The sequence below is a fragment of the Camellia sinensis genome, chromosome 1 (assembly GCF_055761805.1).
Source record: "Camellia sinensis isolate YWXY chromosome 1, ASM5576180v1, whole genome shotgun sequence".
Lineage (NCBI taxonomy): Eukaryota > Viridiplantae > Streptophyta > Magnoliopsida > Ericales > Theaceae > Camellia > Camellia sinensis.
The window spans coordinates 153,312,629-153,384,717 of record NC_138961.1 but is presented as its reverse complement, the minus strand read 5'-3'; the positions used below and the strand labels follow the sequence as shown (position 1 = coordinate 153,384,717).

The 72,089-nt window shown below is 37.1% G+C and overlaps 2 protein-coding genes and 1 pseudogene across 4 annotated transcripts; 1 reads left to right on the top strand and 2 right to left on the bottom strand.

Moving 5' to 3' along the window:
• The first annotated feature begins 35,334 nt into the window (after positions 1 to 35,334).
• Positions 35,335 to 36,235, top strand: LOC114257262 (ethylene-responsive transcription factor ERF098 pseudogene; annotated as a pseudogene). Its single transcript, XR_014340221.1, has one exon. The product of XR_014340221.1 is annotated as an ethylene-responsive transcription factor ERF098 pseudogene (transcript).
• A 15,635-nt stretch (positions 36,236 to 51,870) lies between these two features.
• On the bottom strand, positions 51,871 to 53,378 carry LOC145790081 (AP2-like ethylene-responsive transcription factor CRL5). 2 transcript variants are annotated; one of them, XM_082867933.1, is made up of 5 exons: positions 53,005 to 53,378; positions 52,652 to 52,740; positions 52,494 to 52,567; positions 52,356 to 52,406; positions 51,871 to 52,201 (listed from the first exon to the last, which is right to left on the bottom strand). In XM_082867933.1, exons 1-5 carry the CDS (start codon positions 53,147 to 53,149, stop codon positions 52,102 to 52,104), a joined length of 459 nt encoding a protein of 152 aa, XP_082724059.1. In that variant the 5' UTR covers positions 53,150 to 53,378; the 3' UTR covers positions 51,871 to 52,101. The 2 variants fall into 2 exon arrangements, with proteins under 2 accessions (XP_082724059.1, XP_082724062.1); XM_082867936.1 differs by lacking the exon at positions 53,005 to 53,378 and adding an exon at positions 52,831 to 52,895.
• Positions 53,379 to 53,797: 419 nt separating this feature from the next.
• On the bottom strand, positions 53,798 to 56,127 carry LOC145790070 (uncharacterized). Its single transcript, XM_082867929.1, has 6 exons — positions 56,033 to 56,127; positions 55,612 to 55,657; positions 55,254 to 55,469; positions 54,772 to 54,954; positions 54,579 to 54,680; positions 53,798 to 54,311 (listed from the first exon to the last, which is right to left on the bottom strand). The coding sequence occupies exons 2-6, from the start codon at positions 55,612 to 55,614 to the stop codon at positions 54,201 to 54,203; spliced, it is 615 nt and encodes a 204-aa protein (XP_082724055.1). The 5' UTR covers positions 55,615 to 55,657; positions 56,033 to 56,127; the 3' UTR covers positions 53,798 to 54,200.
• Between the last annotated feature and the right edge of the window lie 15,962 nt (positions 56,128 to 72,089).

Genomic DNA, 72,089 nt, shown 5'->3' with positions numbered 1-72,089 from the left:
AGCCTTGCTAATGCTTTGTCCGTTGGTTCGTAGGCAAGGCGCGGTATTGGCATTCCAACCTCAACGCTTCCATGCGTCCGAGGAGCCAATCACTGTCAGGCAGAAACTCTGTGTGGATCCCGTGCCCTGGCATCCTCCTTGCATCGTGCCTTTTCTTCGAGCACGGTTCGAAAGTCGGATGATTTGGGTAACTCCGTCTGTCTAGATTTGGTTTGGTGCGTATGTGAGGGCCAATACGTGCTTCCTTCAGTGTATGATCTTTCAGATCTCGTCCTCTCAGACCTGGAGTGACGAGTTCTGGAAGACCTGGATTGAGTATCGCCTGTCCTGAGGCTTCTGCTCTCTCCTCGCGAGGGTGTGGTATTCCTACTACGATTTTCTGAGTGGCGAGGGGGCGTCTTGTTTTTGCGCTCCTCTCCTGTCGCCACTTCTTTTCTCTTCATCTAGCGCTTCAAGGCCTCCATGTCCGCCGCCATCTTCCTTATTAATTCATCTTGCTCCTTCACGCGATCTTCCAGAGCTTGAGGATCAATCCTCCGCCTTTGCCTGTCAGGACTTTGCGAACGAAAGTGACGGGGGCTGTTAGTCCGCCTCCCCCTAGTATCCCTCCTGGTGTTATGTCGTTGGGGCTCCAAATCTGCCATGGGAGGGATAGAAGGTAGTCCTTCGCGCCTTGTACCCCCATCTGGTGTTTTCCCGTCGATGGCAGACTGCGGTAAATCTTCATTGTGCGCCATTGTTTCTAAAGAGGAGAAGCTTAATCAAGAGGTTTTGTTCTTGTCTTAATTCCCACAGACGGCGCCAATTGTATAGGAAAGAAATAAACCTTCTCGTATAATCCTGTTGATCAAGTCTGCGCTCCTCTGTACGTCGTCGCTTTATCACCTGAAAGTACAAATGTGAGCTAGCCGGCGGGTGTGTGCCGAAAACCTCTCCGATGCCTAAGTCAGTAAGCTTGACAAATAGACAGAAACTCTGTGTATTTAGAAAGTAAAGTTGTGTGTTACCTCTCCAAAGGTGATGTTTGTGAGCTTTTATAGGTTTCGTGTGGCACAATCCTAGTAGGACTTCTACTCCTCCATGCAGAGTCCTCCTAGGATTCATACTCCTGAAAGATAATGCTTATCCTTCAACACCCCCCTCACTGCTTAAACCAAGTGAGATGGTTTTATCATGGCCGAACTCCAATATGACCGAAGTAAACATGACTATGCATAGCTGTAGAATAAGCTGAACTAGCTCTTCCTTTTACTGCTCTTGCGTCGGCTTCTCATGCACAACCCATGGCGTGGTTAGACCAAACTAACAAGTCGTGACCGGTGTAACTCCAAGACCGGCCTAACTCAAAGGAACCGTTAGACCGATCTAACTTCGATCTTACGTTGGACCGGACTAGCTTCACAGCCTTAGGACCGGACTAACTCCAAAATATCCATACGACCGGAGTAACTTACATGGCCATTTTATTTGGCCTTTTGTACTGCGGCTCATAACGGCCCATTACCCAGCTCGGCCCAATTTTCACATAAATTACCCTATCATTTTGTGATATTCATACCACAAAGTATCATAATTAAATTTGATGTATAACTAAACACATTTTCAGTCGTAATCAAAACTACAACCACAAGAGAATTTCTTTGTACCATTGTGTTTATACACACCTTTATATTCTATGTCGTAATTTATTTTTTATTTTTCTTGTTTTTTCATCTCTTTTGTTGTTTTTTTAACAATAAATTCTATAATACATGCCTTTTTTTTTTCTTTTTTTATTATAATACACACCACTCATTTTATGGTGCTAGTTATGATTTGGTTATGACTTTTTTTTGTTATGAGTCTTAAGTAGTGTTTGGTTATAACCCTTAGTTATGACTCAATGTTAACCTATTGTGGTTATGCTATAAGTGAAGTTTGGTTGTGAACTATTATGTGTTTTTAGTTATAATTGAAAGTGATTTATTTTATTTATTTTTTGATAGTTGGATGTCTGGATCAACTTTTGCATATCTCAACTAATCTTGGGACCTTGAAGTTAACAACCAGAATAAACTTCCAATGATATCAAGATTTAGGCCAAGTTTGGCAATCCAGAATAAGCCAAAAAGCCAAAAAGTTACACAAAAAGTTAAAAAGTTAACACTATTCACTAAAAGTCAACAATTACGGCTGCATAACTCCCAATTCTAATTTTCTCTTACAAACCAATTTTTATAATTTTTTATTACACATTTTTTCATAAAAAGTCAAAAAGTTAACCCAAACATCTATATTTTCTTCATCAATTTTTTAGTTCAAAAAGACAAAAAGTACACTTATTTAGGACACCCCAAACAACCCCTTGGTATGTTTGGCTTTCGTGTAATTGGAACTTGCGACCTCCCGACTTTGGTTGCATTCTCCTCCCACTAATCCAAAAAGAATTGTGTATTATAAAATAACCCATACATTATAAACACCAATTTGAGTACAATTTTCGGAGGTGAAGGATGATAAGAGAAAAATATTGAAAAATGATAAAGATGAAGTCGGATGAAAACGAAAAAAAGATTATTGTATATGATTATGAGGAAAATACATTTGAACGCAATTATTATTTATTATTATTATTATTTACAAAGATAGTGTTAGTATGTTAGTAGTATAGTTAGTTTACAAACTAAAAAATGATTCGTTGTTATTTCATTAGCTTGAATCTTGACTTCTCTCTCACTACACCTCAAAGTGTGATTAATAGACCATTGAACCAAACCCCAATGTCTATTTGAACACAACTGTTAATAACAAAAACATTAATGTCACAATTTTCATCAGTAAAGCGTAACTTTCCTTTCCTTGTCTATGTACTTGAAGTGAAATGTAACCATCGCCTGTAACTATCATCCACAAAATAAAATAAAATTGGTGTCATCATAATATAAGTATAAAGAGTGTCCTTATTATTAGGACAACTTTGCTTATTTTTTATTTTATTTATTTATTTATTTATTTTGTCAGGGTAATTTTGAATGAATGAACAAATGTGTAATTTAAAAGTTGCAAAAGAGTACTAGGGGAAATTATTTCATCATTTCAAGGTGCACTTTGATGAAATGTGAAGAGTCAGGCCTAGAATTGGTGGGCTCTTCAAGAAGGTGGATTGCAGCCAAGCAAAGTATGTCACGCCCCAAGAATCAGGAACATCAGATAATATATTAACCATTAAATACAGAGTTTATCTAAGGTTACAAGAGTAGGAAACGTCACTAATGAGTCATTTGGCTAATAACCAAGCAAGATCCCAGAAAGGTTGGAAGAGTCAAAATAGTCTCCCTTCTAAATACAACCACCTTAGATAGCAAAGCTAACAGATCTTGACAAGGTATTAACACAAGGCCTACATGAGTTGACGGAGTATAAGAATAGGTTACAAATGTTATATATATACAAATTACAAATCATATCTTAAATTCAACATGGGATCCATCACTTACAATCTCAAAACACGTTTAACATAACTAGTTCCTAACTCTCATAGGATAGCCATACGTCCTCAAATACTTCAGCTTTGCCTTTGACCAGCCTAATAATCTTCAATACCTGGCATGAAACGCCGTGAGCTTTGAATGCCCAGTAAATGCACACACAGCCCGTCCCTTTTCCCCAATCCAATACACCATCACATTTATAGCAAGCAAGTAGTGAAGCATGATATTCAAGTCAATAACAACAATTTCAGTAATACAGGAAAGGAACATGTCATTCAAATAGATAACAAAGGTTATAATGTTAGTGGTTAGTATTCTAAAAATCCCCCACAGAGATTTCATCCTCTCAACTACCAGAATTGGATACCGAACTATTCAAAATTTCCCCTTTTACTGCTTTGTTACAAAACTAATCTCGGATGCCTACCAACGGTTATATACCGCGTAGCGCCAACCGAAAGGCCTCAAAAGGGACAGCGAAAAGAAAAATGTTTTATCTCCTGAATCCAACCTTATACTTCTAAAAAGTTTTATCATCCTGAATGTCCCATCCGGACCCAACCTTATCTCACCAATCAAACCATCGCAAAAAGTCTGAATACGTTCGTTCCATTCTACGGTTTACGCGACAACCGCTTGCACAAGACTCAAACTTCAATTAGGGAGCACATCCCATAAATCCATACATAACACATTATCATCTCTTCATTATTAATTAAGTTTTCCGTTTGGATCAATGTTTTAAGTCAAGCTAGAACAAACTCAACAAGATAGTAATATCCACATAAGTATGAGCATCATTAAAATGAAGAAGATAAGGAGCATAAGCATAACACATGCAATATCATACCAAGGCATGATCATAAACTAATAAGCATATTCATGAACACAAGAGCATAAAACACCCATGCAAAACTAAATTTTCAGATTCAATACCATTTAAAGATTAAAATCAAAAGGGCTATTTTAGATTTTTACTGAACTCGGCCTTCCTATTGTTCGTAGAGAATTTAATCTAGTTTTTAGAACATGTTTCAGAAATGCGATAGCTTTTTTAGATTTTTAGTTATTTAAGAAATGTTCCAGCGCTGTCCAGATTCGTCAATCATTACAAAAATCAGATTTTCTCACAAACCGCTTATTCGTTTTCAATGAAACCAATTTTAGTTGAAAGATAACTCCTTAAGGAAGATTTCTACATAAAATGGAGGTCTATCAGAGTTTTATGCATTTTTCTAGAATTTTTGAAAGTTTGCTGTAAAATGGATTTTTCTGGCATAGTTCTTGAAAATAAAAAGTTGATGAGAAAAGAAGTCGGCGAGGGGAAATTTTTCACTTCTCTTGTGATGAAAACATGATAAATAATATGTATTAAACTCAGAAATTTAAGGTGAAGGTGTGCCTTTGGAAATTTTGAGAGTTTGATATGGAAAAAGGTAGTCTTATACCGATTAAGAGAAATATAAGAAGGGTAGAATCAAGGCTCAACTCCTTTCATTTTAACATGGGAATACTATCAAAATGCATTTGAAATGTGTGTTTAAAACTTCTAAGAGCATGTATTTGAAAAAGGAAAATAAAATAGAGAATTGTGTTGTGGCTTACTTGCTAGGCTAGGCTAAGTTGAACAAGATTGCTCTCCTCTTCCTTCCTCTCCTTCTCAAGACTTTTCTCTTGCTCTCCTTTCTCTCCTCTAGGCCGAATGTAGGTGTGTGTGTGTGTGTTGTTTGTGTATGCTATGCTAAGTAGGTGGTTGTATATATAGGCAAATTTGGTGTGAAAAGACACAAAGGCCCATTAGTTGGAATTGGATTGAAAAGTTTGGATTTACTTGGAGTCTAATGGAATAGGGAGTGATTAGGGGACTTGATTATGTGATTAGACAAGATTTAGTTGGCCTCTAGTTGGAATGGAACTAGGTTGGGAACACAACCCTTGTACATGGTACTTTGCTTCTAAAATGTCATAATTACAAGTTTTGAAAATTGGTCCCTCACACTCTCCTAGGTTGGCCGGCCATGGGGAAGAGAAATAGGGAATATTTTATTCAATTTTTTAGTACTATGGACATATTCCCAATGTATATAGATAGATCTATAAATTGATTTGATGGTACTATAGTATAAAAAGTACATGTACTAGTTTGGGGCAAATCTTGAAATTAATAAAAGAAGTGAGGGCTTGGAATTAAACTCATGTATTGGAACCTTATTTGTGTATTTAAGTAAAATATGAGGGCTAAGGCCTTAATTTATGAATTGGAATATTTATTTTAGAATAGAATTTAACTAAGTTAGGGTTAGAGAATCTAATTCAGTTTGAATTTCTTGCTTCGAACGAAAACGCGATCAACCGACGAATGTGATAAAGACCGGAAAAAAAAACCTAGGGTTTTCAAGTGATAATTTCATATTTAGGGAGTCAATTAGAGTATTAGAAATTATTTCCAACTTTCCAAAATCGATGAGGGTTTGCGGGTTTTCAGTTGGTGCATGTATTTTGATCCTAGGGTTAAAATTGCAATTAATTAAGAAGTTGAGTGATTTCAAAGAAATAATTTAAAAGTAAAGGACCTAATAGGATTTACAAAAGTTAGAGGTCTCACAAAGTATATACTGGAAAAAGAATTTTCTGAGTCAAAAATGTGGAGAGCAATAAAAAAGTGTGATGGCAATAAAGCCCCAGGACTAGATGGGTTTAACATGTTATGTTTTCAAAAGGGTGGAAAGTCATGAAGAAAGATATAATGAAGTTCATAAATGAATTTCATAAAAATAGCAAATTGGGGCATGTAATAAATTGTTCCTTTATTGCTTTGATACCTAAAAAGCATTGCCCATCCTCTCTTGGTGATTACAGGCCTATTAGCTTAATAAACTCTGTATATAAAATTTTATCTAAGGTCTTGGCACACAGGTTCAAGCAATTGTTGCCTTCTGTAATTGACAATGTTCAGTTAGTTTTTTTGGGTGGGAGAAACATCATGGATGGAGTTTTCATTGCTAATGAGGTTGTGGAATGGTGAAAGAAGTCTAAGAGGAAAGGAATAATCCTTAAGTTGGATTTTGAAAAGGCATATGATTCAGTAAATTAGAATTTTTTGTTATAAATGTGTAGACGTCCCAGAACGTCCCTGGAGGGAATCCCGTTTTGTTCATATGGGCTCACTACAGTTCAGGACTCAAATGTCACGGTCCTGTATCTAATCTCGCATAGTGCAATGTAAGACCGATGAATCATCAAAGAGTCCAAATCCGGCAAATCATTTTTGAAAACAGATTTTTTTGAAAGAAGTACCAAACATGGACTGCTTTGCCAGATATAGAGTCGCCACCTAAATATTTTATTTTGGAGAATTTAGGAAATCCTGACTCGTTTGCCTAAGGCCACGTGTCCGTCATCACCAAAGTTGCCTCGGCTCGGGAACTTGGGTACGATTGGGGAAGGTCACTTCGTGAGCACCCCCGCTCGCCCGATTAAAGATCGACCTCTACTAACCATGATTTCGGGTTTTGAAAACATTATGCATTCTTATTTCGGTTATTAGCCTAGATTTACTATGTGATACGCACAACATATAAGTATAGACTGTATTACCAAAGTTGGAACAAAGCATCGTACATCCGATTGTTTTGAAAATGGATCGAAGTTTGCTACTCGCAAGTAGGCTAAAACATGGGTTTCGACGAATTATCCCAACTCAAGCAACCCAACCTTCACCCACAAGCATTCAGGTAGGTATATCACATAAGCACATAGCCTCATGGTAAGTATGCTATCATGGCAGTCACTCACACACATGCAAGGATGCTAAAGCATAAACACTTACTGAGTATTCCGAGCCAAAGAAAGAAGCTAATTAGAAATTGTGCATGAATCCTAACTATGTTAAGAATGCCTAATGCAACACATGCAAAAATACAACTACAATAGACTCGGCTATTCTAAGATGGCATATGAGATGCAACAATCGATACATGTATTCAACTTGGAATTGAAATACAATGCAGTTATCATGATGCACCGAGCCCGGTGCATGCAATACAGATGAATGATGCAAACATGCAAGCATAAGTATGCTAATTGAAACATGCCCTAATCTAACCATCATAAGCTGGTAAATAAAAGGGAGAAAGACGTGGGGTTGGAAGACATACATCACACATATGCACACTTATTACAATTGTGCCCTCGCTCGGAGGATCCGAATAAATAATATAGTCCGAATAAATAATTAAATATTACAAAACCCTAATTAATTAACAAATTAACTAGGAAAGCAAATAAATCAGCATGCAAGTCTATGGACCGCCTCAGCTCTGCTCCAAATGATGAAAGATGCATGCATGCTCGAGTCATCTCGTCGGGAAATTCCTCGCGATGCCCCGATTTGCTTCTGTTTGCAATTAATCCCGGAATGCTGTGCAAAGCTCTAGAAGGCTACTGGTTTCTGGTTTACTGCAACAGAGAGCAAGAAAGGGGCATGGCAAAGTATTTTCACATACGTATGCACACCTCGATCCTCGTGCCACCAATCACGCATCTCGATACATGGTAGCCGAGGATTCGAATTGCATGACTCAATGTGAAATGAATGCACATATAAGCAACTAAAGCCAACGACTCTATCATGGATAGTCAAGAGTGTCAGCGACCGAGAATCGAGGCACGATTCGTCACCTGAAGTACGAAACGTCCCTCGTTTCCCGTGTTTGGACTAAACCCTACTCCAAACACAATGCAATATGCATGACATGCATGAGTGCAACTCTAACATGCAGCTCTAACATGCAACCTAGATGCAATGCCATTGAATGATGCAAACATGCAAGAGATAACATGCAAACATGCTACTAGCATACACAATGCTATGAAATAATCAATGGCAGACTCAATGCAAGATGATTCTATATGGCACACGCAATGCATATGAAGACTAACAAACACAATGAAACGAACAAGGCATACACAATGCAATGATCAAATCATGCAACAACATGAACTAAATGGTATACACAATGCAAGATGGACTTAAACCAATATGAGTGGACCTTAGCCACACTCAAATCAATGGCCATATGATGAAAATGAGACAACCGAAATACATGCAAACATGCACGAATGCAATGGATTGATCCTAAGGCACAACATACAACCTTAACTAAGCATGGCAAAGGATGAAATATGGCATACAAGCATATATTTTCCAACTCTGAAACATGATGTACAATGGTCCCTGTAGACACCCCATTTTTGACCGCCTTTAAGACTTAGACGCGACTGATGGTTTACTTGATGGAGAAAGGTGTGCAGGGCAAAGGTTCAGTTTCTTCGGTAAGGAGAAAGTAAAATCTCAACTTCATACCCCTTTCTTGGACCAAAACAATCTTGATCAAAATATTTTAGACCTTAAAACCCTCTCTTTCAAAACGTTTTTGAAATAAAGTTTTTACGATGTTCCGAGGCTCGCATTTTGTCGAATGTTACGCTTTTCGGTAAACCGAGCAAGGACAAAGTGGAAATGAATGAAAGAGAGATGAAATCTTTAAAAAATATTTCAAAACACCTTGTCTAGGGGTTTGGAGTTGAAGAAAAGAGGAGAAAAGAGACGAAAACTAGTTTGGGAGAAGTTCGGCATGAATCTGGGTAGGACCGAAACTGCGCGACTTTACCGAAACGGGCATAACTCTTTGCACAGGAGGAATTTTGATGCAAGGTTGGCGCCATTGGAAAGCTAAATTCTAGGGCTTAAATATTTCTATATGGACAACCAGAAAATCAGATGGAAGACCAGAAAAATCAGGTGGTCCAAAGTGGTTCAGCATGAATCCGGGAGGACCAAAAACTGCGCGGCTTCACCGAAACGGGCATAACTCTTTTCACATGAAGCATTTAGATGTGAGGCCATTACCATTGGAAAGGAGACTTTCGGGGCTTCATTTCACACTCAAGAATCTCCTAAAACCAAGTTCGGGTGGGGGAGATATGGTTGGTTGAAGTCCGGTTGGACCGAATCTGCGCGGCTTCACCAAAATAGGCATAACTTTTTGCACAGGAGGAATTTTAATGCAAGGTTTGCGGCATTGGAAAGATAACTTCAAGGGCTTCATGGCTGATCAGTTTTAGACAATGAACCTTTTGAACCCTGGTCAGCCAGCTACCCTCTGTTTTGTCTCTCTGAGTGTGTTCCAGCTGTGCCAGCTGGGAGCCATTTAGCTTCCAAGAGAAGATTTAGACCTCTTTGTCTATATAGGAGGTCCTCTCCCTCCTTTGGGCTGGTTAGAAAAAACCAGCTGAGATATACACCCATTTCCCCTCCATCTCTCTACTTCAAGCCTTCAAACACCCTTGTTCTTGGTCATTTTACACTACAACTCCTAGCCTACCACCTCCACCATCCATTCCAGCCCCTTGAAGCTGATTTCTAGAGGTTGAAGGTTCACTAACTTGGTCCAAAAGCTCCAGTTTTGCTGCTCTTCAAGGGTAAGTGCCTATTTCCCTTAAACTTGCATTTTTTTGGATGATTGGTTAGCCTTATTTGAAAGTATTTCTAGGCTTCGACATAAACTGAAAAAGTTATTATTTTGAGCCCCTCTTCAACTTTGTTTAAGGACACTTTGCTATTTGAGGTCATCTACTTCCCCTTACCCTCTATCTCTCTTTTAGGGCTATTTTTGCATCATATTTTAGCCCTACTTGTGAACATTTTCGAGAGTTGTCATAAACTGAAAAAGTTCTTATTTTGAGCCCCTATTCAAGTTTTATTAAGGGCATTTTTCTGTTTGGGGTCATCCTCCCCTATGCATGCTTCATTCCTTCATGATTAGGGCCATGCATTAGAGTATTTGCATTTGCCATGGTTTGGCCTCTTAGCCACTGAAATCTAGTGAATTTTCAGTATCTTAGATGTATTTTTGAGGGCCAAAATTAGAGGGGGGTGACCCCCTCTCTCCTTGTCTTGTTTGGTGGTCTTTTGGGCCTTCCAAAGGGACCCTTCGAAGTCATGTTTTAGGGCTCATTCTGTGAGTTTTGGGGTCTGCCTTGGCTCTGTCCAAGGCCCTTTTGGCCATGTTTTATATCTACAATGCATGTGTAGAGCAATCCCATCCAAGGCCTTTCAAAGGGGCCTTTCTTTGCATGTTTCCTAGACCCATTTCAGAGCCAATTTGGTGAGTTTTAGGGCTGTCATAGTCCATTTCCAGAGGTGGTTTTGCTATGCTTCATGTCTATCTTGTATGTGCTTAACAATCCCTTGCATGGCCCTCCAAAGAAGCCCCTCATTTTTGCATGCGTTGGTTGCATTTCAATGATTATTTGGGCATATTTTGGCATGTTTTATTCACTGTTTTTGGCTGGTTTGATGAGATCTCATGCGCATCATATAGTTGTAATACAACCCATACTTACTAGCCAATGTTGCATGCTATTTTAGTCCATCATGTTAGCATCTTTTAGCCATGCTTTAAACTGGAAATGTGCATGTTTTGGGACTGCCTTGGCTCTGTCTTTAGACTTCATGATCAAATAATGCTTGCTTTGTATACTTGTGGTTCAATGCATTGGACTAGTTTTGAGTTTCGGGGCTTATTCCATGCATCAGGTGCCATATTTCCATGTTTTGGGACCATTTAGCATCATGTTTCAGCTCTGGAAATTACATGTTTGTATTCCATCTTTCATCCCTTGCCATGTTTTGGTAGAGTGGCATTTAATGCCTTACGCTCGGTCCTCGGTTTGCGTGCATGTGTGCACGAATTTCGATCATCTCATTTTCATCTTATGGCCACTGATGTGAGTGTGGCTGAGGTCCACTCATGTTGGTGTAAGTCCATTATTCATTGTGCATGTCTTTTCAATTCGTAGCATTGCGTATGCTAGGTTGCGTGTTAGAGCATTATGCATGCCATGTTACATCGAGCATTATGTATGCCATCTCATAGCATTGCGTATGCTAGGTTGTATGTTAGTCGCATTGTATATGCCATCTCATTTGCATTATGTTTAGGATAGGAGTTAGCCCAAGCACGGGAAACGAGGGACGTTTCGTACTCCAAGTGACGGAACGTGTATCAATTCCCTGTCGCCGACACTCCGGATTACCCATGATGGAGTTTAGGTCTTGTTGTGTTTTCATGTGCATTCATTTCATATTGAGTCATGCAATTCGACTCCTCGGCCATCATGCATCGATATGCGTGATTGGTGGCACGAGAATCGAGGACTACACTCCCTGAAGAGAGTCATGCATACATATGTGAAATACTTTGCCATGCCTCTTTGTTGCTGTTTGTTGCAGTAAATCAGAAATCAACGGCCTTCTGGAGCGTTGCGCAATCTTCCGAAAACAATTGCAAACAGAAGCAAACCCGGGCATCGTAATGGATTTCTACGCAAGGTAACTCGAGCATGCATCATTCATCATTTGGAACAGAGCTGAGGCGGTCCATAGATTTGCATGCTAATTTACCTGCTTTCTTAGATTAATTTGTTAATTAATTAGGATTTTGTATTTATTCGGACTGTACTATTTATTCGGACTGTATTATTCTTTCGGACCCTCCGAGCGAGGGCACAATTGTAATAAGTGTCGTGCGTGTGATGTATGTCTTCCAACCCCACGTCTTTCTTCCTTTTATTTACCAGCTTATGATGGTTAGATTAGGGCATGTTTCAATTAGCATACAATATGATAGCATGTTTGCATTCATTCATCTGTCTTGCATGCACCGGGCTCGGCGCATCATACTAACTACATTTGTATTTCAATTCCGAGTTGAATACTTGTTAGTTGAAGCATTTCATATGCCATCTTTAGAATAGCCGAGCCTATCTTAGTTGCATTTTGCATGTGTTGCATTAGGCATTTCTGTATAGTTAGGATCATGCATGGATTTCTAACATAGCTTTTATTTTGGCTTGGAGTACTCGGTAAGTTTTATGCTTTAGCATCCTTGCATACGTGTGAGTGACTGCCATGATTGCATGCATACTATGAGGCTATGTGCTTATGTGATATAACTGCCTGAATGCCTGTGGGTGAAGGTTGGGTTATTTGAATTGGAACAATTCATTAAATGCGAGTTTTAAGCCCACTTGAGAGTGGCAAGACCATGTTTTCTAAGCCCACCTGAGTGTGGCAAAATCTGCATTTTAAGCCTACTTGCGAGTAGCAAACCATTTTCAAAAACAAACATGAGATGTGTTGTTCCAATTCAGGCGACCCAGTCTATACTTGTATGCTGTGCGCATCACATAGTAAATCTAGGCTAATAACCGGAATAAGAACGCATAATGTTTTCAAAACTAGATATCATGGTTAGTAGAAGCCGATCTTTAGAAAAGAGGAAAAATTTGGAGCAACTTAGCATGTTTTAACTTTAGCAAAATCCGAGACTGCATTCTAGGTGCACTTTCTCAGGCCTCGCCGTTTCTCTGGAGTATGAGTGTATCTCGACCCTAAGTGTAAGCCTGCTTCAAGTCAGAATGGCAGTCCAAGCGACACTCGAGGGTTTCACATGCAGATGTTATCTCCCGCCAATATGAACAGGGTGTGCCCTTTTTGAGCTGAGCGTATTGCGAAGTCCTCTAAGAGGCAAATCAGAGGCACCAGAGTACATATTTGATACTCCTCTATTGCATAGAATGTGACCTTTCATATACATTGTTGTTGCATGCGTGTCACGCATCGTTATGATTCATGCATAGAATATGCTTGCTTTCGATTCTGCATAGAATATACTTTCAATATTGCATAGAATATGCTCATGTTTCTTGCATAGAAAATGCTCGTATCTTTTGCATAGAAAATGCACTCTTCCATACTTGCATAGAAAATGCACCTCATTTGCATAGAACATGCATTCACTAGCACTGTCTTGTGCATCTTGTGGTTGTATCTCACTCGCACTATTTTGTGCATTGCATATCACCCGCGCTGTTTAGCATATCGCACTGTCTTGTGCATTTTAAATCACTCGCGCTGTTTAGCGGTTCGCGCTGTCTTGTGCATTTCAAAATCAATCGCGCTGTTTAGCGTATCGCACTGTCTTGTGCATTTCAAAATCAATCGCGCTGTTTAGCGTATCGCACTGTCTTGTGCATTTCAAATCAATCGCACTGTTTTGTGCAGTTTATCATTCACGCTATTTTGCGCACCTCAATCGCACTGTTTTGTGCAGTTTATCATTCGCGCTTATTTTGCGCATCGCACTATTTTGTGCAGCTTACATTCGCGCTATTTTGCGCATCGCACTGTTTTGTGCAGTTTGCATTCGCGCTATTTTGCGTATCGCACTGTTTTGTGCAGTTTATCATTCATGCTATTTTGTGCACCTCAATCGAATTGTTTTGTGCAGTTTATCATTCGCGCTATTTTGCGCATCGCACTGTTTTGTGCAGCTTACATTCACGCTATTTTGGGCATCACACTGTTTTGTGCAGTTTACATTCGCGCTATTTTACGCACCTCAATCGCACTGTCTTATGCTTTGCATACCTGCACTTGTTAGTGCATTACATCGCGCTATCTTGCGCACCATACCTGCACTTGTTAGTGCATTACATCGCGCTATCTTGCGCACCTTACCTGCACTTGTTAGTGCATTGCATCGCGTTGTCTTGCGCACCTTATCTGTATCGAACTGTTTTGTGCATTCACCATGCTCGTACTATTTTGTATACCTTTAGCATCGCACTATTTTGTGCATCTTCTTAGCACTGTTTTGTGCATTCACCCTACTCGCACTATTTTGTGCACCTTTAGCTCACACTGTCTTGTGCACTCACCTGGTCTGGGAGACCTTAAATCCTCTGGTCTAGGAGACCTTAAATCCTGCATCTTTATTCGCACTGTCTTGTGCACTCTCTGGTCTAGGAGACCTTAAATCCTCTAAAGGTGCAATTCCTTTGGTGTTTGTCATGCCCGAACGACTTCCAGTGGTCTGGTATAGCCACCTGCCTGTGTTTGCAGTGAGTTCCTAGGAGACCAACTGAGACGGTGGAAACTAGAGTTCGAATGGCTCTTGCCTAGAACGCAAAGGTTCGGGATTTTCGAGACTAAAGTCTGGTTTAAATACCCAGGGGTATATCCTCGACTTGAAATCTATATGGCAGCCCCATAAATTGAGATAGCATGTATATGCGCCTCAATTCTGGATACCGAATCAACCTAGTCTGTCACCCTGTTAGAGAATAGGGAAAGCTGTGACCATAGTCAGGGAGAAAAGTAGTACCTGTAGTTCAACTGAGAAGAAGAGGAAGATTCCCACATCAGCATGAGGTAGGACATTGCCGAGGTAAGTCATTATCAATTGCCCTTGTAAGGTACCTCCATTTTCCTAGCTATCACATTGCATTTTAGTCATTACAGTGCATCGCGTATAAATCCTAAATTTTCAAACAGGTTTCGCGTAGCGCATAAGTCTAATTTTCAAAACCGGCTTCGCGTAGCGTATAAGTCCAATTTTCAAACCGGTTTCGCGTAGCGTATAAGTCCAATTATCAAAATCTTTCTGCATATCATTTTGCATCCTGCCCCTGAACTACGCTGGTTTGATTCCTTGCAAAGGGATACGTAGGCAGCCTGCGGGCGCAACCATTTATTTGTCTGTACTTTGTTTGTTTGTCCAAGTCTTTGGCCTTGTCAAAAATGGGTCATCACTGGGCTTTGACATTTACTCCCGTCACTTCTTGACTTCCGAGTTCTGTCAAAGAGGGGCAACTATAGACACCCCATTTTTTACTGCCTTTAAGACTTGGACGCGACTGATGGTTTACTTGATGGAGAAAAGTGTGCAGGGCAAAGGTTCAGTTTCTTCGGCAAGGAGAGAGTCAAATCTCAACTTCATACCCCTTTCTTGGACCAAAACAATCTTGATCAAAAGATTTTAGATCTTAAACCTTTTCTTTCAAAACGTTTTTGAAATAAAGTTTTTACGATGTTCCGAGGCTCGCATTTTGTTGAATGTTGCGCTTTTCGGTAAACCGAGCAAGGACAAAGTGAAAATGAATGAAAGAGAGATGAAATATTTGAAAAATCTTTCAAAACACCTTGTCTAGGGGTTTGGAGTTGAAGAAAAGAGGAGAAAAGAGACGAAAACTAGTTTGGGAGAAGTTCGGCATGAATCCGGGTAGGACCGAAACTGCGCGACTTCACCGAAACGGGCATAACGTTTTGCACAGGAGGAATTTTGATGCAAGGTTGGCGCCATTGGAAAGCTAACTTCTCGGGCTTCAATATGGCCACATGGATGACCAGAAAATCAGATGGAAGACCAGAAAAATCAGGTGGTCCAAAGTGGTTCAGCATGAATTCGGGAGGACCAAAAATTGCGCGGCTTCACCGAAACGGGCATAACTCTTTTCAAAGGAGAAATTTAGATGTAAGGTCATTACCATTGGAAAGGCGACTTCTGGGGCTTCATTTCACACTCAAGAATCTCCTAAAACCAAGTCCGGGTGGGGGAGATATGATTGGTTGAAGTCCGGTTGGACTGAATCTGCGCGGCTTCACCAAAACAGGCATAACTTTTTGCACAGGAGGAATTTTAGTGCAAGGTTTGCGGCATTGGAAAGCTAACTTCAAGGGATTCATGGCTAACTAGATTTAGACCTTGAACCTTTTGAACCCTGGTCGGCCGACCAAGGCAAGTGGTCGGTCGGCCACTTGAACTGGTCGGCCAGCTACCTACTATTTTGTCTCTCTGAGTGTGTTCCAGTTGTGCCAGCTGGGAGCCATTTGCAGCATCCTCCATACACGTGTATGGAGGATCTTCAAAGTTTTTTTTAGCTTCCAAGAGAAGCTTCAGACCTCTTTGTCTATATAGGAGGTCCTCTCCCTCCTTTGGGCTGGTTAGAAAAAACCAGCTAAGATATACACCCATTTCCCCTCCATCTCTCTACTTCAAGCCTTCAAACACCCTTGTTCTTGATCATTTTACACTACAACTCCTAGCCTACCACCTCCACCATCCATTCCAACCCCTTGAAGCTGATTTCTAGAGGTTGAAGGTTCACTAACTTGGTCCAAAAGCTCCAGCTTTGCTGCTCTTCAAGGGTAAGTGCCTATTTCCCTTAAACTTGCATTTTTTTGCATGATTGGTTATCCTTATTTGAAAGTATTTTTGGGCTTCGACATAAACTGAAAAAGTTCTTATTTTGATCCCCTCTTCAACTTTGTTTAAGGATACTTTGTTATTTGAGGTCATCTACTTCCCCTTACCCTCTATCTCTCTTTTAGGGCTATTTTTGCATCATATTTTAGCCCTACTTGTGAACATTTTCAAGAGTTGTCATAAACTGAAAAAGTTCTTATTTTGAGCCCCTCTTCAAGTTTTATTAAGGGAATTTTTTTGTTTGGGGTCATCCTCCCCTATGTATGCTTCATTCCTTCATGATTAGGGCCATGCATTAGAGCACTTGCATTGGCCATGGTTTGACCTCTTAGCCACTGAAATCCAGTGGATTTTCAGTGGCTTAGATGTATTTTTGAGGGCCAAAATTAGAGGGGGGTGACCCCCTCTCTCCTTGTCTTGTTTGGTGGTCTTTTGGGCCTTCCAAAGGGACCCTATTTTTCATGCTTTGAAGTCATGCTTCAGGCCTCACTCTGTGAGTTTTGGGGTCTGCCTTGGCTCCATCCAAGGCCCTTTTGGCCATGTTTTATGTCTACAATGCATGTGTAGAGCAATCCCATCCAAGGCCTTTCAAAGGGGCCTTTCTTTGCATGTTTCCTAGACCCATTTCAGGGCCAATTTGGTGAGTTTTAGGGCTTTCATAGTCCATTTCCAGAGGTGGTTTTGCTATGCTTCATGTCTATCTTGTATGTGCTTAACAACCCCTTGCATGGCCCTCCAAAGAAGCCCCTCATTTTTGCATGCGTTGGTTGCATTTCAATGATTATTTGGGCATATTTTGGCATATTTTGTTCACTGTTTTTGGCTGGTTTGATGAGATCTCATGCACATCTTATAGTTGTAATACAACCCATACGTACTAGCCAATGTTGCATGCTATTTTAGTCCATCATGTTAGCATCTTTTGGCCATGCTTTAAACTGGAAATGTGCATGTTTTGGGACTGCCTTGGCTCTGTCTTTAGACTTCATGATCAAATAATGCTTGCTTTGTATACTTGTGGTTCAATGCATTGGACTAGTTTTGAGTTTCGGGGCTTATTCCATGCATCGAGTGCCATATTTCCATGTTTCGGAACCATTTAGCATTATGTTTCAGCTCTGGAAATTACATGTTTGTATGCCATCTTTCATCCCTTGCCATGTTTTGGTAGAGTGGCATTTAATGCCTTAGGTTCGGTCCTCGGTTTGCGTGCATGTGTGCACGCATTTCGGTCATCTCATTTTCATCTTATGGCTACTGATGTGAGTGTGGCTGAGGTCCACTCATGTTGGTGTAAGTCCATTATGCATTGTGTATGTGTTTCCAATTCATAGCATTGCGTATGCTAGGTTGCGTGTTAGAGCATTGTGTATGCCATGTTACATCGAGCATTGTGTATGCCATCTCATAGCATTGCGTATGCTAGGTTGTATGTTAGTCGTATTGTGTATGCCATCTCATTTGCATTATGTTTGGGATAGGAGTTAGCCCAAGCACGGGAAACGAGGGACGTTTCGTACTCCGAGTGACGGAACGTGTCTCAGTTCCCTGTCGCCGACACTCCGAATTACCCATGATGGAGTTTAGGTCTTGTTGTGTTTTCAAGTGCATTCATTTCATAGTGAGTTGTGCAATTCGACTCCTCGGCCATCATGCATCGATATGCGTGATTGGTGGCACGAGGATCGAGGACTACACTCCCTGAAGAGTAGTCATGTATACATATGTAAAATACTTTGCCATGCCCCTTTGTTGCTCTCTATTGTAGTAAATCAGAAATCAACGGCCTTCTGGAGCGTTGCGCAATCTTCCGAAAACAATTTCAAACAGAGGCAAACTGGGGCATCGTAATGGATTTCTACGCAAGGCAACTCAAGCTTGCATCATTCATCATTTGGAACAGAGCTGAGGCGGTCCATGGATTTGCGTGCTAATTTACCTGCTTTCCTAGATTAATTTGTTAATTAATTAGGATTTTGTATTTATTCGGACTGTACTATTTATTCGGACTGTATTATTCTTTCGGACCCTCCGACCGAGGGCACAATTGTAATAAGTGTGCGTGCGTGTGCTGTATGTCTTCCAACCCCACGTCTTTCTCCCTTTTATTTACAAGCTTATGATGGTTAGATTAGGGCATGTTTCAATTAGCATACAATATGATAGCATGTCCGCATTTATTCATCTGTCTTGCATGCACCGGGCTCGGCGCATCATACTAACTGCTTTTGTATTTCAAATTCCAAATTGAATATATGCTAGCTGTAGCATTTCATATGCCATCTTTAGAATAGCCGAGCCTATCTTAGTTGCATTTTGCATGTGTTGCATTAGGCATTTCTGTATAGTTAGGATCATGCATGGATTTCTAACATAGCTTCTGTTTTGGCTTGGAGTACTCGGTAAGTTTTATGCTTTAGCATCCTTGCATGTGTGTGAGTGACTGCCATGATTGCATGCATACTATGAGGCTATGTGCTTATGTGATATAACTGCCTGAATGCCTATGGGTGAAGGTTGGGTTATTTGAATTGGAACAATTCATTAAATACGAGTTTTAAGCCCACTTGAGAGTGGCAAGACCATGTTTTCTAAGCCCACCTGAGTGTGGCAAAATCTGCATTTTAAGCCTACTTGCGAGTAGCAAACCATTTTAAAAAACAGACATGAGATGTGTTGTTCCAATTCAGGCGATCCAGTCTATACTTGTATGCTGTGCGCATCACGTAGTAAATTTAGGCTAATAACCAGAATAAGAATGCATAATGTTTTCAAAACTAGATATCATGGTTAGTAGAGGTCGATCTTTGATCGAGCGAGCGGGGGTGCTCACGAAGTGACCTTCCCCAATCGTACCCAAGTTCCCGAGCCGAGGCAACTTTGGTGATGACGGACACGTGGCCTTAGGCAACGAGTCAGGGTTTCCTAAATTTTTCAAAATAAAATATTTAGGTGGCGACTCTGTATCTGGCAAAGCAGTCCATGTTTGGCACTTCTTTCAAAAAATCTGTTTTTAAAAACGATTTGCCAGATTTGTACTCTTTGATGATTCATCGGTCTTGCATTGCACTCTGCGAGATTAGATACAGGACCGTGACTTTGAGTCCTGAACTGTAGTGAGCCCAATGAACAAAACGGGGGGGATTTCCTCCTAGGGCGTTCGGGGACGTCTACAGTCCCGAATCATGCAAATATGTTACCCAATGCATGCTAGATGGCCCGAATACCGAAACTAGTGAAGTGCGTTACACTATAGGTACACAAAGCAATGCACGAATGGCAAAACCAACCCCAAACAGACCCTAGGCAGGTCTGAAACAGTGGGAAAATGGCCCAAAATGATGGTTCAAAGTGCATGGAAATGAAGCTCATTCAATGGTCCGAAAACAAGGCATTCATGCACAACTCTCAAGCACACTTAAAGAGGAGAAAACATGAGGATATGGCATTCACATAGGCTCTGAAATATGATGCAAAATGACCCCAAAGCATGAAAACACCTCAGTATATGCATGCAATAGACCTCAAATCTCAAAGCTAGGCAAGTGTATTGAACTACAAGCATGCAAAACAAGCATCATTCGACAATGAGACCCAAAAACAGAGCTAGGACAGTCCAAAATATGCACAAAATCAGTTTAAGACAAGGCCAAAAAGTGCTAAAATCAAGGGTCAACAAAGCATGCAAAATAAGCTAGTGAACCATGATATGCACTACAACTATATAAAACACATGAGAGCTCACCAAACCAGCCAAAAACAGAAGTATGTCATGCCAAATAATGCCCCAAAACCCACTGAAACTCAGTCAATGCATTCAAGAATGATGTGTCCCTTTGAAAGGTCAATAAGAGGGTTGTTCTACACATGCAAGATAGACATACAAAATGGAAAAATCACCTCTGGACAAAGGTTATGATGGCCCTAAAACTCACTGAAAAGGGCTTGAAATTAGTCTAAGAAGCATGCAAGTAAAGGCCCCTTTGAATGGCCTTGAAGAGGGTTACTCTACACATGCATAATAGACATTCAACATGGCAAAAAGGGCTCTGGACAGAGCCTATGCAGGTCACAAAACTCACAAAAAGTGGCCTGAAACATGGCTTTGAAACATGCAAATAGGGGCTCCTTTGTAAGGCCAACAAAGCAAGTAAACAAAACAAGGGGTGAGAGGGTCACCCCTCTCTGATTTTGAGGCTCAAAAACACATGTTAGCCACTGAAAATCTGTTGGATTTCAGTGGCTAAAAGGCTAAACCAAGTCCAACACAAATGTTCTAATGTATAGTTCAAAACATGAGGAAATGAAGCATGCAAGGGGGTAGATGACTCCCAATATAAAAAAGGTCTTAAACAAACATGTTTAGAAGGTCAAAACAAGACTTTTTTTAGTTTATGATGAAGCCAAAAAATGCTTGCAAATAGAGCTAAGATATGAAGCAAAATAATGTCAAAAAGAGGGAAATGGAGTATTACCCTTGTAGAGAAGAGGGCCAGCAGCCTCTGGACCAATGTAGCAAGCTTTTAACCTCTAAAAATCAGCTCCAAGGTGTTTAGAGTGGTAGTGGAGGTGTTGTGCTTGGAGGTGTAGGGCAATGGGGCCAAGAACTTCAACCTTTGAAGCTAAATGAGAGAGATACAAAGAGATGTGTATGCATGAGCCTTAAACAAAATTCTCAACCCTAGAAAATAAAGACGAGAGTCTCTCTTATAGAAGAAGAGGTTCAAGGCTTCTCTAAGAAGCTTGGAGCAAAGGGGCCAAGCTTCTAAAGGAAGCTAAACCAAAAGGGTCAAGCTTCTTGAGGAAGCTAGACCAAAGGGGTCAAGCTTCCTCAATAAGCTCAACAAGAGGTCAAGCTTCTCTTAGAAGCTAAGAAAAAGGGACCAAGCTTCTTTAAGAAGCCAAAACAAGAGGCTCAAACCTCGGAGGATGGGGCAAATGCCTTCCAGCTGGCACAACTGGATTGCACTCAAAAGGACAAAAAAACAGAAGGCTGGCCGACCAGTCTAGGTGGTCGGCCGACCACTCCCCCTGGTCGGCTAACCAGGGGTCAAAACGGTCAAGAAGAAAAGGTGGTCGGCCTACCCATATTGGTGACCTCCCAGGTGAATGTAACTCAGTGGTATGGTGGGAGACCAGAAATTATGGCTCAAAGGTGAGGGAGACCAAGGGGTCAAAAGGGTCAATCATCAAAGGTGGTCAGCCTATCCATATTTGTAGTCTCCCAGGTAAATGCAACTCAGTGGTGGTATGGGAGACCAGAAATTGTGGCCCAAAAATGAGGGAGACCAGCTCTCTAACAAGAAAAATCGGGCGACCGGAGAAAGGTGGTCTCCAAGAAGAAAATGTGGTCTCCCACCCTTGTACTACCTTCTTAACAATGAAACTAGGGTCCAAGCTAAAAATGAACCAAGACGGATGCAAAACGAGGGTTCGGGGGCAAAAACGCGCAGCCGAGTGCCCCGAAAACTGACTGTTAAGCATCAAAGGTGGCGTGCGACCACAAAGGTGGTCTCCTGGGCCACAGTGTCCCTCTAAAGAGAGGAAACAAGGTGTGTGCCAAAAACCAAAGCAAACAGAGGTAGTTAAGCGGTCCCGAACCGAGGCACACAGCCGACGGCTCCGAAAACCGAAAACCGAAAACTGGTCTCCAAACGGGAAAAATGGCCTGCAATCACAAAACGTAGTCTACGGCCACTGAGAGATGGTCTACGAGACCTCTCCCTCCCTTTGGGAAGAGAAAACAGAGAAAACAAGACCTGGTTCGCAAACCGAGGCAAGGCACGAAAAGGTTCTGAAACCCGGAGGCAAGGCTCTCAGCCGAGACTTTGCAACCTCAGAACGAGTACAATATGCAACATCACCGAGCGCTTAGTTGGTGACGTCTGAGTCTTAAGGTCGGTCAAAAATAGGGTGTCTACAAAATGTTAGAGAATTTTGGGTTTGGCTTTAGGTGGATTGAATGGATGAAAGAATATATTTTTTCAGCAAGAGTATCTATACTTGTAAATGGTTCCCCATCTAAAGAGTTCTATCCCCAAAGAGGGTTAAGACAAGGAGATCCACTCTCATCTTTTCTTTTTAATGTTGTAGCTGAAGGGCTTAACATTTTAGTATTGAGAGCAAAGGAGTTGGGAATTATTAATGGGATGGAAGTAGGTTTTAGGAGGATTAATGTTTCCCATCTTCAGTTTGCGGATGATACTTTATTTTTATGTGAAGCTGACTGGTCAGAAATTAAGGCCATTAAAAGAGTATTAAGATGTTTTGAAATAGTATCTGGGTTGAGAATAAACTTCCATAAAAGTATAGTTTGTGAAGTGGGTGTGGATGATGAGTTGGTAAAGGAGTATGCTGCTAAGCTTAATTGTTTGGGTCAAAAACTTCCTTTGAAGTATTTAGGGCTACCACTGGGTGCCAATCCTAGTCGAAGACAAACTTGGAAACCAATTATTGACAAGGTCAAGATGAAACTGGCAGGATGGAAAAGAAGACTATTGTCATATGCAGGAAGAATGGTTCATATAAAATCAGTGTTGTCCTCATTGCCCACTTCTTACATGTCCTTATTTAAGATACCAGAATGTGTTGCTAAGGATATTAATAGATTGCAATCAGCATTCTTGTGGGGGGATATAGAAGTTAGGAGAAAAGTGCACTTGGTAAGATGGAAAAGAAGTATTGATGAATAAGAAACAAGGTGGTTTGGGAATCACAGATTTAAGATTGGCAAATCAGCATTTGCTATTAAAATGGTGGTGGAGGTATGCTTTGGAGGAGGGTGCATTGTGGAAAGCAATTGTGTGCATTATATATGGATCTGTTAGTGGGCAGTGGTTGCCATTGGTTACAGATTCAGGTTATATGTCTAAAATCTGGAAAGGTATAGTGGGAGCAGCACACAGCAATTCTGATCTATATAATTTTTATAGGGAGAATATAGATATTACAATTGGTAATGGTCGGAGAATAAGGTTCTGGGTTGATGTATGGATGGGGGAAGTTAGTCTCAGATCTCAATTCCCTAGATTGTACCAATTGAGTGAAGAGAAAGAGATCTTATTAAGTACTCAGCTATCAAGGAAAGAACTGCCTAATGAATGGTGCTTTAGGTTTAGAAGACCTTTACATGCTTGGGAAGAGGAAGAAAATTCGAGGCTTATTGCTCTGCTGGGTGTTGGTCCCTATTTGCATATGGAACAAGGTGATTACATAAGATAGAAGGCAGCCCCAAATGGGCTTTTCAAGGTGAATATTGTTTATAAATGATGTCAATTGGCGAATGGTTTAGAATCCATGTCCACAGTGCTAATCTGGAATAGTTTTGCTCAACCTAAATCCAAGTTTATCATATGGTTAGCATGGAAAGGCAGGTTAAAGACAGCTGAGTTCCTGAATAGAATTGGAGTGTTGAGGGACAATGTTACTTCATCTTGTGTTTTCTGTAGAGAGGAAGTGGAATCTGTGAATCACATTATTCTTTTTTGTCTTGTTGTTTGGAAAATCTGGTCGAATATAATGCAGTGGGGGGGGCTGCCATGGGTAGTTCCAGGGTCTTTGGAAGGGGTTACTACAATGGTGGATTAGTTGGAAGTTCAGGAAAAAGGAAAGTCAAGTTTGGAGAGTTATCCCAGCAGTTGTGATCTAGTCAGTTTGGAAATGTAAGAATGATTACCTATTCTCTGGTATACAACCTAACCTAGTGGAATTATGTGAACTTATTAAAGTTAGGGTAGCTCTTTGGTGGAAATCTTATGAACCAAAATGCTCATTTTCTATTACGGATATTACCTATAATATACAGCAGGTGAGAAGTTGCCTCTAAGCACAAGGTGAAAAGGAATTTCTGTGAGGTGTATCTGGTTGCTATTTGGGATGTCTTGGCAGTGATCCATTGTTCAAGGGTCAAGCATTGTGATATTCAAGGACTTGGTGAACTGATAGAGCTGGAATCTGGTCTGAAATTTTGCTGGTGGATTCATGCTAGTAATAACCGAGGATATCTGGTTGCTATTTGGGATGTCTAGGTAGTGATCCATTGTTGTAGGTTCAAGCATTGTGATATTCAAGGACTTGGTGGACTGATGGAGCTAGAATCTGGTCTGCAGTTTTGCTGGTGGATTTATGCTGTGTGCTGCTGCTATATGTTGCTATTGTATATTGCTTTGCTGTTTGGCTTGCTGTTGTATGCTGCTTTGTTTGGTGGTGTTGTTCTGTTTTTTTGGTTTTAGTTGCTCTTGATTGGCTTCCCGCCAATCATGGGTTAAGTGCTTATAGATGACTGTGCTTCTTTTGCAGTGCCAACTTAGTTGGGATTGTGAGGGTGACTATGGTGCTTGGTGCACTTCCCTAATTTGTTGATGTAATTTGCATGTACTTTGCTTTTATCATCAATAAATCTCTCTTTTTGCTGATCAAAAAAAATATATATATTCAAATTAGTATAATTAAAAGTGGAGACACAAGAATGACAGCATACCTCAAACTCACTGTAGACTTTTTAAATTGAAATAGATAAAATAAAATAAAAGGGTTAATTACATTTTTGCTCTATGTAGTTTGATCAAATCACACATTACCTCCTTATAATTTAGAAATATATACTTAAACCTCATGCAATTTGGAGTAAAGGGAAAAGACCAACTCTGTTAATAATTATATTTTCCCTTTCTTTTCTTTTTCTTTTTATCTTTCTTTCTTTTCTCTTTTCTGCTTTCGCCCCTACATCTTGCCCAACATCTTTTCTTTTTAAAAGAATAAACCCAAAAAGGATTTTTTAATTTTTGTTTTTGGCTGGAAATATTGCTTCAGCAAAATGTCACATTACGGCGTTCGAAACTCAAACAAGAAGCTCAACCATGTTGCATGTCATAATCAAATTAAAATCACAACAATGCTAGGTAACTTAAAATTTTGTGACTCAAATGGTTCAAATCACTTAAGTTTTGACAGATTTTGAGTGTAAAACGACGTCGTTTTGACAGATTTGAGCCATTTGAACCACAAAATTTTGAGCTACCAAACATTTTCCTTAAAACCACACACACACATACTGTCAAATATATATACAACAATGCTAGAGGGCCACAATTTTTGTGGCCACAATGGCTTAAAACTGCCAAAACGACGACGTCGTTTTGGCAATTTTAAGCCATTGTGGCCACAAAAATTGTGGCTCTCAAACATTTTCCACATATATATATATATATATATTATATCATACTGGTATAATTGAAATCACCAACCAATTCTTTCGTTGGCTGCATTACCAACTTATGTTCTTTCCTTCTTCTTTACATCAACCAAACAAGGCACTAGGATCCACACACCCATATACATTAATACATATATTATATACATATAACCTGCAACCATGGTAAAACTTAAAGGAAAACGAGAGGGAGGAGATTACGATCAGTGGCAAGATGGAATTAGAAGGATATAGTGGGTTGGTTACTGCATTACAGTATTGAGAGGCGAAAAAAAATAATAATCTGTTTGGTGGCAAAAAGAAAGAAATACAAAATAAGACACACAAAAAAAAAAAAAAAAGGTAAAAATATCATTTTATCAAATCTATTTTGAGACTAATGTATGCCTCACGTGGTTAATTCAATGCGTGCTACACATCTACAGTTAATTTGGACTGAATTTGTTACTTTACACTGTTCTTTCTCCAAACAAAAATGATTGAGGCCTCAAATTTTTTGGCTCAAATTTGCCTCGAATTTGCTTTTTTTTTTTTTTTTTTTTTTTTTTTTTTTTTTGTTGCTGGGTTGATGCTTTGCTTATTATTATTATTTTTATTTATTTTTTTCTGTAATGATTTAGCCCAGAAAAAACAAACAAAAAAAAAAAAAAAAATTGCATTCGAGGCAATTTCGAGGCAGAATTTCGAGGCCTCAATCACGGTTCTTCTCCAAATTACAAGGGATTAGGTGTATATTTCTAAACTACGAAAAGATAATGTGTTTTTCGACCAAATCATAGGAGGTAAAATATAATTAATCCTAAAATAAAAAAGGTAAGCTATTTAGACAAATTGTTTGCTAAAATGAGAGAAATTGAACTTAAGAGGAATCTATGTAGATAAAAATATATTGCTCACACTGATTGTGCATTTCACGTTAGTCAGTTTTGAATGTTGATCATCTTTTTATAGTAAATTTTTATATTTTTCTTCACAAATTTTTTTTTATAAAAAATTCAAGTGCATTTATATTATGTACATCTAAATATTAAAAAAAAAAAAATCACTCAAAAAAAAAACTCGAAACGTATATTAAAAAACTAGATCAACAGAGAATGTCTTCATATTCTTGACCTCCCATTCTCTTGTCTTTATGTAAATGTATGCACCAACATAGTTCTCAACCTCAAGGGATCGTTGGCGGTTTGTTCAGACATTAATTTTAAGGATCTGAATTAGTTAAAGTACACGCAAGTTGTCTCAGACATCCAATTATTAAAAATAAAAATAAAAAAGTTGTTAAGTTGTCAACAACTTTTAGTTTATTTTTTAAAAAATGATTACAGATTAGTGATAAATTATATAAAAATTAAAAATTAAAATCTTAATTTTCATATAAAATTATAATAATTTTATAAAAGTATACCATTGAGTGTTAATTATTTCCCCCCTTGTTTTTCCCTAGTACATAAAAGAAGAATTTGATGAGTTTAATTTGATAGTTTACAGATACTTTGATCAATTTGTATGATTTGTTAATTAATAATCTTACAAAGACACGTAATTAATAATTATATGTTATTTGGTTTATTTAATATAATTGTTTTTTTCATGTTCTTAAAACAAAAATCACTGAGTCGATCATGGGTCCGTTTGGGAAGAATTTTTCCGGGCTTTTTTGACTATTTTAATCACAAAAGACAAAATAGGCTATTTTAGTCATAAAAAACAAAACATCACATCCAACCCATAATCATTACACTCTTCTCTCACAAAAAAAGTCAAAAATCTAAAAAATCCTTCCCAAACCAAACTTTTTAGCCTAGACTAAAATAGCCAAAAAAATTAAAAAGCTAAAAAGCCAACCCACTTCCCAAACGGAGGCCATATATGATGGTCAAACGTGATGCAAGCAGTTTTTTCAGTGACACAGCCACTGTTTGATAATACTTGAGGGAATGACTAAAAATAATATTAGAAATATGGGTGCACTAATAAATTCTTTTGACTATTTCGTCTATTAAAAAGTGCTTTAATTGTTACTATAATATTCTATTTTTTATTTTTTTTGGGAAGTGTCGTTAATTATTAATTTTTAACGATATTTTAAAAAGTTTGTCATAAAAAAATATCACTTATTGTGATTTTTTAGCGATAGATTTAAAAAAAAAAATTCACTAATTGTCAACTTTTAACGAAACATTTAGAAAAATATCACTAATTATCAATTTTAGGTCTTTTAGGTTTATACAAACACTTGTGAGACTTAATGGTGCAAAAGTCCTTGTAACATGACCTCTGAGTAATTAACCTAATATTTTTATGAGTTGGGCTTTTCCAGTCCATCATGTGGATTGAAGGGCGTTATTTGGGTTGATGAGAGTCATTATGAGTCTTATTTTGATTATTTAAATTATTTATTTTGTCGAGCTTTAAGTGTATATTATTCACAGAAAATTAGATTGATCTAATATTTGCAATCCATTTATTTTATTGCATTTGTGCTAAAACTAAAATAAATGGCCTCTGTTAAAATATATGGACAATTATTTTTTGGGGTGACAAATTCGATAAAATTGAAGAGTTATAAACGTATGTTCGACCTAATTTTTTTAAGAGTAAACTACTAATAGGTCATAATTATTTAATTTAATTCTCATCAAGTCTTATTAAAGATAAATCTTAGTAAAATCGTCGTCAAAAATAATTTTTTGTAGTGATTTTTTACATGTCGCTAAAAATTGACAATTAGTAACTTTTTTTTGTCATGATTTTTATAAATTGTCGTTAAAATTTACAATTAGTGACTTTGTTTATGACAAATTTTTAAACAGTGGCTAAAAATTAAAAATTAGTGACATTTTTTGTGACGATTTTTTTAAACTGTCTCTGAAATTTATAATTAGTGATATTTTTTGTGAAAATTTTTAAACTGTCGTTAAAGATTAACAATTAGTGACTTTTTTAATAGTGTTTGATGAATAACGTTATTAATTATCATAGGACCTATTGGACAATAAGTCTGTCTATTAGGATCTACATGTAAGTCCTCCAATTTTTAATGAATGGTATATATGTACGGCTTGATAAAATGAACGATTCAAATCATTAAAATCTTGACGGTTTGGATCATCGAAGCTGAATCTATAATTAGCACTGTCCAGTCCAGATTTAGATAGGAGGGAAGCCCAATCCTTGTTTTCTGTAATAAGTTTTGTAATTAATTTTGTATTGTAAAATTATTACGGTGCACAAATTTATTAACAAAACACACCACAGCTCTAAAAATTTTAATGATTTGAATGTTGCATTGCGTGTTGTAATAAATCTTAGGGTAAATTACATTTTCCTCCTCTAAGATTTCTAACAGATGGAGAGACCTCTCTTGTAATTTAAATAATTACAATAACTTTTCATACTTTACTTGACAATGTAAAGATTCTTCTTTCTGTCAAATTGTTCCAAACGGTGTTACTTTTTGCTATGGTGAATTACCTTATTACTCTTCCTTTTGAAATATTAAAAAATATTTTTGAATTGGAGGACAGGTTTGGAAAAAACAAGCAGTGTTTGGAACAGTATTTTTGGATTTATTTTTTAAAATTATTAAAAATGTTTTAAAAAAATTATTTTTTATTTTAAATATATAATTTTTAGTTAAATATTTTTATTTTATTTTATTTTGTAAATATTTTAATTTTTTTTAATTTTAATATTTTAAACTCAAAACACAACTTCACACTCAAATCGTAACCAAACACAACTTAAAACTCAATTTAAAAATTATTTTCAAATCTCATAACCAAACACATAACTCGACACTCCACACTATTTTTAAAACTCTACATTCAAATCGTAACTAAATGCATAACAAAAAAATTAAAATATTTAAAAATAAATTTATAAAATAAAATAAAAACTATATATTTAAAATAAAAAATAAGATTTAAATTTTTTTTAATATTTAAAAATATATTTAACATAAGTTTGTATTTTTTTAAATTTGTGTTTGATTATAAGTTTTGAAAATAATTTTTGAATTGAGTGTTGAGTTGTGTATTTGGTTAAGACTCTGAAAAGATTTTTAAAAATTTCTAATTGGCATTGTGATTCTAAAAAAGAACCAAACATTGTACTAAAAAAAATCTTTTTTCGGAACATGTTTTTACTCTAAACTCAATTGAAAAATTATTTTCAAAACTCATAACCAAACACAAATTTAAAACTCAATTCAAAACTCTTTTCAAAACTCAAAACCAAACTTTTCCAAAAACACTATTTTAAAAGAAAACAAAATTTCAAAAAAAATTATTTTATTTTTTATAATCATTTTTAGAATCATAATTTGAGTGTGGAGTCATATTTTGAGTTATGAGTTTTGAAAAGAAAAAATTTGTTTGGTTATAAATTTTGAAATTTATTTTTTTAAGGTAAATATTTTATATTTTAAATATTTATCTATTTATTTTAATGTGCATTATATTTCATATATCTTTGTGTTGTATTTTTTTAATATTTTAAATATATTTTTTGAAATATTAAAAAAAATTAAAAATTTTAATTTTTTATTTTAAATATATAGTTTTTATTTTAAAATTTTTATTTTATTTTATAAATATATTTTTAAATATTTTAATTTTTTTGTTATGCGTTTGGTTACGATTTGAATGTAGAGTTTTGAAAGTAGTGTAGAGTATCAAGTAATATGTTTGGTTATGAGATTTGAAAATAATTTTTGAATTGAGTTTTGAGTTATGTATTTGACTGCGATTTAAATGTGAAATTGTGTTTTGAGTTTAAAATATTAAAATTAAAAACAAATTAGAATATTTACAAAATAAAATAAAATATTTAAATAAAATTCATATATTAAAATAAAAAATTAAATTTTTAAACATTTTTTAATAGTTTAAAAACATAAATCCAAAAATACTGTTCCAAACACTGTTTATTTCTTCTGAACTTGTCCTCCAATCCAAAAATATTTTTTAATATTTTAAAAGTAAGGGCAATAAGGTAATTTAATATAGCAAAAAGTAACACCGTTTGGAACAATTTGACAGAAAGAGAAATTTTGACATTGTCAGGTAAAATAGGAGAAGTTACTGTAATTATTCAAAATACATGGGAGCTCCCTGTATTTGTCAGAAATCTCAGGGAAGGTAAATGTAATTTATCCTAAATTTTATTTGTACAATATAAATTATGAATAAATTTTTAATTTTTTAAATTTGTAGTGTTAGTTTATAAGAATAACAATCTGTTCCCTTTTTTTTAAAAAAAATGCTTGGGAGCACTAATTAGTGCTCCCACTAATTAGGTGGCAGTGGGTCCCGTCATTAATGATGTGATGTTTTGATCTTGGAGTTGTATTTTTTTTTTTTTTACTTTTTTAATGCATTAGTGCTATTAGTGGTGATATTTTTAGTGGGATGAATCATTGTTGTTTTTTTAAAGATAGGATAAGAATAACTATCTACGAGACCGGAAAAGGTCAGAAAAATATATATATATATATATATATTTCATTTTTGCTTGTTTTTGATTTTTTAAAAATATTTTTAAAAAATTTTTACTTTTTTTTTTCATTTTTTTTTGTTTGTACTGATTTTTTTTAATATTTTAAGTAATTTTTAAAATTTTTAAACGCACTTAACATAAATACACATAAAAATATAATTTTTGTGAAAAAAATCTTTTAAAAATTCACTAAATACCAAAAATACAAAAAAGAAAATAGAATTCAATATATTTTTTTATATTTTTATGTATTTATTAATTTTTTAAAATATTTTTTCATAATTTTTTTTACTTTTTAAATATATCTAAGTAAGGTACATCTAAAAAAATATAAAAAAATGCTTAAAATTTTCAAAATATTTACTAAAAATACAAAAAATATAAAAAATAAAAAAATTAATTTTTAAAAAATTTAATTCAAAAAACTCAAACGAAACAAACACACATTATTATGAAAAACGGATTTATTCTGTGTGACCCATGAACACATTTAGATTGGAACCCTAAACCCTGGTCTTTGTCTTTGGAATTTGGTAAAATAGCATGGGCCACCTTTTGGAATCGCTTTTTCTTGTCACATCCAATGCCATCGCAATTATACTCTCCTGGACGGATCATGATCTGTCCTCCCTTCAAAAATTATAATTATAAAAATAAATTTTAAAAAAAAAACTGTACCTAAGGTCTCGTTTGACAAGTAATTTTTTTAGTTAAAAAGTCAAAAAATTATTAAAAAATTAAAAAGTCAAAAATATCATTTTTTCTATACTTTTTACACATCTTGTTGTAAAAAATTAAAAAATCATCCTAAACATACTAATTTTTGTTTAGGAAAAATTAGTCTAAAGTTCCTCTTCTAATTTTAGTAATGGAAGAGATCTATAATATTATTTTATGATGTCTAAAGTCCCCCAACCTCACACCAATGCATTACAGAGAAATTTGGTATAAGCTTGAAACCTTCACCTCTTTTATCATCATCTTCATCCCCACAATCTTTCCCACTCTCATTTGGACTTTCCAATGACCCATTCTGATCAAACTCCTCATTCTTATCAGAACCATCCCTAATCAACTCACTTGAATCACCATCACCCAAACCCTTCTCATCATCTTGTCTTTCATGTTCACCGAAATCTTTCTCAACCTCAACAATCAGAGTTTTGTTTGAAACTTCAACATCACAGACGTTGTCACCGTTCAAACCCTCACTAGAAACCCTAACCCCATTTTCATGATCTCGAACAACAAACCCTAGTTCGGACGCAGAGAGAGCTGGTTTGAAAGAGAAATGGGCATTAATCTGAGCTAGGGTTTTTGTTGTATCGATTTCCATATTTGGAAAACATTTTGTTTCCAATTCCTCCTCAATTTTCTCAAGATTTTCGGAGTTTATAACTGTAAACAAACACACAAAAAACATAGAGAGGAAAGTGAAAAATCAATCAGAGACTGTTGCTAGGCCTTTTAGCTATCTGCATTATAAAAAGAAGAAGAGATGCATACATCTAAATTTATACACAGTAGGTGATAGAATATATATATATATATATAAAACAAACATAATTTTCTCTGAAGTAGAGCACTAGAAACTAGAAAATTTATCTGGACCAAACCAGAAAATTTCTCTAGACTAATCCAATTTTCTCTGCAGAGCACTAGTTCAACCTAGAGAATTTCTCTGAACCAACCCAATTTTCTCTAAAGCAGAGCACTAGTTCAACTTAGAGAAAATTTAGTCCAAATCAGAGAATTTCTCTGGACCAACCCAATTTTCTCTGAAGCAGAGCACTAGTTCAACTTAGAGAAAATTTAGTCCAAATCAGAGAATTTCTCTGGACCAATCCAATTTTCTCTGAAACAGAGCACTAGTCCTTATTGTTATCCAGAGAAATTTGGAATTTTCTCTGTGATGTATCCAGAGAAATTTGGAATTTCTCTGTGATTTGTTCAGAGAAATTCTCTGGATCGAATTTTCTCTGGATTGATGTTGAGGGACCTTAGACATCATGAAAATATTGAGTGTCCTTTATGCTATAAAATCTTAATAGCAGGGACCTTAAAAAAAATTTCTCTTTTTTTTATCGTAATTTAACCAAAAAATTAAAATATTACTAAAAGAACTTGTTCCCAAACGAGGCCTAAAAATAAGTTTGGACTTTTTACAATGAAAGAGTGTAATGGTTTTATAGATTCAAATCATGAATCTCTCACTTATTAACTGTTTCAAGTGAAAACTACATGGACTCATATGTTAATAATACTGTCTATTAAGGATTGACTTATGGCCCGTTTATCTTTAGAGGTAGAATGGAGGGAATTGATAGTGAGAGGATTGATAGTGAGAGGATTAAGTTAAATTGTATTTGTTTTGATGATAGTTGTTAGTGTAAGAATTGTTAAATTATTTTTATATAAAATAATAAAAAAAATACAAAAATACAAAAAAATTAAACATTAATGTTCAAAAAAAAAAAAAATCCCAATATGTAAAAAATAAAAAAATTTCTAATCTCCTTACTATTTTTCTAATATCACCTCCACCTCCTCCATCCCAATCCCCCTTCCAACTTTCATCTTAATCCCCTCATCCATCCTAATCTCTTCCCCAACTCTACAAACAAGCACAATACTAAATAACTCTACCTCCATCTTAATCTCATTCCATCATTTAAAACCCAAAACAAACGGGGCTAAGGGACATAGAATTGATGACCGAGTCAATCAAAAAAAAGATAAATTAAATAATTAAATTATATATTTATATATTAATTCTTAGGGATTAGCTTAGTGGGTACAACTTGATGGTTGGAGATGTGCTCCCTCCAAATCTCAAGTTCAACACTTTAGGGATATGCTTGCGGGTTCTGCCAAAGATTTACCCTTGTGTAGGGGGCGCTTTGCTGGGTTCCAAGATTAGTCAATGCATTCGTAAATTGGTTTGAACGCTCGATCATAGAAAATGTATATACGTATATAATTAATTTTAATTTAGAGCTTGTTTTGCATGTTGGATATTATCACACTTTTTTTATTATTTTTTATTTTTATCTTTTTATCTTTTTTTGGATCATATCGCTTCTTTATTTTTTTTACACATGTTTTTATAAAAAATAAAAAAATATACTTATTTAGATCATCCAAAACAATTATTTACAGTTCAACCATTAATCTATCCTTTCTTTGCTAAAATAAAATAAAATAAATAAACAAACTGTTATGGATGCTCTGCCTCGTCCACATGAACTAATATGATAGATATAACTATACTATAAATTCAGAAAATAATATTGAGAAAAACACATTTATACACCACAATTATTTTGAATATAGTTCATCCCTCACTAATTTTAAATATATATCATACAACTCGTTTTAGGATAGATTTCAGAATAACTTTTCATTATTCATAGCATTTCTAAACAATAATTACAAAAATATTAGATACACAAAATTATAATACAAAAATTACACTGTATAGTTTATATTGGGGATGATTGGGAAGTTGGGTTGGTGTATTTTTTTTATTTTTTATTTTTTTTGGGCTAAGATAGTTAATAAAAGTAAAATATGTTAAAATAATAAATAAGACAAAGGGCGTGTGGGAAGTTGCTATTTTAGTAAGTTAATTTTTGGCTATTTTATGAGGCTAAATTTTTTGTGTTTGGGAATATAGTTAGTTTTTTTGTAGTTAGATGTAATATTTGTGAGATAAAAAATAAAATGATTATAGGTTTAATGTGACATTTTGTCTTATTCACTATTCTAACCTATTTTGCCTTTTAGTGCTATTTTAACCCAAAAAAAAAGCTTTTCCCGAACAACCCCAAAATATCAAATTCAAACTATAATCATTTAGTTTTTTCTCCTACAACTATCAAATCAATTATAAAAAATAAAAAAAATAAAGAAGCCAAACTATATCATCCCAAACATAATTTTTTTTAACCAAATTAAAATAATTAAAAAATCAACTTGAAGTTCTAAAATTAACCTATTTATTCAAATGCGACAAGTGAGGATAAATACTTACTGTGCACCAACTATACCTTGCGGTATCTTTGACAAATAATCTCATCCTCTAGCTTCTTCTCTTTTTCTTTCTTTGTTTGAAGTTTAGGCATTCAAAGGGATTGAATCAAAGGCGAAAAGATTTCAGACCAGATCTGAGCCTATCGATTCACTCATGGAAGATTGTTCATCTTCTCAATACCTTAGGTTTGACATCATGCCTGAATCTCCATTCGCTGAGATAAATTTTCGTAAACAAGCTGATGAGAATGTGAAGGAAAAATCTTTGGAAACTGATTCTTGTAAAGGATTTAATGATGAAGAAGGGTTTACTTCAAAGGCGAAAAAGGAGGCAGGAAAGGAAAAGAGGTACATAGGGGTAAGGAAGCGGCCATGGGGAAAGTATGCAGCGGAGATACGTGATTCCACGAGGCAAGGAGTGCGTTTATGGCTCGGAACATTTACTACTGCAGAGGAGGCTGCTTTGGCTTATGACCAAGCTGCATTTGTGATGCGAGGCGAATCAGCTCGCCTCAACTTTCCTGCTGACAGAGTCCAGGAATCGCTTCGTGACATGAAGACGACGAAGTCCAGCAGCAGCAGTTGTGAGAATGGTGGGTCCTCCTCCTCCAACTCCCCACCAGCAGCAGCAGCAGCAGCAAATATGTTGGTATTTGAGTTTGAGGACCTAGGAGCTGATCTCTTAGATGAGCTCTTGAGCTCATCTTAAAGACCTACTCATGGAACTTGACTCAATAATACATCACTCCTCTCTACTATGCACTTCCATATCATTCATGCCCCTCATACTTACATATATCTTGCTCATCACCTATTACAACATTAATATATATATATATATTGTATATGCTCATCTCATTTCTAAATCAAATAAAGCAATTCTATTTCTTCTTGTTATTTTTACCTAAAAAGCAAAATTGTAGATCTATACCGATTTAAATCTAGGGCAACTGCTCAAGTACTCATAGAGAGAGCAATTATGTGAGCGAGATTTCATATTCAAATTTATGGAGAAATGTTGACTTGCCTTATGGTCTTGATATGCACATGATTGGACTTGTAAGTATGCCAATATAGTTCGGATGTACTTTTTAAACTATAATCCAATTTTTATCAGACCTTCTCAATTGTTATATTCTTTTAATAAAATTATTCTTTGTTGATAAAAAAAAAAATTTACAGACTAACTGCTATTTTGTGCAAAATATATATACTGGTTTAGCTACTTAATTAGTATAATTTTTTTTTTATAAATTACATTTTTAGTTTTAATGCATTCAATGAGAACATCTTAGTTCTCTCTAATTTCAGAGTCATCATATTCCTCACCAAACTCTAATTTTATGCCTATTTATCTTAGTCTGGAGGAATAAGATAGCTTCGAAATTTAATACATTCAATGAGAATATCTCAGTCCTCTCTAATTTCAGTTCTCTCCAAACTCTAATGTCAAAGTCATTCTATTCCTCAACACACTAAGGGCTATCATGGAAAACCTCAAATTTTATGCCTTCTTTACAACCCAAAATTGGGACATTTAATTGCATAAAAGGAATTTTTCTCAAGAAACAATGCTCTATGAATTTCCATTAAAGAATAGAAGAGAAAGATTGTTTGGTTTAAGAGCCTCTCAAGTGTTTCAGGTGAAGTTGTGTCTGTCAAAAGCAAAATCAAGCTAGATTACTAAAATTTGTAGTTTTTCAATGTTTGATACTGTTCTAGTAAAATCAAAATACCTTATGTAAGTTGGGAACTTTCTAATAAGATAAAGGAAAATGCCAGTATCTAATCTTTTACTAATTTTTTCAGAAAGTTCCTTCACTCTACTATTCTTCCTCCTTTTTGACAGCTATATTCTTCTCCTTCTTCTGTTGCTTATTATTTCTCTTCCTTATTTATTTATTATTTTTATCACTAAATTTTTTTGTTCTCTGTGTGTGTATGTAGAGTAGTTGTTGACATTTTATAGTCCTATAATTTGTTGGAATTTTCGACAAGCTCTTGTATCATTATTGAAAAAAATTCTACTGTATTTGAATTTTTTTTGCAACAAACTTTGCTGAGGTTTTCACTTCTACCATGTTTGAGGATTTGTTTCACGTCTTATTATTTGGGGACTTTTCATTTTCTCACCCATAGGAGCTTTTCACTTTTCTACCCATAGATTAGGATAATTATAGACTCCATAATGATTATAAATTTCCTTGGAACTATGAAAGATCTTGACTCATTCACACATTCAAATTCATTTTCCCATCATTTTAGACCCTAAATATTTTGAAAATTTGAAATTACTTTTCCCAACACCCTAATTAGTAAATTTTAAATATTCATTTTCTAGAGATGTGAAAACTTCTTAGGCCAAGTTTGGGAAGTCCCAAATAATCCATCTTTTTATCTTTTTTCCATCACATTACCTCTCTACTTTTCTGCACATCTTTTAGTAAAAAGACAAAAAGTACACTTATTTAGGTCATCCCAAACAATCCCTTAATCTCCTTAAAGACACAGTTTAAATGCTTCTTCCTCTTGAACTTGAAATCTTCTGAATTTCCAATACTCTTGAAAGAAACAATCTTTGTGGCAATTTCTATGGATATGCTTGGCTTCAACTTGTTTTCTTGCATATGCTTTTGAATTTCTTTTTCCCACGAGCTTGTGGTGAATCTTCATATTCTTTCATTTCTTTATGCTTGTTGAATTTATCTTTTACTTGATCTTGTGGATAAAAAATTTGCTCAATGCTTACACAACTTGTATCAAACATGAATCTCCTTACCAAAGTAAATATTTGAGATTTTTAGATTTTCATTATTCATGCTATCATACAAATATGGCCACTTAGCCATTTAGTATAGAAATCATTTTCTTCTTCAACTTTTGTATTTTTTTTTTTTTTTTTTTTGGGGTGGTAGGCGAGTAATCTTTCTTTCTTAGCAACTGCATTATGTTATTGCCAACTTTTATAAGAATTGCATTGCCTTGCTTTTCAAAATTTTCTTCATCTTTGACTTATGCAATTTTTTATTCTTTTCAATCCAACATTTTCATCCACTTCATTTCCTTATCTTTTTTTCCTTTTTTTAAACTTCTCTCCATTCTTTTCATTTACTATGCCCTCTTCTTTTCCATTTTCACTAACATTTCTACAAAATTTGGACACAATAACCAATTGCTAAAAATATTTTCTCTTAGTTATGAAAAATAAATGAAGTTTTTTTTTAATTTAATTTATTTAATTTTTTTCATATCTGATTTGGTGACTTCATAAAGTTTCCAAACTCTTCTTTATGTATTAATTCCTTCAAGTATCTTCGATGCACTTTATTTTTTCCTCTATTTGTTTAACTTGCAATGGTTTGGGCTTATAATAACATCACATCCTAAATTGCATGCTTAAAAATATATGCAAGTAGCACTCCAAAAGTTATAATTGAAAAAACACAATATTTTCAAAATATGTAATCAATTGAAAATTGATAAGATGGGCTCACCAACTTTGGGGGTGGTGAGGTGTTTGTTTTGTTTCTTTGATTGGTTCCCCATCTTTGATTGGTTCCCCATCAACTCTGAGGGTGTGAGCAAATGATAGGATGAGTTTTTTGGTGCTAACCTAGTTAGGATGATTTAGTCCATCGTAATATTTTTGCACTTACCTCTCTTTATTGGTGTATTTTGTTTTGTACCTTATACTCTATTCTTACATCAATAAAGTCCCCTTTTTTGCCATTCCACCAAATAAATAAATAAAGAAGAGTGAAAATTGATAAGACTACCTTAGCAACTACACCAGCAGCTACGGCTCCAACCTATGGCTCACAAGATGCAGCTCAAGTTCAGCTCAACTTAGTTAGCAGTTAGAGTTTGTTAGAATTGGTTTGTTAGCATGTTGTTACATTGATCTGTTTTACTCATCTATATAAATATACACTATATCTGATCATAATTAAATAACAATGAAAGTTTCAATTGTTCATCAAAAATGATCTATTTTTTTCTTTTCTGTTATTGGAATTCGGTAGCTACCAAGACAAACTTGATTCTTCTCTAGTAGTTGCTCCATTTTTTTTTAAACCTAGTTTATGAACGCAACGAACAGTAATACCATGTTCGAGTTTTTGGCAAGCTCTGACACCATTATTTGAAAATTGGGGCTTTTGTTTACTCACTCCAAGAAGGTTTTCACTATTCTTCTCTTTCGCTTATACAACTCAACTCATGACACATTCATTCTTACACTAAGATAATTTTATACTCACTTCACAATGGTAGCCAACTTTAGACCTTGACTTATTACCAACACAAAATGACATTTTCTGCATCATTCAAAATATTTTGAAATTAAGTTTTCCAACATAATTATTGAAATGTCTAGAGCTTAAATACATATACATTTTGATCTAGTAAACATTCTTTGTGCTATTATTCCTACTACCATTGGCAGTTTTTTCTCACTCTATTATTTTTTTTACTTCCCATTTCTTTGATGTTATTTTGGGGAGTTTGGAATTCTCAAGTACAACTCTTGTACTCTTGTTTATATAAGCCTCACTATCTAACTCACTATGTAACTACCTATCTAACAAACTCAAGTAGGATGATGCTGATGCATATGTTGATGCACTTGATCTACTTTAGCTTTAGCTAGAGCACTCTCTGATGTGATGATATACCTATCAAAAATTAGAACTCGGAAGATGAAATAAAACGAAACACATATTTTAAAAACCATACGAATATTTTCTCTTTAACCTTTTAATTTTTTGTTTTTTATTTTTTATTTTTTGTCATTTTTCTATATTTTTCATTATACTCCTAGTAATGAAATGGACCATTTGGATAATCTAGCAAAATGCATGATATTGAAGTTTCTAGCCAATTGAATTGATAAAGAGCCTAGCCAAGCTCCTCCAGCTACACTGCAATCCAGCTCCAACTCCAGCTCTAGCCATCATGGTCAGTCGATAGCTTCATCAGCACTGACAACTGTATCAGCTAAGCCATTGCATTAGTTAGACAGTTAGGCAATTACTGAGTAAACTAGAGTTTGTTGGTTTGTTATGATTTAGTTAACTTGAACCAGAGTTACTTAATGTGGTTTATAAATATCTTCATCTCTGTAATTGTAATTCAATTTGACTCAAAAGAAAAGTTTTGATCTCTGCAGAATATTTTTTATGGTATCAGAGCCATAGACTCTTGCTAGCATTGGTTCTTGAAGATTCATCAATGGCGTCCTCAATGCCATTTTTGAATCTGTCCTCATCTGCTGTATCATCTACTTCATCTTCCATACCTCCAAATCTTGCACTACTCATTTCAAAGTTGAATTCTTTTGTACATGTCAAACTTGATTCCACAAACTTTATTATCTAGAAGAATCAAGTTTAGAATATTCTGAAAGCTACACAGCTTCTCAGTTTTGTTGATGGCACACAGGTATGTCCATCATCCACTGTCATCGATGAATACAATCATGATATTCTGAATCCAGAGTATACACATTGGATGTTGATTAATTCTCATCTTCTTAGTTTCTTGACTGCAACTCTCTCACCATTTATCTTCACTTTTGTATTTCATTGTTCCACAAGTCAAGAAATGTGGAGTGTTCTTCTCAAACGTTTTACATCTTTGTCAAGATCACATATTCATCAGTTGAAGAACAAGCTTAATCAAATTGTTAAAAAAGGCCACACAATGGATGCCTATTTGACTCAGATCAAGTCAATTGCTGATCAATTGGCTTTAGCTGCATCACCCGTTGATGATGAGGATCTGGTTTTACTAATCCTTAATGGTTTGCCTGGTGAATATAATGTATTCAAAATAGCAATTAGAACTAGAGTTGAAACCATTTCCATTGGAGAGTTATGTTCTCTATTAAACTTTGAATCAATTCATGTTGAATCCTCATCTCAGCAAGCTCATGCTTCAGAACTTCCTTTTGGTTATCATGTTTCAAGCACTGCTCATAGAGGTGGCTATAGAGGTGGTTCTTACAGAGGTCGAGAAGGAAGAACTGGTAGCAGGTTCTTTAAAGAAAATTCTAGCAATTCTAATTTTCGAGACAGAGGTAGATCTTCTAATTTAGGCCAAGGTCACAAAGGATATCAGTCATATCAATCAAGTTCTGCTACTCACTCTTATGCATCTAATTCTAATTCTTCTCAAGTGATTTGCCAGATCTATGGGAAACCAAATCACTCAGCATTAGAGTGTTGGTACAAATTGGACACCTCTCTTCAATCTTCAAGGCCTCAAGCTCATCAAGCTTATATTAACAATACTAATCAGTCTGCTATTGGTTCTCCTGGTGACAATTCTCCCAACAATACCAATTGATTTTTAGATTCTGCAGCTACTAGTCATATCACTAATGATTTGAACAATCTCCCTTATCAATCATATCATGGACATGATCAGGTCACTGTTGGTGATGGAACTACCTTACCTATTCATCACACTGGTCAAGGTATTCTCCCTACTCCATTCTTTCCTTTTCATCTCTCAAACATGCTTCATGTGCCTTCCATTTCTTCTAACTTAATTTCTATCTATCAGCTTATTTCTGATAATCATTGCACTATTACTTTTGATAAAGATATGTTCATCATATAGAACAAGATATGTTCATCATACTAAAGATATGTTCTATCATACTAAAGATAGAACAATCTCTCTTCTTATAAAGATATGTTCATCATACTAAAGATATGTTCTATCCATCAGCTTATGTCCATCAGCTTATTTCTGCATCTGCATCTTCTTCACCAGCTTGTTTTCAGTCCACTATTAATTCTTCTCATTGGCATTTTAGATTAGGCCATCCTTCTTCAAGGAAACTTTAGCACATTGTTACACATCATTTGTTACCTTCTTCATTTGTAAATGTTTAATCTGTTATTAATAATAAAATGTGCTCACATTGTTGTGTTTCCAAAAGTCATAGACTTTCTTTTAGCTTGTCTAATTCTACAGTTAATAAGCCCTTGGCCCTTATTCACTTTGATGTATGGAGGCCATTCACTTCATCTGTTTCTTCATACAAATATTATGTGTTGTTCATTGATAACTATAGCAAGTTTACATGGTTGTTTCCTCTTCATTATAAAAGTGAAGTTTTTCCTAATTTTTTGGAATTTAAAGTGTTTGTTGAAACTCAATTTTCTACTCAATTACAAGTGTTAAAAAGTGACAATGGTGGTGAATATCTTAGCACCAAGTTTCATGATTTCTGAAAGAGTCATGGCATACAACATCAGTTGAGTTGTCCTCACACACCTGCTCAAAATGGAGTAGCAGAGAAGAAACATAGACATCTCATAGAGACCATCATTGCTCTTATGCACCACTCTTCATTGCCTCTTGCTTATTGGTTTGATGCCCTTGCCTCATCTGTTTTTCTCATTAATAGACTTCTTACTGCTAAGATCAATTTTTTTCCTCCTTTTGAAATGTTATACCACCTTGCTCCTGATTATACATTGCTCAGAACCTTTGGTTACAGGTGTTATCCATGGCTTAAACCTTATGTTACTCATAAACTCCAACCTAGGTCTATGCCTTGTGTGTTTCTTGGTTACATTCCATCTACTAAAGGCTATAGGTGTCTTGATCCTGCTACTGGTCAAATTCATGTTTCCAGACATGCTGTTTTTGATGAAGATGTCATTCCTTTTGATTATTCTCCACCAGTTAAGCCTGTACCTCCTTATTTGTCCCAATTGAGCTCATTTTTCTGCTCTAATCAGTCTTCTTCCCATGGCTCCTCTGTGCCTTCCACTGCAGCTCTTCCTGCTACAGCTCAGTCACCATACTCACCAATTTCAATTGTTTTTGGTCAATTTGATTCTATTCAGTCTTTTTCTAGGCTTACTTCACAGTCTGGTCATCAGTCCTCTGTTCCATAGGTTGTCCATTAGTCTGTCCCTTCTGCAATTTTTTTTGTCCCAGAATCTGCTGCTTCTCTTGGCAAAATCTGCTGCTCCTCTTGGCAGTCTGCTTTCTGTTTCAGCTTAGTCTGCTGCTGATTTGTCTCTATCTGTTGGTTTACTTTCTCCTACTTTTATCTCCAAGTCTACTTCTCAGCCTCAAATTCCCATTTCTTCTTTGTCTGTTCTTTTACCTTCTCTTCCTTCCATTCATTCTACTCACTCCATTTCTCCTTCTAATACTCATCCCATGATCATTAGGTCTAAATCTCAGCATCATTGTTTCATCACTTCTTCTGATCATACTGAGCCTCAATCCTATCAAGAGGCTTCTCAATCCAGTGCTTTGACTGCTACCATGAAGGATGAAGACACTGCCTTGCTCAGACAAGGCATTTGGACTTTGGTCAATCTTCCACCAACAAAAAAGGCTATTGGTTGCAAATGGGTGTTTCGTCTTAAGAAAAATTCTGATGGGACTATTGCTAGGCATAAAGCCAGATTGGCTACAAAAGGGTTTCTCCAAACTGAAGACATTGATTACTTTGAAACATTTAGTCCAGTAGCAAACAACCCACTATTAGACTTCTTCTATGTTTCGCTCTTCATTTTCAGTGGTCTATCAAACAACTTGACATTTCTTATGCTTTGCTTCATGGTATTCTAGAGGAGGAGGTCTACATGTATTAACCTATTGGTTTTGTTGATCAAACTAATCCTTCTTTAGTCTGCAAACTGAATAAAGCTTTGTATGGGCTCAAACGAACGCCTAGGGCCTGGTTCTCAACCTTTTCCTCTTTTTTTCTTACTCATGGTTTTAAGGCCAGTCATTGTGATTCATCTTTGTTTGTTAAAAAGACTCCCCACTCCATCACTATCCTTTTAATCTATGTTGGTGACGTTTTTACTTACAGGAAGTGATTCTTCCTATATTTCTACTCTCATTACTCAAATGCATTCTACCTTCTCTATGAAGAAATTAGGGCTTCTCAACTATTTCTTGGGTATCTCTGTTACTTCTTTTCCTTCAGGATATTTCTTATCCCAAAAGAAATATGCTATTGAAATTTTGGTTAAAGCTGGTATGACAAATTGCAAGTCTTCTCCTTTTCTATGACTCTCAAATCTTCTACGGATCAAGTAGATTTACCCTTCTCTCAGCCTTCTCTCTATCGTAGTCTTGTTGGTGCCTTACAATACCTTACTATCACTAGTCCTGGCTTAGCTTTTGCTGTTAACCATGCATGCCAATTTATTCAGACTTCTCTTACCAGCTATTTTGCTTTGGTTAAAAGAATTCTCAGATATGTGAAAGGCACTCTTCATCAAGGTCTACAGTTTACTCCTGGCCCTCTTACCTTGCATGCCTTTTCTGACTCACATTGGGCAGGCTGTTCATTTGATTGAAGATCAACCACTGGTTATTGTGTGTTTTTGGGTCCTAATTTGATTTCTTGGTCAGCAAAGAAGCAACCCACTGTGTCTAGATCTTCCATTGAAGCTGAATATAGAGCTCTTGCTCAAACTGCTACAGAACTAAGCTGGCTTGGAATGTTACTATCTGATCTTCATATTGCAGTTCCAGCTCCCACCCTCTGGTGTGATAATCTGTCTGCAATTCCCTTATCAAGCAATCTTGTGTTTCATGCCAGATCTAAACATATCGAAGTCAATTATCATTACGTTCGAGAAAGAGTTGCAGCCAAGAAACTTCTTATTCATCATGTTTCTTCTATGGACCAACTTGCTAATTTATTCACCAAGCCTCTCTCCTCTCCTCGATTTTTGTATCTTCAGAACAAGCTTCTGGGATATTCCATCCCTCTCAGCTTGAGGGGACATGATAAAGAACCTAGCCATGATAGCTGTCAAGCTCCTCCAGCTACACTGCAATCCAGCTCCAACTCCAGCCATCATGGTCAGTCGACAGCTTCATCAGCACCTACAACTATATTAGCTAAGCCATTGCATCAGTTAGACAATTAAGCAGTTACAAAGTAAACTAGAGTTAGTTGGTTTGTTATGATTTAGTTAACTTGAACCAAAGTCACTTAGTGTGGTTTATAAATATCTTCATCTCTATAATTGTAATTCAATTTGACTTAATAGAAAAGTTTTGATCTCTGCAAAATATCTTTTATGAATATCAACTGGTGGCTTTCTTTATCTCTTTTAAGATTCTTCTTATATTTTGATATATTTTTATGAGACTACTTATTATCTAATGTATAATGTACTAATTTTTGTACTTTCTAATAAAATAAAATTAATATATATATATATATATATCAGCTTGTTTTAATGTTGGTTGAAATCTTAATCAAAAAAATTTCACATGGACCTTGTTTTTTTCACTTAGTTGACTTTGGTACCTGCAGGTGGCTCTGGGCTATATATGTGTTGAATTAGAGTAGTTGGTAGGCTTGTGGATGTCCCATCCTAATGCATTATGATGTGACTCACATAATTGTAGACGTCCTCGAACGTTCCGAAGGGAAATCCCCCCCTCCGTTTTGTTCATTGAGCTCACTACAGTTCAGGACTCAATGTCACGGTCCTGTATCTAATCTCGCAGAGTGCAATGCAAGACCGATGAATCATCAAAGAGTCCAAATTCGGCAAATCGTTTTTGAAAACAGATTTTTTTTTTAAAGAAGTGCCAAACAAGGTCTGCTTTGCCAGATACAGAGTCACCACCTAAATATTTTATTTTGGGAAATTTAGGAAACCCTGACTCATTGCCTAAGGCCATGTGTCCGTCATCACCAAAGTTGCCTCGGCTCGGGAACTTGGGTACGATTGGAGAAGGTCACTTCGTGAGCAGCCCCGCTTGCCCGATCAAAGATCGGCCTCTATTAACCATGATATCTAGTTTTGAAAATATTATGTGCTCTTATTCTGGTTATTAGCCTAGATTTACTATGTGATGCGCACAACATACAAATATAGACCGGATCGCCTGAATTGGAACAACACATCTCATGTTTGTTTTGAAAATGGTTTGCTACTCGCAAGTAGGCTTAAAATGCAGATTTTGCCACCCTCGGGTGGGCTTAGAAAACAAAATGATTTGCCACTCTCAAGTGGGCTTAAAACTCACAATTGATGAATTGTTCCAATCCAAATAACCCAACCTTCACCCACAGGCATTCAGGCAGGTATACCATGTAAGCACGTAGCCTCATGGTAGACATGCTATCATGGCAGTCACTTACACACATGCAAGGATGCCAAAGCATAAATACTTACCGAGTACTCCAAGCCAAAACAGAAGTTATGTTAGAAATCCATGCATGATCCTAACTATATAGAAATGCCTAATGCAACACATGCAGGAATGCAATTACAATAGGCTTGGCTATTCTAAAGATGACATGTGATGATGCTACAACTAACACGTATTCAATTTGAAATTGAAATACAAATACAGTTAGTATGTTGCGTCGAGCCCGGTGTATGCAAGACAGATGAATGATGCAAACATACAAGCATAAGTATGCTAATTGAAACATGCCCTAATCTAACCATCGTAAGCTGGTAAATAAAAGGGAAAAAGACGTGGGGTTGGAAAACATACATCACACGCACGCACACTTATTACAATTGTGCCCTCACTCGGAAGGTCCGAATAAATAATACAGTCCAAATAATAATTACAGTTCGAATAAGTACAAAACCCTAATTAATTAACAATTTAACTAGGAAAGCAAGTAAGTTAGCATGCAAATCCATAGACAGCCTCAGCTCTGTTCCGAATGATGAAAGATGCACGCTCGAGTTGCCTTGCGCGAAAATCCATTGCGATGCCCCGATTCGCCTCTGTTTGCAATTAATGCTGGAATACTGTGCAAGGTTTTAAAAAGCTGCTGATTTCTGATTTGCTGCAACAGAGAGCAAGAAAGTGGCACAGCAAAGTATTTTCACATATGTATGCTTGACTACTCTTCAAGGAGTGTAGTCCTCGATCCTCGTGCCACCAATCACGTATCTCGATGCATGATGGCCGAGGAGTCGAATTGCACGACTCGATGTAAAATGAATGCACATATAAATACAACAAGACCTAAACTCTATCATGGGTAATCCGGAGTGTCGGCGACCAGGAATTGAGACACGTTCCATCACTCGGAGTACGAAACATCCCTCGTTTCTCGTGCTTGGGCTAACTCCTATCCCAAACACAATGCGAATGAAATGGCATACACAATGTGACTAACATACAACCTAGCATACGCAATGCTATGAAAAGGCATACACAATGCTCGATGTAACATGGCATACACAATGCACTAACATGCAACCTAGCATACGTAAAGGTTATGGACTAAAATGGCATACACAATGCATGATGGACTTACACCAACATGAGTGGACCTCAGCCACACTCACATCAGTGGCCATTAGGTGAAAATGAGACAACCGAAATGCGTGCCTACATGCACGAATACCAAGGACCGAACCTAAGGCATGACATGCAACTCTAACAAGGCATAGCAAAGGATGAAACATGACATGGAATAGCATAAATTACAGCTCTGAAACAGCATGAAATATTGTCTCGAAACATGCAAATATGGCACACAATGCAAGCTAGGGGGCTTGGGTACCGAAACTAGTAAAGTGCGTTACACTAGAGGTACCCAAAGCAATGCACCGGAGGTGAAACCAACCCCAAACAGACCCTAGGCAGGTCTGAAACAGGGGGAAATTGGCCTAAAATGATGACTCGGAATGCAACGAAATGGAGCTTATTCAATGGTCGGTAAATAGGGCATACAAGCCTGACTCCCAAACGTATTTAAAGAGATAAAAACATGGCAACATGGCATTCAAACAAGCTCTGAAATGTGATGAATAATAGGCTCAAAACATGAACACACCTCAGTATATGTAAGGAATGGATCTCAAAAACTCAAAGCTAAGCATGGACCTTGAACTACAAGCATGCAAAACTAACATCATTCAACCACAAGACCCAAAACAGAGCTAGAAAAGTCTAAAATAAGCACATTATCAGTTTAAGGCGTGGCCAAAATACGCTAGAATCAATGGCCTATAAAGCATGCAAAGAAAGCTAGTGAACCATGAGTTGTTCTACAACTATATGAAGCATATGAGGGCTCACCCAACCAGCCAAAAACATAAGTATTTTATGCCAAAATATGCCCAAATAACCACTGAAACTCAGTCAACACATGCAAGAATGATAAGCCCCTTTGGAAAGCCATGCAAGGGGTTATTTTACACATATATGATAGACAAACAAAAGGGCAAAACCACCTTTGGAAATGAGTTATGAAAGCCCTAAAACCCACCAAAAATAGCCTGAAATTGGTCTAGGAAGCATGCAATGAAAGGTCCCTTTGAAAGGCCTTGAATGGGATTGTTTTACACATGCATCATAGACATAAAATATGGCCAAAGGGGCTCCAGAAAGAGTCAAGGCAGACCTTAAAACTCACAAAATAGGGCCTGAAATAAGACTTCAAAGCATGCAAGATGGAGCCCCTTTGGAAGACCAACAATGCTAGTAAAGAGAACAAGGGGTGAGAGGGTCAACCCTCTCTGATTTTAAAGCTCAAAAGTAAATTTAAGCCACTAAAAATTCATTGGATTTTAGTGGCTAAAAGGCCAAACCAAGGCCAATGCACATGCTCAAATACAAGGCTCAAAACATGAGGAAATGAAGCATGGAAGGGGGAAGATGACCCCAAACAGAAAAGAGTCCTCAAACAAACATGTTTATAAGATCAAAACAAGACTTTTTATAGTTTATGATAAATCTCTAAAATGCTTTCAAGTAAGGCTAAGATATCATGCAAAATAAGCCCTAAAAGAGAGATGAAACATACAAGGATGTAGGAGACCTTAAACAGAAAATTATCCTTAATAAAAATTTAAGAGGAGTTCAAAATAAGACACTTTGCAATTTATAACAAAACCCATAAATGCTTGTAAATAGGGCTAAGCTATGGAGCAAAATAATGCAAGAAAAGGCGAAATGGAGACTTACCCTTGTAGCACAGCAATGCAGCAGCTTCTGGACCAAGTTGGTGAACCTTCAACCCCTGAAAATCAGTCCCAAAGTGCTGGAATGGATGGTGGAGGTGGTAGGCTATAAGGTGTAGTGTAAATGACCAAGAACAAGGGTGTTTTGAGCTTGGATGAGAGAGATATGGAGAGTTGTATGTATATGCCTCAACTGGTTTTTTTCTAACCCTTGCAAATGAAGACAAGCCTCTCCTTGATAGAGGAGAGGCTCTAAAGCTTCTCTTGGAAGCTTCAAATATCCTCCATACACGTGTATGGAGGATGGTCCAAATGCCTCCCAGCTGGCACAACTGTGATGCATTCCGAGAGAGCAAAAAGCAAGAAGCAGGCCGACCAGTTCAAGTGGTCGGCCGGCCACTACCCCTGGTCGGCCAACCAGGGGTCAAAAGGATCAAGGAGAAATGCTGGCCGGCCACCCCAGAAAGGTGGCCTCCCAGATGAGTGTAACACAGCTGTATGGTGGAAAGCCAGAAAAAGTGACCCAAGAGAAAGAAAAACCAGCTTTTTAGCAAGGTTCAAAAGGGTCAAGAAGAATTACTGGTCGGCCTACCCATATTGGTGGCCTCCCAGATGAGCACAACACAATGGTGGTATGAAAAACCAGAAATTGTGGCTCAAAAGTGAGAAAAATCAGCTTTCTGTCAAAAAAACCGGCTGGAGGAGAGAGAAAAAGAGAAAGCTGGTTTCCAAGGGGAAAAGGTGGCCTCCCACTATACTACCACCTCCCTAGCAATGAAAATAGGGTCTCTACCAAAAATGGATCAAGACGGATGCAAAACGAAGGTTCGGAGGCCAAAGCGCGGAGTCCGGGGCCCTGAAAACAGGCTGTTAGGCACCGGAAGTGGCGTATGACCACGAAGGTGGTCTCCCGGGCCAAAGTGTCCCTCTAAAGGGAGGAAACAAGGTGTGTGCCAAAAGCCAGAGCAAATGGAGGTAGTTAAGCGGTCCCGAACCGAGGCACATGGCCGACGGCTCCGAAAATCGGAAACTGGGCTCCAAACAGGAAAAATGGCCTACGACCACGAAACGTAGCCTACGGCCACTGAGAGATGGTCTACGAGACCTCTCCCTCCCTTTGGGAAGAGAAAACAGGACCTGGTTCGCAAACCGGGGCAAAGCACAAAAGAGCCCCGAAGTTCAGAGGCAAGGCTCGTAGCCGAGACTCCGCAACCTCAGAATGAGCACAATATGCAATATCACCGAGTGCTCAGTTGGTGACGTCTGAGTCTTAAGATCGGTCAAAAATGGGGTGTCTACAATAATACATGATTTGCCTAGAGAAAATAATAATATATCTACAATATGAAAATAATAATATAAATAATAGATATAAGTGTATATACAGGGATATAGAACCTCTTTTGCAACTCAGTAGAGATAGTGATATGTCTTACTAATGGTATCATTTATTTGTGGACAAATTATATGGTATTCCATGTATTTATTTATTTACTTTGGTGTCAATTTGTTTCATATAGTTTCAATTTATTACTTTGATTTTAAATTTTAAATTTTGTATCAATTCAGTCCAATCAATAAAACCTGTTAAGACAACACGTGACCATTTTCCTGTCGAATACCTTTCCTCTCTCAAGCTTCTTGCCGTCATCAAGGCGTTTGATTTTAGTTTGTGCATAATTACACCTTAATTCTCATGAATAATAAAAACTAGATGCCATCAACAATTAATACGGATCATGTTTAAGGTCTATTTTCATATTTATATGTTCTTATATTGTATCTAGCTAGATTAGAGTCATTAGACTGGTGTCCAATCTTAAATCTTTTTTATTTTTTATTTTTTTGCAGTAGGAGATATTTATAATATAAAAAGTATTGCATCCAAACAATTATAGTCTAACAATTAAAGAAGCCCAACAATCAAGAAAGATCGCCATAATTACAAAAAAAAGAACATAACATAACAAAAAAGCACATAATAGCGGAGAAAAATTATAAAATTTTGCTTTTGGTGCAATGATTGACCTCAGATCTCTAGATAGAACTTCACATAGATGACCAACTGAACTAACCCAACTAATTAAAAAAAATTAAACAAAAAAAAGTCTCCTACTCAGCATACATTTTGCTCTCATTTCTTATTAGGGCATATTTTTATTGGATTTCCATTTTCTTTTTTGAAAAAAAAAAAAAAAACCACACTGCTGGAAAAATGATTTTTAGCGGCGTTTTAAAAACGCCGCTATATGTATGAAAAACGCCGCTAATTCCTTTAGTGACGCTTATCACCAAACGTCGAGGACGCGGCCGTCGCTATAAGTTTATGACGCTTTAAAAACGTCGTAAAATTAGTATATGCGGCGTTTTTAAAAACGCCGCTAAATGCGATAAATAATGATAAAATGACGTCATCCAATATTTAGCGACGTTTTTAAAACGCCGTGATAGATTTTTTTATTTTAAAAAAATGTCCGTTGGCACTGTAGTGGCGTTTTGAAAAAACGCCGTTATAGCTCTTTTTTTTAAAAAAAAATTGTTCTGAATCTGTTATATTTAACTAAAAAACATACCTTTAATAAAGCTGAAAAATAACAATAATATGAATAAAATTTTACAGCTACTTCAATATATTGACTAAATAAACATTACATGATTGTGTCTGAACCAAAATCAAACAACAAACACAATCAAAAAATAAAAAGAAAAAATAGGTTAAGTCTATTAGCAAACAATATTAGTCATGGAGCTCCAAATTGAGTTTATTACATCTACAGCCTCCTCAATTATGCAGCAAGCCCACAATCCACATACAATACAACTACTTCTTGAGATTAGCTTTTAAAGTTTTTTTGGGGCATCTTGTAACACAGCAGGAAAACTCTTCGAGTAACTCTGCCTATCCGAGCTTGCCAGCGTCCATGTTGATGATGTCTGTTGAAGATTACATCAGAATTAGAGACCCATAAAGAAGGGCAGGGTCTGGGAACGACGAGATGTACATCAAATATACTTCTACTTATAATTAAAGGAAGCGTGCCAATAAAAATTATAGATTAACAGATGTATGTGCAAAAAATAGTAAGACCTTGTGACTCCTCTGTACATTGAAGCACCCCTTGAGAAGCCACTGCTTTTTCTGCAAAGATCAATATATTAGAGATAAAAACACATCAAACAAAGAAAACAAACATTGTTGTCTAATATACTAGGGGAGAGACTATACCTTCTTAAGTGAGCAACATATTCTTGTCTGGTCATGTTCTTCATATGTTCAAGTTCTTGTTGATAGTTTTCCAGCTAAATCATCAATATACAGAGTCCCATGTCAGTTACAAAACAATTGTTAGATGAAATAAGCTGATGAGAGGGTCAGAGAACCACCGGAAAATTGATATGGGTCGAAGGGCCCCAATACTTGAGTGCAGCTAAATCATAAGCTCTTGCAGCCTTTGCTTCCATATCATAACCCCCTGAAAATTAGTATTTGGCAATGATGATGCTATGAGAATTGAAGGAAAGAACATGCTTATTACTCAATCATTGTCAATAACAAGACTTACCCAGATAAACTGATAGTCATTATTGGTATCACCCAGCAATGAAGAACATGAGAAATGAGGAAAGAATAGTATATTAGTCACTTGAACAACAAAAGATGGCCAACAATGCAGGGCCTGGCAAAGTAAAAATCTTAAGGAGGCAATGTGGATGGATTATATGTTTCCTTCACTAACCTTGCCTTCCTTTCCTGCTTTGTCCCTCTTTCTTACAACTGTTGTCCCAGAGATGGGCTTCATATCTACCAGTCCATCTATGCCTGATGGATGATAATCCACAGAGAGAAAATGAAAGTACTAAACATGAAAACAAGGGAAACATGACTTATAAAAATAAATAAAGGGTGGTCCAGTACACTAGATTCCCGTTAATGCAGGGTTTGAAGAGAATAAGATGTACAAAGTCTTATCCCGTTTTTGGAGAGGTTGTTGCAGTGACTTGAACACGTACCACCAGAGATGTCAACAGCAAACTTATCGTTAGGCCAAGCCACCCTTAACTCACAAGAATGAATGAGAGAGAAATTGAAAAAATGCAAACACAGCAAGATCATGAAGCAATATATTGCTTTTGGGGAAGTACTAGATAGGGAGCCATTTGATACCGAATTTGGAGTAAGGGTATTTTTGGTATTTATGCATTTGTGATACATTGCTCTAATTATATGCATGTGGTTGCGAGGGGCACCTATCTCTATATATTTTGTGTAATCTTTTTTATTCAGTGCAACTGCAGCGATCATGAATTTGTGGATCGTTTTTGGGTAATTTATGTAAATCTTGTATTTTTGTATATGCATGTGATTTATAATTCTTATGCATTTATTCTTTTCTGTTTTTCTGTGAGCCAATCCTGGTTAGGTGTGACTAATTCCTAACAGGATAATGAGTGATGTAGGAAGAAAGGTATGCATTTTGTATAATAAAATAAAAAGATAGACAGATGTAAAAAACACACACACATCACATCACATCACATACGAACTCCACAACTATTAAAACTCTTCTAGAGTGCTTTTTTTTAAAAATTCTCAATCTCAAACCAAATTAGGTTTCACAAATTTAAATTTCAACCCTAATAAATAAGAAAGAGGCAATCAAACCCAACCCACTGTCCCCCTAATAAATAAGAAAGAGGCAATCTGAGGGTACATAATTGATAGTTTTTACCAAGAATGAATATCAACCTATGAAGTAAAATCATAGAATGGTTTATTTCATTCAAACAAGTGTCGAGAAGGAAAGATAAAATAAAATCAGTCAATCACTGTCACTAGCATTCAATATGAGCTATTGATGGCATTCAGTTAAAAGATTTTCTTTAGCAGTCACAATATTAATTCTTCAAATCTGTAGAGAGGGCCAAAAAAAATTCAGATTGAATATGATATGTAAACTAGAAGAAAGGAACATACAGTCTGTATTGGTTCCGCAAGCACCTCCCATGACTCATTCAAGTCTTCAAACAAAGAAGCTTCATTAACCTATGGCAAAATTAGTTCAACAAAAAAGTCAAATAATAAAAGGGAAGTAAACAATGGCAAGGGCAATGGAGAATGCAGCCTGATAAAAGTCAAATAGCAAATGCTAATTTCATCATATTAATAATATCAGAGTAATAATGTGTGACATAATATTTTCATAAGAAAACAACCTATAATAAGCAGATAATTACTACTACACCTTTACCGTTGACAAGGTGAAAAGTAGTTAGTAATTATGCAGCAATGTTTTTCAATTTAACTTTTTACCTGCAGCTTTGATATTCCCTGTAATGCACTTCTGTACGCAAGAAGAGAATGCCCTAAACCTTCACCCATATTCCTCAGAACTGTTGAATCAGTTAAGTCACGCTGCACATAACGTACAAAAATAAATATTCACTTCCAAAACAGAAAGCATGTCTCACTGTATCACCACCACTAAAATAAAAAATTCATCTACCTGCCCATGAGTGCGAGAAAACATGGGAACATGAGCATTAGCTTTAGCCATGTCACAAACTGCCTTAATTACCTCATCCATGACTGGAAATATGACAGTGTTCAAAGCTTCTTTCAGCATCAATGCATGGGCAAGATTGTTAATGTCCTCGGATGTGCAGACAAAATGAAAAAATTCAAGCACCTACAATGAAGAGAAGGTTAGCTACTCAAAATATTTCAAATAGCAACAGTAATAATGAAAGACACTGCAACTTAAAGACTAGCTACAGTAACAATTCAATTATGTCAAATACACTAAGGCAGTCATTATACTATCTTAAGCAACTGAAAGAGAACAGGTTAACTGTTAAAAAATTTTGCATTAGCAAAATTAACATCATGATAGGCATCACAACACAACACTAGCAGTTGAATTATGTCAAATAAATGTACTAAAGCTGGTCATTTTAGTATCGAAGAAACTGGAGGACAAGTTCAAACCTTCGCAATCTCTGGATGTGATTGGCATTTCTGTTTCAAGAAGTATTCCACTGCTTTCACATCATGGTTTGTCACTTTCTCTATATTTTTAACTTCCAAGGCATCGCTTATGGTAAATCCATCAATCAATCCTTGCAAGTAAGACAGTGCTTCCCCACTGAAGCTTGGAACCTCAGTAACTTCAGGAATTTGTGAAAGCTTTAAGAACCATCTGATCTGAATGAGGGCTTTAATTGTTAAGAAACAAACATTTCAATTTACCTTTGTATTGTTTTCCTCTCTTTTCTTTTGTTTTTCTCTTTTAACTTCTAATTTTATTCATAAACATAAAGCATCAAAAGAAGGTAGAACTACTTACCATTAATTTTGATGTACTTTTATACCATTTTCTGTTTGTGTAATTACTGTGCAGAGGGAGAAAAAAAAAATTCACAAGTAAAACTTGACAACCAAAAAGAAAATCAAGTGATTGCTTTGATCATAACAAAATAACACATATTTTATACATCGTATAATTCATAAATAGACAAATTAAATTGCATGTATATATGCAGATCTTAAAAGCAAAGAAAGAAAAAATCAAATAGAGACAAACTGAAATGAATCATCGATCATCACCTAATAGTGATTTGAGCAGAACAATAAGCAAAACTAGAAACGAAGAAGATACTGATTTCAGCAAAAAGTGGAAACAAAGCACAGAAGAAGAGATTCACGGAGCTGAAGAAACATCTGAGAAGACGAAGAGTTCCAAACAGAGCACAGAAGAAATATCTAACCTCTGATCGAAGAAGACGAAGATCACGGATCTGAAGAAGAGTTCCAAATCACGGTGCTCAAAATCGAACTTCGAAATCGCAATCGCTCTGTGCTCAACAAGACGAATCACCGAGCTAAAGAAGAATCACCGAATCGAGAGAGAACAGCTTCATATTGATTCGATCCCCTGAGAGAAAGAGAGTGAGGGAGAGATTCGAACTTGATATGTAGACGGCGGTGCTCAAAATAGGTTTTCAAAATAAAGGTTTGGAGAGACGGGATAGGGTTTGAGGGGAAGAGGATTTGGAGGCGCTTTTCAAACGTCTCCTAGTCACCAAACGGTACCGTTTTAATTAATAACAATTGCGACGTTTAAAAAACGCCGTTAATTTTGAAAAAAAAGTGACGTTTAACAAACGCCTTTAATTAAACGCCGTTAAATCTCTAAATTCTTGTAGTGCCAAGGCTATGCAAGTACACAATGTTGTCCCTTTATTTTATAAAACACTTTGAGAACTTGAATGTAGACATTATATGAAACTTGTGTAAATGTCATCAGTGCAGTGGATTGCATCTCCATTTGAAACCGTGGTTAGAGATTACTTTTTTTAGTGGAGCACAGAGAAGAAAGAGTGACATTCTTGTTGCCAATTTTATTTTTTTAATTCCACTTCCTAAATTTCAAATCAATCACAAGAATGCATTAAACGAGTATTTTTTTTTAAAAAATTATTATATGTTCTAAACGAGTATTTTTATAAACAGTTTATAATTTTTTTAAAAAAATTATTATATGCATTAAACGAGTATTTTTATAAATTTGAGTTTTTGTAAATATTACTTTAATTATAATATAATGATTATTTTTCTACAACCAATTGAAAAATTATATGTCAAAGTTTAATAATCAAGTTTTAAAATGTTATTAATAAGCGAACCGATTAAAGTTCATTCTTCAAAATAATCAAAACATTGTATTCCTATTCAATTTCCCGTGCTTTTTGATAGTTTTCCGTAACTCAAAGCGATTCAGATAAATTTTACAAATTTAAATCCAGTTGAATTTAATTTGATATTTTCTTCTTTTTGCAATCATTGTGATATATTTTCTAATAAAGAGATTGTTTCAGATAAAAATTAAAAACTTTATGCATTTAGAACAAACAATTTCAATCCATAGAATTTCTGAAAATATATTGGAAATACTTTTTAAAAAAACCAAAAAATTTATAAAAGACGTGTGCACTTGGATTTCATAAAGCGAAATTTCTAGTTGTACAAAGAAAATATTCTAAAAGGAGAGATTTTAAAATCATTTTTTTTCAAATTAAGAAAAGAAAAATTAATAGCGTGAGAGTAAAGAGAGATTATCATAAAAATGGATGGGGAAGAAAATAATAATCTAGTCAACATATTATATTTGTTACATTAGTTACATTTTCTTTTCGAACACAAAACATAATTCTTTTCCAAAACTATCAAAATATATATATATATATATATATATGTGTGTGTGTATGAATGTATATATTTGGTAAACTATATGTGGTTAAATACATATGCGTCTAAAAAAAAGAAAAAAAAATTAATTGAGTGGCACACCTCTATGAATTTAATTGGTTAAACACAAAAATGAATTTATTTTCATACTTATTTTTTTTTCTATAATTTTTAATATATTTATCAGGTAATTATAACATTACAATTTCAATTCAATCGTAGTTGACCCTACAGTTAAACCAATGACCTTTGCCCCATCTAGGTTTTATAAAATAATAAAATAATAATTGAGTGGCACACCTCTATACCTATGAAATATGGGGTTCACACTATAAAAATTAGCAATTTGGATAAAATATAACCCTCCCCCCCCAAAAAAAAAAATCAAAAAAAAAAAAAAGACTTTTTACAACTATTGTCAATCAATTGTCATATAATTACTATCTTTTGTAAATCAACATGAATAATATAATAAGGTAATCAAAGACCAACCCCTTAAGAACGATTTGAAAAATAAGTCTGACGTTAAAAGTTTTCATCATGAGTGAGAGAGATGGAGATTTGCGACCACCCAGAGGCAATGGAGGTTGGATCCCGATCATGAAGTAGTGGAGAGGAGGTGGAGCTCGAGGTAAAGAAGTACAGCAGGGCCTTCACAGTGTATTTGTGGACAATCTTCCAAGTTCAATGGATGCTAAATCCCTGTTCAAGCTCTTCACAAAGTTTGGCATAATGAAAGATGTCTTTATCCCCTTCAAAAGAAGGAGAGTGTCAAACTCAAGATTTAGTTTTTGAGATTCGACTGTCCTGTAGCATCAGATATTACTATTCAGAAAGCAAATGGTCTTTTGGTGGATGACAAGGTTCTCGAAGTCAAAATTGCTTCTTATGACAAAAGCAACAGGGATGTGCACAGCAGGAGACAGGCCCAGAACATTAGAAAAGCATTCAAACCAACCAAAAATAGGGGTCAAGTACTATATGTTGGTCATAGATCGTTCGCAAAGGTACTAAAAGAGGGCACAATCATTGAAGTTGGGAAAGCAAGCACAACCATCAAAGTCAATGAAGATGGTCATGGCTGGCTCTATGAAAGTGTCATAATTAGACTCAATACGGATTACTCCACTAACAGCATCAAAGAGGCCTTGAAGGAAAATGGGATAGTGTAAGCTGTGGTCAGAAGGGGGGAGGTTGTGATGTAGTATTGACTTTTAAATCCCAAGAGAAGTTGCAATCAAACATCCACAATATTAAGGAATGATTTAAAGATTGGAGCCAGTTTGTGTTGGAATAGAAGCTAGGAGTCCAAATTCAGTAGGAGAGATGTGTGTGGTTAAGGTGTTATGGCATACTCTTAAACCTCTGGGATAGGAACACACTTAACAACATTGGAAGCTTGTGTGGGTCAATTCTTCACTTGGAGGGTGATATTAGTCAACCTAAGTCCTTCTCTTACTCCAAAATCAAAGTGGTTACATCATGCATGGAGTTCATATCCTCAACAATAAATCTAGCGTGCAAGGGCAAACTCCACTCTATACTTGTGTATGAAGACCATCTTGACAACCCAGTATAATCTTTTAGCAAATCACACAATGAGCAGGATGATTGCAGCTCCAATATCGACTTCTACAGGGTGGAGGAAGTTAATTTTCCAGAGAAGTGTTGCAAGGAGAAGGTTGATGATAATACGGTGGCAAAGGGATATGACCACTCTGGTGCTGTCGTTGCATGTTCCAATGAGGTAGCACATAGGAAGGGACTCATTCAGTGCTACAGTGGAGAGAAGGTGAGTATAGTGGTTGAGGAGACCTTGTGTGACGTGAGGCTTAGCAATGCTAGTGTAGTAGGCATAAAAGAAGTTGGTGTTGTTGTTGCTTGTTCCAATGCAGTGGCACACAAGAAATGACTCGCACAGTGCTACAGTGGAGAGAAGGTGGATAGAGTGGTTAATGAGACTTTATGTGATGGGAGGCTTAGCAATGCTAGTGCACTAGAAGTAAAAGAAGCAATATGAAGAAGCTAGCACCCTGTCCAAAAAGCTATGTTGACCCCCTGAGGTGTGTTAAGCAAGTTTTATCAACTGGTTTTATCAAAAGTCTTAGTGGACCGAAAGGTGATCTTGGGCCTAACATTAATCTTGAGGTGGACTTGACCCACTCACATGGTAAGCATTTACTTCAAGGCCCTAATATCAAGCTATCTGAACCACTTGTTACCAGGCCTAGCAGTAGTAAAGCATTGCTTGGGTGCCACTCTCCTGTGCACTCTATCTCCACAGACCCACAAGATAATGTTGGTCTAACTAGGTTGGGCATTATGGGGTTTCAGGATCAAGGCCACGATAGACCACCTACTTCCACTCTTCATCCCTTGTGGAATGTTAGGAAATCAGGGAAAACAATGGCTCAGGTGGAGGGCTTCTCCCCGTTTTGCTAGGCTTTATGGTCAGAAAGCTGCAGCAATTAGTAAATACACTTCAGGTCTGTTATCTTCAAACCAGTAGCAATTGCTCTTGCTCACTCAAATCTGTCTGAGGGTGACTCAAGTTTAAATAGCTTTCTCCTTAAAGAAGCTAAAGCAACTATTAACTTGGGGGAGAAACTTGGAATAAACTTTAAGGGAAAAGAAGTTGCTGTGCTGGACAAGGTTATCGACCTAGAGCTGAAAGATAAAGAAAGAATCAACATAGAGGGTAAGACAAAGCTGTAATAGCAGTGGTTAGGGGTCTTACAGTGTATTAATTATCTTTCAATGAAGCTTCTTTCTTGGAATGTCAGAGGCATTGGTAAGCCTGAAAAGAGGGGCAGAATCAAAAGACTTTTAAAAGATAGGCACATTGATGTTGCATTTATTCAAGAAACTAAGAAAGTAATGGTTTCAGTTACTGTAGCTCAAGGGCTTTGGGGAAATAGGAAAATAAAGTTTATGTTTGCGGATCCTAATGGCACTTTTCTGGCAGTTGTTGCAATAGGAGGTTTATTCTTTTCTCAAGTACACCCTAATATTAATATCTCAAGGTAATCAAGAGATACAAAGAAACAAAAAAAGAACCAAAAAATAATCCTTATCTCTTTGCCAAAAAAACTTTAAAAAATAATTGATAATAACTAATAGATAAAAAGAACAAAAAATAAAAGGATAAAAACCACATATAATTATTCTTATCTCTCTTTTAAAAAAAATCTAAAACATCTTCTCTCACGTTCTTCTTTCGTATCCATAAGCAGTTGTATTATTCTCACTAAAATGAAACTAACAAGGTGTAGATACCCCATTTTTGACCGACCTTAAGACTCAGACGTCACCGATTGAGCGCTCGGTGATGGTGCATATTGTGCTCGTTCAGAAGTTTCAGAGTCTCGGCTACGAGCCTTGCCTCCGGACTTCCGGGCTCTTTCATGTCTTGCCTCAGTTTGCGAACCAGGCTCCTTTTTCTCTGTTTTCTCTTCCCGAAGGGAGGGAGAGGTCTTGTAGATCATCTCTCAGTGACCGTAGGCTACGTTTCGTGGTCGTAGGCCATTTTTCCCGTTTGGAGCCCGGTTTCCGATTTTTCAGAGCCGACGGCCGTGTGCCTCGGTTCGGGACCACTTAACCACCTCCGTTTGCTCTGGTTTTTGGTATACACCCCACCACCATCCATTCCAACAACTTGGAGCTGTTTTTCAGAGCTTAGGAGCACCATTTCTCAGACCAAGAGCTGCTGGTCCATTGGTCTTCAATGGTAAGCTTCTTTTCCCTCATTTTTGTTCCTATCTTGCTCTGTATTTAAGCCTTGCTTTCAAGAATTTTTGGGCTCCGACCCAAACTGTAAATAGTCATATTTTGAGCTCATTTTCATGTTTGATTAAGGAGCTTTTGCTGTTTGAGGTCTCCTACTATCACTTGCCTCTTTAACTCTCTTTTAGGCCTATTTTTGCATGGTATTTTAGGCTTATTTTTGAGCTGTTTCGGACTTGGTCATAAACTGTAAAATGTCTTTTTTTGAGCCCTTCTTCAACTTTGTTGAAGGGCTCTCTTCAGTTTGAGGCCGGCAGCTACCACTTGCCTATTTATCTCTCTTTTAGGCCTATTTTTGGGGGGAAATTTGAATTTCATTTTCCCCCATTTTCCTCCACTCCTTTGCCTATATAACCAGCACCCCCAGCTGTATTTTCAGAGGTTACAAAATTTTCTTTAAGGCTCTTGCATTATATATATATATCTCTCTCTCTCTCTCTCTCTCTCTCTCTCTCTCTATATATATATATATATATATATTCCAAGCTCCAAAACCCCAAGTTTCCTACACCATTTCTACACTACCTCATAGCACAAAGCCTCCATACTCCATTCCAGACCTTTGAAGCTAATTTCCAGAGGTGAAGAGCTTCTAAACTTGGTCCAAAAGTCGTTGAAGATTGGTTCTTCAAGGGTAAGTCTTCTTTTCCTCTTTTCTTGCTTTATTTTGATCTATATTCTAGCCCCTTGTGATCGCATATTTGGGCTCCGACCCTAACTGAAAATAGTCTTATTTTAAGCTCTATTTCATGTTTGATTAAGGACTTCTCCCTGTTTGAGGCTTCTTTTTTACACTTTGTGTTAAAAACCTCTTTTAGGCCTCTTTCTTGCATAGTATTTTTGGCCTATTTATAAACTGTTTCGAGCTTTGCTATAAACTGTTTTGAGCTTTGCTATAAACTGTGAGTTACCTTATTTTGAGCCCCTCTTCAACTTTGTTGAAGGGATCTTCACTGTTTGGGACTTCTTTCTATCACTTGCCTCTTTATCCCTCTTTTGGCCCCTTTGTTTGCATGTTTTTTTAGCTCCTTGTGCTTGTATTTTTGGGCTCCGACCTGAACTGTAAAGAGTTATATTTTGACCCTCTCTTCATGTTTTATCAAGGGTCCTTTACTGTTTGAGGCTCCCTTTTTACTCTTTGTGTTTAAACCTTCTTTTAGGCCTATTTTTGCATAGTGTTTTAAGCTTACTTGTGCACTGTTTTGGACTTGGTCATAAACTGTAAAGTGCATTATTTTGAGCCCCTCTTCAACTTTGTTGAAGGGCTCTTCATTGTTTGGGGCCAGATTCTGTCCCTTTGTGTTTAATCTCTATTTTAGGCCTTTTCCCTTTGTGTTTAATCTCTATTTTAGGCCTTTTCTTGCATGATAGATTAGCCCTATTTGCATTCGTTTTTGGGACTTGTTATAAACTGGAAATATGCATGTTTTGGGAATGTATTGCATCTGTCTTCATGCTTCATGATCAAATAATGCATGTTTTGTATAGCTATAGGCCAATGCGTATGCCTAGTTTTGTGTTTCGGGGCCATTCCATGCATCGGGTGCCATGTTTCCATGTTTCGGGATCATTTTGCATCACATTTCAGTGCTGAAACTTGCATGTTTGCATACCATGTTCCATGCCCTGCCATGCCTTGTTAAAGTGGCATTTGTGCCTTAGGATCGGTCCTCGGTTTGCGTGCATGTATGCACGCATTTCGAGTGTCTCATTTTCATCTCATGGCTACCGATGTGAGTGTGGCTGAGGTCCACTCATGTTGGTGTAAGTCCATTGTGCATTGTGTATGCCATTTCAATTCATAACATTGCATATGCTAGGTTGTATGTTAGAGCATCGTGTATGCCATGTTACATCGTGCATTGTGTATGCCATTTCATAGCATTGTGCATGCTAAGTTGTATATTAGTTGCATTCATGCATGTCATGCATATTGCATTGTGCTTGGGATAGGAATTAGCCCAAGCACGGGAAACGAGGGACGTTTCGTACTCCGAGTGACGGAACGTGTCTCAATTCCCGGTCACCGACACTCCGGATTATCCATGATGGAGTTTAGGTCTTGTTGTGTTTATATGTGCATTCATTTCATATTGAGTCGTGCAATTCGACTCCTCGGCCATTATGCATCGATATGCGTGATTGGTGGCGCGAGGATCGAGGACTACACTCCCCAAAGAGTAGTCATGCATACATATGTGAAAATACTTTGCCATGCCCCTTTGTTGCTCTCTGTCGCAGCAAATCAAGAATCAGCAGCTTTCCGGAGCTTGGCACGTATTCCAAGAACAATTGCAAACAGAGGCAAACCGGGGCATCGCAAGGGATTCTTCGCACAAGGCAACCCGAGCATGCATCATTCATCATCCGGAGCAGATTTGAGGCAGTCCCTGGCTTGCATGCCAATTTATTGCTTTCCTAATTTAATTTGTTAATTAATTAAGGTTTTGTACATATTTAGACTGTAATTATTTGGGACTGTATATTATTTATTCGGACCCTCCGAGCGAGGGCACAACTGTAATAAGTGTGCGTGTGTGTGATGTATGTCTTCCAACCCCACGTCTTTCTCCCTTTTATTTACCCGCTTATGATGGTTAGATTAGGGCATGTTTCAATTAGCATACAGTATGATAGCATGTTTGCATTCATTCATCTGTTTTGCATGCACCGGGCTCGGCGCATCATACTAACTGCATTGTATTTTCAATTTCAAGTTGAATACATGTTAGCTGTAGCATTTCATACGCCATGTTTAAAATAGCCGAGCCTATCTTAGTTGCATTTTGCATGCGTTGCATTAGGCATTTCTGTATAGTTAGGATCATGCATGGATTTCTAATAAGCTTCTGTTTTGGCTTGGAGTACTCGGTAAGTTTTATGCTTTAGCATCCTTGCATGTGTGTGAGTGACTGCCATGAATAGCATGCTTACCATGAGGCTTTATGCTTATGTGATATAACTGCCTGAATGCCTGTGGGTGAATGTTGGGTTATTTAAATTGGAACAATTCATTAAATGTGTGTTTTAAGCCCACTAGATAGTGGCAAAATCATGTTTTCTAAGCCCACCTAAGGGTGGCAAATCCACGCCTTAGCCTACTTGCGGGTAGCACCATCAAACCATTTTCAAACAAACAAACATGAAATGTTTTGTTCCAATTCAGGCGATCCAGTCTATACTTGTATGCTGTGCGCATCACATAGTAAATCTAGGCTAATAACCGGAATAAGAACACACAATGTTTTTCAAAAATAAATATGATGGTTAGTAGAGGCCAATCTTTGATCAGGCGAGCGGGGGTGCTCACAAAGTGACCTTCCCCAATCATACCCAAGTTCCCGAGCCGATGCAACTTTGGTGATGACGAACACGTGGCCTTAGGCAACGAGTCAGGGTTTCCTAAATTCCCTCCAAAATAAAATATTTAGGTGGCGACTCTGTATCTGGCAAAGCAGTCCATGTTTGGCACTTCTTTCAAAATCTGTTTTCTCAAAACGATTTGCCGGATTTGGACTCTTTGGTTTAGATTTAGAACCGTGACAATTTTAGAGTCCTGAACTGTAGTGAGCCCAATATCGAACGGAACGGGAGACCTCGTTCCCTCCCGGAGCGTTCGGGGACGTCTATACAAGGATACGGAAAAAAGACTCACAACCCTTTACAACAACATGAATATTTCTCTATATCTTTCTAAACAAACGCAAGCTCAAAAAGCTGTTCATCTATAGAGACATGGTATATCACTAAAATTCTAAAGGTTTTATCATCTTTTACTTTTGTTTTCATTAATTAATTCATAGATAAATTAAAAGTTGATTTTTTTTTTCTACTATGACATTTTTCAATTGTGTGTTTTATATTTTTATTTTGTGTTAATATTGAATCATTTTTTGAAGATCATTCAATCATTTCTTCATTTTCATACTGTTTTTTTTTCTCAAAGATTTCGAATAAAAAGAAGAGCAATAATAGTGTAATAGTTATCATCACATGAAGTAGAAGTCGAGGATGGGGGAAATAGGAAGTATTATTCTCTACTTTCGAACAAAAATAGTTGAATCAGTGTGTTTGGTTTGAGTTTTTTGGATTAAGTTTTTTGAAAATTGAATTATTTTATTTTCGTATTTTTTTATTTTTAGTGAATATTTTTAAAATTTTAAACATTTTTTTTACTTTTTTAGATACACCTTACTTAAATGTATCTCAAAAGTAAAAAATTTGTGCAAAAATATTTTAAAAAATTAATAAATACATAAAAATATTAAAAAAATGTACTGAATTCTTATTTTATTTTATTTTATTGTATTTTTGGTATTTAGTGAATTTTTAAAAGATTTTTTTTACGGTTTTTTTACTTTTTTTATGTTAGATGTGTCTAAAAAGTAAAAAATTGCTTAAAATATTAAAAAAAAAATTAGTAAAAACAAAAAAACATGAAAAATAAGAAAGTAGAATTTTTTAAAAAGTGTTTCTAGAAAAATGAAACCAAGCAAGCTCTCACTAAAATGAAACTAAAAAGGATGGGAGAAAAAACTCACAACCCTTGTGCATGCCCTCTTTAACAACAACGTGAATATTTCTTTAAATCTTTCTAAACAAACCCAAGTTTAAAACTTATTCATCTTCAATTTACTTATAGAGACGTGATATGTCCCTAAAATTCTAAAAGTTTTATTGTCTTTTACTTTTGTTTTCATTAATTAATTCATAGATAAATTAAAAATGATTTTTTTTTTCCTTCTTTGACTTTTTTCAATTGTGTGTTTTATATTTTTATTTTGTGTTAAATATTGAATCATTTTTTAAAGATCATTCAATCATTTCTCTATTTTCATAGTATTTTCTTTTTCAAAGATTTTGAACAAAAAGAAGAGCAATGGCAGTGTTGTATTATCATCACAAGAAGTTGACGTCGAGGGTTATGTTAAAAGTAAGAAAAAGAAAGAAGAAGAAGATGAAGGACTAGATGGAAAAAGTAGAGAAAACTACGAGAATTTGAATTAATGTGCAAAATTGATTCTTTATGTGTACGAACTTGATATTTTTTTAATCTTTTATATGTATCTATCTTTAAATTTAAACATTTATTTGGTTATTGCTAAATTAGTTTTGAATTTTGTTCAATATGATTGTTTGTGTACATTCTTTAATAAAATAAAAACCAAAATTATAAGGTATGCACGTGAATCTCTTAGAAGAAGAGTTTTAAGAGCTCCAAACTTCAAAGTAAAATTTGTTGATTTTTTAAAAAAATTTAATCAATAAGTTTTGAGAACATCAAAATTTCAAATTAAAGTTTTCAATTTTTAATTACTTAAAAAATCTAGAATTAATTACTTAAAAGTCCTATTTATAAATATTATGGTAGCTTAGATCCTATCTAAGTTTTTTTGAACCAATAAGTCATATTTAGTAAAATTAAGAATATTATCAGTTTTTTTCCAATTTTTAAAACTAAGAATATTATCAATTTTGTATAGTAATGTTCCAAATAATTGTTTCACTAACTAATAAAAAAAAAACAAAGCATGAGAGTAAGCATTTTTGTTCTTATACTTATTGGTTTAATTCAACTATCTAATAAAATCGAGAAAATTATCAATTTTTTCATTTAAATTTTTTTTTAAAAATTTTGCATATCAATGTTTTATCATCGTGCTCCTTTATAGACACAAAATTTTCAGTTTTACACAAAAAAATAATTTAATTTTTTTAAAAAAAACTTGTGTTCTTTTTTTTTTTTTTTTTGCACATAATTTTTTTTTTAGTTTTTTCAATTTGAAAGTTGATATTTTAACATTTTAAAAATCAAAATAAATGTCAAATCATCATATTCCTTTATATATATAATCATAAATGATGAACAATCATTGTTTGAAGGACAATTTCGACTCTTAAAAATTTAATGAGACTTGAAGGTTTAAAAAATCTTAGTTAAAATTTAATGAAATATAAGTTCATAAATTAAGACTTATGTGTAAATGCCCCAAAAATCTATTGTTTAGTTCCCTTGTTCCTTTATCAATATGCCACAAATAATTAAATATATATATTGGTTTGAAATCAGATTGCACATTAAAAGTTGATATGATACCATGATTTATACTATTAATAGCAATAAGCTCTTTTAAGCAATTAAACTATCTAATTGAATTATTTGTTACAATTTGAACATATCTTTTGGCCAAAATTTAAAATAATTTTAAAACTATTGGCTTAAAAACACCTATTATTAGAAATAGGTTCCGTTTGTTTAGAAAGAAATGGATTGATGATACAGTTCGTGATGAGAGGACGGGTCGGACTGATCCACGCTCCTCAAGCCTACGTCCGAATGACCAAGCCTACGGAGGAACCTGCACAAAAGTCCAACGGGAAATGGGGAGTCTCCCAGCGAACCCTCCGACGAGCAAGTTAGGATGAGAAGTAGATTGTAGAGATAGACTAGAGATAGAAAAGCTTAACCTTCTACATGTCTTCGACGTCTACTTATATCATTTGGTAATCATTACGTTGTCTCTTCCGACCTATCACCTTGGCCGAAAGTCTATGCTATAACGTACCTTGCTCAAGGTGAGGGCGTGTTGTCCCGACGGAGAGGGGTTGTCGCAATAAATGTTGTAAGGGGGCCTCATTAATGACGATGTGCAGTGGCAATAACTTTGCAGATCTTTGTCTGCTGATGTGGCTTGCCCTTTTCTTGTCATGTGTCTTGATGTCATTGGTTCTAATTTCTACATAGGGCTTCGGCAGTGTTGGGATTTAGCATTTGAGATATGTGTTGGGCCCTAAATGGTGGGCTCTAATATTTATGGACTTACCCATGTCAGTAGGTCCCCATTCCCGAGTGCAGCTTTAGTCCAACGAAGGGAATATTGAAGAGAATAAGGGCTGTGAAAGACCGGCAGGGTAAAGGCCGACCGAGCGGGGTGACCAACCGTGAGAAGGGCCGACCGCGAAGGGTGGCCGAGTGGAGGGACCGACCGTGCCGAAGGCCGACCGCGAAGGGTGGCCGAGTGGAGGGACAGACCATGCGGAAGGCCGACCGCGAAGGGTGGCGGGGCCAACCATGCGGAAGGCCTACCATAAAGGGTGGCGGGGCCGAGCATGCGGAAGGCCGACCGCGAAGGGTGGTCGAGTGAAGGGACAGGCCATACGGAAGGCCGACCGCAAAGGGTGGCCGAGTGGTGTGGCGTGGAGCTCGAGAGGCGGTGGGGCATGCGCTGAAGTGAAGTGGAATAGACAGGGAAGGGGGAAGGGGCAGTGGATTGTGACTATCCACGTGGCTGAATCTTGTAGTGAGGGAAGTTAGGCGTTGGGCCATAGGCGAAACGATAGGTCATTATAAGGTGTTGAAAAGACTGTTGTGGCGGAATTTTGAAAATTTTCAAACTGGCGAGAATTAATTGTGACCCTTGGAATACAGGCAAGCCGTGGGCCTTTGGTATTATCCGCATTACCTATCTTTTTATAAAAAATCAAAACATTCCAAGTGTAAACTCCTTCGTTGCTAGCGATACACCCCTGCAACACTTTTTGAATTTTCTTGCACCCGTATCCGAAGCCATTCGCAGACACACGACAAAAATGGCCCAGGACGAAGCTAAAACTGCCAAGGTTGATCCACTAGGGGACGACGATGCGGTGGAGTTGGCGGAGCAGTACAGGACGGAGAGGCAAGTGGAGAGAGTAGGGGAGCCGGCGGGACCACCGCGTTCGTTGACAATGATAGCGGCTCCGAAGCCAATCAACCAGGCTGAGCCAAATCACTGGCATACGAAGGTTGACAAGTCGATCATTACTGCGGGGGAGCTGGAGGGTATGCGCAAAAAATGCCAGGTTCCCGCAGAAATAGAATTGATGCTACCAACACCAACGGAGAGGCTGTCCGACGCCCTGCCAGGGGAGTTTGCCCTCTATGAGGAGGCGTTGAAGGGTGGGTTGAGGTTGTTGCTTGCGCAGGTAGTAGTGGATGTCTTAAACCTACTAGAAATGGGGCCAGGCCAACTAATGCCCAACACGTGGAAGATTGTACTGGCCTGTGCAAGTGCATGGCCAAGGGCGAACGAAGGGGCGGCTATGACGGTGGACGAGTTTTTTGCCTGCTACAAGGCCTCAGGCCAGCAAGAAACTTGGGTCACTTTGCAGGCGGTGGCAGGAAGGGTTTTGGTGGCGGGTTTGCCGTCATCAATTAAGGGATAGAGGCAGCGGTGGTTCTACGTGTCTGCGAACGGGAGAGTAGGAGTGCGCACGGTGTGGAGAGTGCCCACCAAGTCTGTGGAGCCAAAGCTGGGTGCCACAGCGGAGGAGAGGGTGAAAAAGGTGAAGGCATGGAGGGAGAATGAGGGCGTCAAATGGGACGATCTCATCCAGCCGTCCGCTTTCTTCGTCGCAGGACTGGGCCCTCAGCCGACCGGTGGAGATCTGGCACCGGCAGAACTAAAGGCGAGAAGGAAGGCGCAAGAGGTGGAGGATCGGACCATTTTTGCCAAAGCCCAAAAGTTCAAAGAAATGCAGTTAGGCCCGCGACCAAAATCGGTCGCGAGGGAAAGAATTCGACAGCGCCCCAAGCCGCTGGGGGAAAAAGACTTGGGCAGTTTTGAGCCGCGACCGCCCGTAGTTGATCCGGTGAAGGAGAGGGCAAACAAGGAGGGGGAAGCTCTATTGAAAAAGAAGAAGAAGAAGAGGAGGGTTGCCCCTAAGGGGGCTTCAGATGCGCCTGGGTCGAAGAGGGTGAGGGTTGGCGGGGAGGTTACCCCCATGGCGGAGGAGGTAGGGGAGAAGGGAGTGGGGACAACCCCAGAAAGGGTGGTTGCCCCAGAAGTGCAAGGGGACAAAGGTCAGGGGGCTAAAAGGAAGAAGAGCACCTGAGTGCCAGGCCCAAGGTGCCAGTGGATAGTGGGTCAGCTGACCCTAAGGAAGTGATGGAGTAGCAGTCCAAGGGGGGCCTTGCGCCCCAAGAAAGGGGGGTCAAGGTGAAGTATGCGATCTACCATGCTCCTGCAGTGTTTGGGCGACTTGAGGGAGAAGAAGGCCCAGCCAGGACAGCTGCAGATCTTCTTTTGGAGGTAGTGGATGAGGCAGCCGTGCGTTCTGCAACCAAGTTCAATGAGGCTGAGCTGCTAAGGAGGCTGTGCTCTGTCCAAATGGAGGCAACCACATTAGCAGGGGCTCTGCTGAGGAAGGTGGCGGCGGCAAAGGGTGAAGTGAAACCACTGAAGGCGAAGTTGGAGGAGGCGAAGGCCCAACTTGAAAATTTCAAGAAGGAAAGCACAGGCTGGAGGAATGCTACGCGAAGTGCGTGTGCCAAGGGGTTGGAAGAGTCTGAGAAGGCGAAGAAGATGGAGGTGTTGGCGATCGTGCAGCGCAATGTTGCCACTCAAGCCCATGCTGAGCTGCTCGCGGTCAAGTTGGAGTTGGAGGATGAACGCCACAAGGTAGTGTCGCTCAAGTTCCAGCTGGCTGGCGAGCAGAAGAAGCTGAGGGATGCTCAAAATGCCTGCACAGTCGCCATCGAGTAGTTTAAAGAGGCAATGACTAGCAATGAAGAACTGCGCGCCCAGCAGATCAAAGAAAAAGATGAAGCAGACCTGAAGATTGCTGGGCTACAGAAGGAGTTGGAAAATGAGCGTGCTAGGGCGATGGAGGAGAGGGCGAGGTTGGAGAAGGAGTTGGAGGAAGAGAAAACTAAGGCAACCTCTTAAAGGGCAGCATACCCCGATCTGTGCGTGGCAGCAGTAGAGTAATTTAAGGCGTCTGTTGACTTTCAGATGGCCATCGATGCTGTTGTTGCCAGCAACTTGGTGAGAGAAGGGGCTGGGGAGGCTGGTTCGTCGGGGATGACCGTTGGGAGCATGAGCGAAGAAGAAATGATCCAGAGCTTCCAGCGGTCGGACTTCTATAAACACGAAATGGCTGAATTCTGGGACAGTGGCTGGAAGATGTTCAAGCGTAAAGCAGAAGAGCTGTTCCCAGACATAGACTTCAGCAGTGTTAGAATTGACGAAGACAACGTGGCCCAGACCCCTCTAGATGAGGGCATTGAAGAGGAAGATCTCGCCTCAAGTGAAGAAGAGGAGTGAATGGAGTGGAGAAAACATGTACTTAGAGTTTTGGTTGTTTGTTGTTGTTTTTTTTTTTTTTTGAATGACTGTAATAAACTTATGTACAAGTTTGTGAATAAATAAAATTTTGCATCTTGTTTTCATGCTATTGCTTTTGTTTGAGCACCTGAAATGAATGAGAATGGTGACTTGTGCAATGCTTGTGTACAAATCATTGTAAAGTACAAAATGTAAGGAAAAACTCAATGTAAAGTGAAGTTTAAAACGTAAGGCAACCGCAATGCAGGGTGACTGTAAGGAAAACTCAATGTAAAGTGAAGTTTAACTTATAAGAAAAATTCAATGCGGAGTGAATGTGAGGAAAACTCACTGTAGAGTGAAGTTTAACTTGCAAGAGTGTTAAAGAACCAGTCTGATTTGGAAAACGTTAGACTGGAATTTGACTAGGCTCTTTGTGCTCAGTCTGGCTGAGGCTTTTAGCGACTCGGTCTAGCCGAGCTCTTCATGCTCAGTCTGGCTGAGGCTCTTTGTGTTCAGTCTGGCTGAGGCTTTTAGCGACTCGGTCTGGTCGAGCTCTTCATGTTCAATCTGGCTGAGGCTCTTTGTGCTCAGTCTGGCTGAGGCTTTTAGCGACTCAGTTTGGCCGAGCTCTTCATGCTCAGTCCGGCTGAGGCTTTTTGTGCTCAGTCTAGCTGAGGCTTTTAGCGACTCAGTCTAGCCGAGCTCT

Coding starts and splice junctions, on each gene's coding strand:
- LOC145790081 (XM_082867933.1), bottom strand. CDS start 53,149: ATGTTTCCCTTGTTTTCATGTTTAGTACTTTCATTTTCTCTCTGTGGA. Junction 52,741..53,004: donor AAGCAGGAAAGGAAGGCAAG/GTTAGTGAAGGA, acceptor ACTAATTTTCAG/GGGGTTATGATATGGAAGCA. Junction 52,202..52,355: donor ATGTACAGAGGAGTCACAAG/GTCTTACTATTT, acceptor AATCTTCAACAG/ACATCATCAACATGGACGCT.
- LOC145790070 (XM_082867929.1), bottom strand. Junction 54,955..55,253: donor CACATCCAGAGATTGCGAAG/GTTTGAACTTGT, acceptor TCTTCATTGTAG/GTGCTTGAATTTTTTCATTT. Junction 54,312..54,578: donor AGGGAATATCAAAGCTGCAG/GTAAAAAGTTAA, acceptor ATTTTGCCATAG/GTTAATGAAGCTTCTTTGTT.